At 41.0% G+C, this 62,553-nt stretch overlaps 1 protein-coding gene and 1 long non-coding RNA gene across 3 annotated transcripts; both read right to left on the bottom strand.

Moving 5' to 3' along the window:
- Positions 1 to 1,552: 1,552 nt before the first annotated feature.
- LOC118561679 lies at positions 1,553 to 17,326 on the bottom strand. Of its 2 annotated transcripts, none has more exons than XR_004930224.1 (4): positions 17,281 to 17,326; positions 16,861 to 16,957; positions 16,635 to 16,772; positions 1,553 to 1,597 (listed from the first exon to the last, which is right to left on the bottom strand). It is a non-coding gene; the product is annotated as an uncharacterized LOC118561679 (long non-coding RNA). The 2 variants fall into 2 exon arrangements; XR_004930223.1 differs by lacking the exon at positions 1,553 to 1,597 and adding an exon at positions 14,355 to 14,460.
- An 8,445-nt stretch (positions 17,327 to 25,771) lies between these two features.
- LOC105936814 (insulin receptor b) lies at positions 25,772 to 55,331 on the bottom strand (the record flags this gene model as incomplete). Its single annotated transcript, XM_036133888.1, is given in 21 exon segments — positions 25,772 to 26,686; positions 27,808 to 27,942; positions 28,036 to 28,165; positions 28,269 to 28,431; positions 30,573 to 30,683; positions 31,998 to 32,227; positions 32,326 to 32,393; positions 33,833 to 33,929; positions 34,071 to 34,227; positions 35,382 to 35,530; positions 35,652 to 35,805; positions 36,018 to 36,156; positions 38,422 to 38,620; positions 38,709 to 38,876; positions 41,194 to 41,444; positions 42,473 to 42,599; positions 44,072 to 44,286; positions 44,386 to 44,530; positions 44,658 to 44,797; positions 53,689 to 53,807; positions 55,136 to 55,331. Coding segments are annotated over 21 exon segments (3,448 nt in total), but the record flags the coding sequence as incomplete, so codon positions are not given.
- Between the last annotated feature and the right edge of the window lie 7,222 nt (positions 55,332 to 62,553).

The following is a 62,553-nucleotide window of genomic DNA, read 5'->3' as shown; positions in this document are numbered from 1 at the left end:
GGTAGAAGGCCGTATTCTTTGGCCAGCATGTAGTTAGAGATACTCTTCTCATTTTGGATGGACTGAGAGTTTAAATGATTTGTTCAACATTTTGAACGTGGCTTTAAAATCCATCCCTGCTGCAAAATATTGTAAAACGTTCTCCATAACAAGTTTGGTCTTCTCCTATAGCTCTTTAAATACTGTTTGTTACTAATGATCTCTAAGAAAACTTCTCAGACCATTACCAATTTATGTTGCTGTCCAGCTTTTGTTGTGATGCTGGTAATACATACATGACAGGGGACGCTTTTTACTATTTAGGTCTATTCTGAAAGCTGATGAATGAAAGGATTTTTTTAGGGATATTTGTAAAAGCAGAGTTATCATAAATGCTTACCATAGTTTTGGATTCTGGTTTGTAAAAAAAAATAAAAAGGAAAATATGTCTCATTAAGTTCCAGAAAAATTCTTACCTTTGCAACGCACTGTTTTAGAGAAAATAAAAAAATAGCTTTGTTAAGCTTAATAAGTAAAACAGGCCTGTTGGCTGCTGTGTGAAGGCACTCTTTAGTATGAAAATGTAACTGTGTTGATGTTCTTCAAGAGTTGAGGCGGACATTGTGCCAACCTTTACCGACACTAAACCGTTTACGCTCCAAAAGTGACCAGCATCCGTCTTTTGCAACCTTGAATTCTCTTGAACGATAAACAAAATCAAAAAGTTATACAATATTTCCATATCACTACATTTCTAAGCTACTGTCACGTTCAACAAACTAGAGCACGTGTCACAATGAGGCTCGTTTTCAGAAATAAGTTACAAATACCTATAAAAAATTAACATTTAAGCAGGTGTTACTGACTTCATGAAGCCCACATTTCTGCATAATTTTTTTTTATTGTTTTGATGCAATGACCTTAAATGTTGGGCTTTAATTAGCTGTAAGTGGAAAGCCATCATGATTAGTAGAAATAAAGGCCTGAAAACATCAGTCTGTGTGTAATTTTATAGTGTTTCACTGAGTGAAATATGTTTCTGAATGAAATTAACTTTCCATTAATATTCCCATTGAACAGGACCATATTACTAATAAACAGCCATCATGAAGCTTTTATTCTTTTATCCTTTCGTTTTATTCTTTATTCCTATGTAGTTTTCCCACATTTAAAGAAGGTTCTATGCATGAATTCAGAGAAAATCTGCGTGCATTCATGTAAATTCTCTCCAAGGCAAACATCAGTCACTACTTTTTAGTCTTGCTTATAACCTGGAGTTCAAATGAAGGATATGTGCCATGTGATGTAAATGCAAACTGCTCACCCAACCTGCAATTGATGAACATGTTTGCACCAGTGTAGCGTTGGTGCCATTTGGGAATAAGACGCTGAAACTGGGCAGATTGTTCGGTTTCTGGAAATTCAGACACCTGCATGGTTTCAGGTGCTGGAGAAATGTCTTTACCTGGTCATCACTGGTGTTATCGGCGAAGACGTCCTCCTGTGATGGAGGCCGGGGGTAACGAACAGGAAGAGCCTTTCACCGCTGGGAGGCCTGGACGCCAAGCATGGGTACTGGGATTCCCACAGGACTGGCTACATGGTTTGCAGTCGGACGCTGGACAACAAAAGGAATTGATTTTATTTTCCTTTTCGTTAACACAAACGTTTCTCCAAAAGTACAGTAGACTCAACAGCCCCGGAGGAGAGAGATAAGGAAAGCAAACGGGCTGCTGAATGCATCAATCCCATGGCACATGTGGTAATCAGTCTGATCTGTGCTGTGCGTGATGGATGAAAAGCCCCGCTGCAGACCCCCACGCCAGCCTCCTGTTGAAAGCTCCTTTACATTTCCATTACATAAAACAGCTTCCCTCCGTTCGACTGATGCCGCTAACCACCATCGCCGGTAGCAAAGCACTCAGAAGGTGTGAGTGTTGGTTTACATGTCAGCGGGTTGGAGAGCTTGAGTTTATTCCTTCGCCGAGCAGCTCAACAAGTGGCCAATAATGAGCTCAAGGTATTTAAATCATCCACAAGCAGAAGAGGCAAATGCAGGGTTTAACCAAACTCACTTAAAGGCAAAAAAGGCGACTTTTTGACCGCTCAAACTCATTCTTCAGTTCAATTACTGATTAAAATTAGGGGCTCACACTTCAAGGATGCTATTCACTACAGTGACTTAATTCCTCTTGTTTAACCTAGCTACAACAATCAGGTATTCTGCACGGTCCTCTGATGCTGGGATTTGCAAACATTTCACACCATGACCCCCAAAAATTCACAGTATAAAAAGGACTTTTGTGACCCCGACTCAGTATTCATGCAGTTCTACCAAGGCAGATAAACAGGAGAACAGGCAGCAATAACAGCCTGGACATTGATTTTATTTATTTTAATTTGTAAATGGTAATCGTCTTATGTAAATATGTAATAAATGTGAAAGTTTTGTTAGTTTAATTTTTTATGAAGATATCAGGACCCCATCCTTGTTGCTTCGTGACCCCCAACGAGGGTCCCAACCCTGACATTGGGAACCGCTCTTCCAATGCTACTTGTCCTGTATCAATGATTTCTTATTTAACTTACAATGCAGTGCTGATAAAACAAATAATATTAATAAAATACATTTTATTTGAAATGCCTTTCAGAGCACTCAAGGAGACTGCACAGATCCAACAGCATATCAACAATAAATCATTATCAAAGCAACATATTAAAAAGTTACAATGAGTGGGCACTCTGGAAGAGACGTGTTTTCAGTCAAAATGCAATGAGTAAGAAATAATTATTGTTGACATCTAAAAATGTTCCCTCTTTGTGGTCCAAATGAAGATTTTCCATTAATATTTTGTGACCTAAACGTCAACTTATAAACCCGAAACTGAGACAACCTTTCAACTTAAAGATCCAAGTGAGAAATCCCCCCCCCCCCCAAAAAAAAAAGGTTGAATAAAGTTTGCTAATCTAATAAATGTCGTAATAAAACACCTTTTGTTTGAGCAAGGAGAACAGGAGAGAAATAAAGCTTGCTATCCATTTTGAAACTCCTACACTGTGACATAACTGATAAGGTAATTAAGTGACAGGTCAGTGATTTAGACATAATCCCAATAAGGATGTAGATTATGCAAGACTAAGGAAATGTGCCTCAAAACTTAATTGTTAAGCAGTAAAAGTGTATATGAAAAAGTTTAGGACAGCCTGTGTGCTATTTTTCCTTGACCCCGGTGCCCTGTAAAGATGCGGATTTAACCTGCTACAATAAAAACAAAAATGAAATACTTATTTTAAAAGTTTGTATAAAAAAAAAAAATCAGGAAGGGATTAATACATAATTACTCAGCATTCCAATGCCAACTATGAAGCACGGAGCTGGAAGTATCATGGTTTGGGGATGAGTTGCCAGCTGACAACGATGGAGTCCACCAGGACTGGTGTATCAGAGGCTACTTGAAGAAAAGCCGAGTATCCTTAAAGCTATAGTTGGTTATCCTGTTGAGAGACAGTTTGTTATACTGAATGAAATGGTCCTTCCATCCTGAAAGTAGTCAATACATCATGTATTCAGAAAAAAAGATTAAAAAGGTGATCTCTATGGCAGCTGCAGGCCTGGAAAAACTCTGCCCAATCACTGCCCTTTGCACCGAAGAACAGGGATTGGTCAGAGTTTTGGTTCTGCCATCAACCCCCCTCTGTCCCTCAAGCTCCAGGGGTATCACCTTATTGGTTGTCCCACATGCATCACGATCATTTTAATGCCAGTGTGTCTGCTCGATCCTTGTTAGTGTTTATGTCTCGGTGAGCTTTGGTGTTAGTTGTTTACCGATATACTCTTAAAATGGCTGAGAATCTCAAGAAGCAAATTGTCTCACAAGTTTATGAGAAGAAGAAGAAGAGCTCAGAAGAAAAAAAACAAAACCAGAGAGCTTTTGGGAGATTATTTTCACACGATCTCCCTGAGGAGCGGAAGAGCAGGTAAGATGGTCTTATGCACACGTGGTTATTCAGAAAGGGAGTTATGGAAACTTTAAGAAAAATCACAGACTCTACCTTTAAATAAATGAATGCTGGAGCAGAACTTAAACCTTGCAAGATGTCCTTGACCTAAAACATGCCAGTAAATCCACCAAGAAATGGCTGAGCTTTAGAAGTGCGGGCCGAGTAAAGCCCAAATCTTTAGCTCATTGAGATGCTGTGGGGTGCAGACGCTTTACATGCAAGAAACCCCTGAAATATCTCCCAGCAGACAGTAAGAAGAGGACCAAACCTCCCTTAGACTGATGTCAAAGACTGATACATCTACAAGAAGTCCTTCACAGAAGTTATTTAAAATAAAACGAGAAGCACCGACACTAATCAGGAAATCACCCAGGATTCTCAGTTTTGTCTAAAGTTTTTGAGAAGTAAAAACGTTTGAGATTTTGATGTTTCCCTGTAATTAAATCACTTTCTTTTACAGATATATATACTTTTTAAAATGATTATCAATATGTCAACATTTCTTTTAAAAGACCTGAATATTTAATGGGATATTCTACTGTTCATGCCATTTTATTAACTTTACTATAACAAAACTTCAGCATTCTGAAATGCTAGTCTTAAATGTAATTGATTAACACCAGACAATAAAGAAACGACAAAAACATTAATAAAATAAAAGAACTGGATGGGATATCCACATTAACTGTTTTTTATGGAGCTGCAAGTTAAAACACTTGATTCATTATATTCATTGATAGTTTGTTTTATATGAACATAAAATGTTTTATTCTGCAGAATCATCCTCTTTGGTGAATTGTTTTGATTTGCTGGGGGGCAGATGGAGGCACCAATAATGCAAGAACCACCACTGATAACATTAGTAACAATATTATAGAGTACCACAAAGATATTGCAACTTGATAAAAAGTTGGATCCTTTTTTTTTTTTAACCCAAACCCGCTTCTGAAGTCCTACACGCTTAATTTACACTATATTAGCTGCTACAAGACTGAATCATAAAATTCTGGGTACATTTGACTCATCCAAGGTTTTCAGGGCCCCGCAGAGATCATCTCAGGGTCGCTGGGTTTTAAAGCATAAATAACCGGGTCCTCACCACTTTCTAGGATTGTCAAATCCATCCTTGAGTGAGAAAAAACACACAACACAGATTCCACAATGTCATTATCTATTAAACTGAGAGGTTAAAATGGAAAAAACGTAAGCACACCCCAAAAAACATTAGAATGGAAAAGTACTTAATCAGAATTAAGTGGGGCGGGGGGGGGGGGGGGTGGGGGGGGGGACTTTCTTTTTAATACAATCCCATGTATAGTTTGGACTGATAAGGTCTTTTCTTCATTCGTTACTATGTTCATCTTCTTTTTTGTGGAGGAGCTGGAGTCTACTTTGTAATCACTTCTTAGTGGCAGTACGGTTATATAAATGATAACTCTTACTTTATTGACACAGTGGATTTCTAGGGTAGTTAGCCCCTCAAGAAAAAAAAGCAAAAGTTTACAGCAAGGTGCTTGAAATCAGGTGTCCCCTCTCATCCAGTGAAGATTTCCAGGGAATGTTTGGGATAATTATAAGAAAAGGCTCATGCTACAGTTTTCTTTTAAACAGATGGATGCACAAAGCTGTGCCGCTGATTGGGGAACTACACTTTTCAATGTGTTGATAACTCCTGTGATTCAACTGAAGAGTGTCGAGAGGTTAATGGTGTTTCTAGCTGCTATCCTAAAGGTAAGAATGCCTCAGTGAGCCTCAGATTTTAACATTTTAAACAATTGCGTAGCTCTCTATTACATAAAAGTAATTTCTGTGCACAAAACTATTTATGTTGTATAAATCACTTCTAAGATTCTTGTGAAGTGTAGTTTGTCAATTTCTTTTCCTTAGGTACATCAACATGCATAGCATCTGGAGATCCTCACTACACATCCTTCGACAAACACAAATACAACTTCATGATGTCTGCACCCTGCAATGACACAAGTCTGCCATACTTTGAGGTCCATGCAGACAATGAAAACAGATATAACAGGCCTAATACTGGTGAAGACACAATGAATGGTTGTGACGGACCAAAACTAATTTTGTTTTCTCCAAATTAGAACCTGAAAAGCATGGCATTTATTCAGACTTCTCTACTCATGCACCCCATAAATTAAATCCAGGGTAATCAAACTGCACTCAGACGTCATCTAAATAAAGGAAGTGGTGGTTGTGTGTAATCTAATCTCCAAATAAACACAGCTGTACTGTAAAGACCTCGGAAGCGCTCTTCTCTTTTTTCTTTGGAAGACATTAACAAACAAACAACATGACTTAAGAAGGAATGCACCAGATGGCTCAAGGATGCAGTAGTGCTGAAACATGGCGGTGGCAGCATCATGCCGTGAAGGAGATTTTCATCATCAGGAACAGGGAAGCGGGAAAAAATGAAATAAAGAGGGATGCAGCTAAATATAGAGCAATCAGACAGCCTGTTAGAGGCTGCAAAAATGCAGTCCTTTGATCTATGACATTAGAAAGGTAACTCAAAAGACAGAAAAAAAAGGTAGTTTGACAAAGCAGCAACTAAAAAGGAGCTGAATACAGATGCATGGTCCATTGTCAGATTTTTATTTAGGGAAAAAAATACATATTTCTTCCCATTAAAACTATTGGAAGCTTGTTGACCAAATGTGAAAATTCATCAGTACTTTTTGAGGCAGCAGGTGTCCATCTGTCACATACAAAAACAATAAAAACAACGTTCTGGTTATAACTTCACTTCAGCTTTGTCCCTGCTGCTGCTGCTCTTGAATTGAACAAGATGTAGAAACACTTTGTACATGTAACGGGCTACACGGTACAGGTCTATTTATTTTTATTTGACACTTTTATGTACTTATTTTTGTAATGATTTAACTTGGCTCAGTTTTAAATTTCTGTATGTTCAGACGTGTCCGTCCTCTGGAATGTCCTGATTGGTGGAGCCTTGAGTACTCCAAGTACTCTCTTTTTTTTCTTATCAGTTGTTTTGGTTCTGTGTTTAATTAATTAATGTCTTTACAATGCGTGTGTGGTGTGTAAAACTGACGTCATTCTTTTCTCATCCTCACTGTGAAACAATTTCACCTGTTGTGTTAATAATGTAACCTGCACCTGAGCAGCTGTATTGTCAGTGTTGACGTTGTAGACTCGGCATCATATGTGCAGCTCTCACAGCCAGCTCAGCAGCCACCGAGCATTTGTGGTTTCACTGATATAAAAACAGCAGCTTGTCTGGTGACAGCAGCTAAGCAACGCGAAATTAGCAAACACCACCACACAAAGTGGCAAACGAGAGACTAACTTCAGGACCACAGCATCTCACCTCAGTAATAAGATCTGTTAACATTCTCCTTTTAAACCGAAAAACATGTTTTTTTTAGGCCTATAGAAAACGTTCTAAGACCAGCAGAGATCTAAACCGGAGAGCCTATCACCAATTAAATACTCCTTGAACTGAAATGTATTTTCTTTTGTTTGTTTTTTTGCTTTATCAAGGCATGTCTCTTATAAATTAGCTGTTGAATCTTAGAGAGACAACCTGTATAAAGGTTAAATCAAACAAAGATAAAGTAATTTTACAAATGGCTTCAGAAAAAAAAAAGTTTTTGTTTTTTTTAATGAGTTATGGAGCGAGAGTCAGAGGCTACCGAGCGGAAACTAATGGAAGAGAATATGGCTGAACCAAATAAACAAGCAAAGAAAATCAGAGGCCAGGGGGAAACCAAACAGAACGCAAAACCAAGAGATGGGAATTGACGAATCTACTAAATACAGGACTGTCTCAGAAAATTAGAATATTGTGAAAAAGTTCTTTATTTTCTGTATAGCAATTAAAAAACATGAAATGTCATACATTCTGGATTCATTACAAATCAACTGAAATATCACAAGCCTTTTATTGTTTTAATATCGCTGATTATGGCTTACAGCTTAAGAAACCCAAAAATCCTATCTCAAAATATTAGAATATCGTGAAAAAGTATACTAGTAGGTTATTCAACTAATCACTTGAATCGTCTAATTAACTCGAAACACTGCAGGGTTTCCTGAGCCTTGAAAAACACTCAGCTTGGTTCAGTAAACTAAATCACAAGTATGGTAGTGGTTAAGAGACGACATAAGATTCTCACAGTAACTGGTGTACTGACCATGGCATTACTGTCCTTGATTGGCCTGCCAATTCCCCTGACCTGAACCCCATAGAGAATTTGTGGGGTATTGTGAAGAAGAAGCTGAAAGACACCAGAGCCAACAATGCAAATGAGCTAAAGGCCGCTATTGAAGCATCCTGGGCATCCATAACACCTCAGCAATGCCACAGGCTGATTGCCTCCATGCCACGCCGCATTGATGCAGTAATCTGTGCAAAAGGATTCCCAACCAAGTACTGAGTGCATTAATGGACATTTTCAAATGTTTGATTTTGTTTTGCTGTTATAATTTTTTTTTTTACTTGGTCTGAGGAAATATTCTAATATTTTGAGATAGGATTTTTGAGTTTTCTTCAGCTGTACCCCATAATCAGCGATATTAAAACAATAAAAGGCTTGCGATATTTCAGTTGATTTGTAATGAATCCAGAATGTATGACATTTCATGTTTTTTAATTGCATTACAGAAAATAAAGAACTTTATCACAATATTCTAATTTTCTGAGACAGTCCTGTATACAAAACACACACACACAAAAAAAAACACTTTGTCTTACTGTAGGGTTTCAAGTGCATCAGAAATGCCATTATTTTAATGTTGATAATGAAACAAGAACTTAACAATAATTTGGGGGTTTTCTTTTTACTTGCACAATATAGCACCTGATGGATTCCTAAGCTCATGATGTGTGGTCAGCTAACCTACAGCCTGACTCCGGCGCCCGGTCATGTTATAAACCAGCACAATCCACCGCGACCCTCTGCCTGACAGCTAGCGACGCTCCTGTGTAAACACGCACACACTGTAGATACAGTTCTCCATATTACTAAATCACCGGCAGAGGCTGCTGGGGTGGGCAGCGTCCTCCCCGGAGGGAGAATTAGTTTGTGTCCAAATCCTTCTTGTGTTCAGTGTAAACTCAGAGGAGAGTCTGCAGCAGCCGCTGGAGCCGTGGACTCGCTGTGGCCTTTTATGGTTGGCCTTTTCATTTCTTCTCAGACATGACAAAACAATGAAGCATCGGTGCAAGGCTGTGTGCGCGCTCTGCTTTACAACCTTTTTAAAAATCAGACTCGGCTTGTTTTTTTGTAACAGTTTGGTTCTACATAAAAAAGGGAGGCGTCACTCTGCTGCTAAAACGATAAAAAATAATACCTTCATGTAAAGACGTCAACACCGATACGAGCTTCGTTGCATTCGGTCAACTTAAGCAGCTCAATGCTTCGTGGGTATTTATGAAGAGCCGCAGCTCAACACCATTACTGTAGATGTGCAAAGATTTAAACTCAAACCGTAAAACTTAATACAACTGCTCAGTTTTAGCAAGTCAAGTCGTGTGCTCAGCAAATCAGACTCCATGATGTGACATGTTGAACTAAAGCAGTTTAAAGAGGAGCCAAGAGACAAAAAATAAATTAGCCCCTAGCTTCAAGTGGAATATCTTCTACAAAAATATGGATTTTAATCATCGTTAACTAATTAACACTTTTTCACATGGGTGCATCTCAATAAATCAGAATTATAATATCATTAATTTAATTTTTATCATTACTTCTATTGACAAATGTGAAACTCGTGTTGATTTACTACACACAGTTTCAAGTCTTTATTTCTTAAAGCCAGTTAAAAGCCAAACAGTAAATTTCAACACTACATCAATCTAATCAAAAGCACTGAATTTCAGGCATTTTGTCCACTATCTGCACTCGATGTGAGGCATGGAGGTGACCAGCCTTCAGAGGTCTTCATCGCCTCATCTTCCTCTTTACATTGCCTTAAAGCAGGTTCTGGTACCGTTAGCAGTGTGGGCAGAGGCCAAGTCCAGCTGAAGAAATGAATACAGGATATCCATAAAGTTTGTCAGCAGAGTGGAGCATCAAGAGCTCTAAAGTTTCCCGGCAAGTGGCTGCCCTGGTTGTGGACTTTCTACAACCCAGCAGACCCACAACAGCAGAAGATATAATGTGTACTCAGTTTATTTTATATTCAAGCCCTTCTTCTCTTTCGCTTCTTATGTTCTCTCTGGTCCATAAGTGGCTTAAAACAAGTTGTAGACAATGTTTGGTTGTGAATCCAGCTGAAAGTCCATCCCTTGTGAATCTCCCCCAAATTGAAGCTAGCTTTACTTTATAACCATGATAAGGCAGCAAGCATATCCATCATGTCTGCAGCTTTTTGTTCCACACTTTTTCCTTCCACTCAACCTTCCAGTGGACCGAGGACCCTAAACAGCTCACTGTTTTGCGGTGTGGCTCACCGTGCCTGATGTGAAGTCAGCAGGTGCCCCATGATTCTGTAGGCCACAGCACAGCCACAACGGAACGTCTCTGTACCAAAACGTCCTTTTTCACATCGGTCTTGTGTAATATTCAAATCATCAAGGAAACTGAGTCTTGGGCTCGCATATGTAGCAAAACGTCAACATTCACAGAAAGAAGTGCTTAAAATATATCACTGTGTGTAATGAATAAAAAAATATATAAAAAGTTTTACAATTTCATTTGGATTAATCAAATTACTGAATTTATTGAAAAAGCATGTATATTTTTGGATTTGCTTTCGTCATTTTCAAGGGGGATGTCAAAAGACGAGGAAGGAAATATAAGCACATGTTTGCCCACAAAGCTCTGCATGCTTAAAAGTTACATGACGATCACAAGAGGAAACTCAGGGCACGATCAGGTGATTTAATTTAGTCAGACATCACATATCAAACAGTTTGTTTTTTTTGTTTTTCATGCGTTTCACAAAACGACAATACATCTCAGTTTAAGTCATTCTGGACGGGACAAAAACAGAAGCCCACAGATTTCAAGATAGCAGTCACAACAAACGTGCTCTCTTTCTGGGACAGCATGAGCAGGTTTTTAAGGCTGCGGTGACCAACTTTTGTGCCTGTGTGAGTTCAAGAGAAGCGCTGCTCGTTTGTTTTCGCACGGTGTTCGACGGATGCCGCTCGCAGATAAAAACAGAAACTGTCAGATCCGAGCTTGAAGCGCAACGACATCAAAAGCGACCGCCTTCATCTTTGATCAGAAAATCCAGGGCCGTTTGAAACCTGGCAAGCTGCACAGACACAGAAGCGGGATGGAGGCAATGAACGGCCACGCTCAGAGGAGGAGGAGGAGGAGAGGACCTGTGGCACGTGCTGGAGGGTGCAGAGCACCGTGAATGCTCACCTTAAAAAAAAAAGGTCAGACGCAGCTCTGCCGACAGAATGTGACACTTTGCAGATAAATGATCAGCTTTCTGTTTGAGTTCAGCAACTCACAGTTTGACACAATGCACACTTCACTTTCTGAACAACTTTGAACTGAAACACTGCAACTGTCATTCACCGCAAAAACCACAATCAGGTCACAATGGCAAGCAGGAGTCACATCATAAAAAAAAAAAAAAAGAAAAAAAAAGAAAGAAGAAGAACTGAATGGAGCTCAGAGGAGAAACAAGAGGCGGCTTTGCTACCAGCTCTGGTGGGTCACAAAAAAAGGTACTGGCACTAAAGGTGAACCAGGAAGCGGATTACCTCTCTTGAAGGACCATCTCTTCATCCAGAACCTGGAGAAGGAGGGCCAGGAGTGGTTCAGAGGAGAGTCAGCCATGGGAGCCGGAGCAGAGGCCAGCTTGAACTGGAGCTTGCTCACAACTGCTGCTGTGGCACCCAGTAAGAGGAGGAGGGAGGGGAGGAGAGTCAGGAGGCTGGGGATTACCTCCAGCAGCAAAAACAAATTGGGGGGGGGAGAACAGTAGGAATCCAGGAGTCAAGAAGCAACAGAATATTCTTCTAAACCGTCGTCTACTGCTCTATTTTTAGAAGAATTTCTGCTTTTACTTGCTTTGAATGACCATACGTTCGTTTGGGTCCATCTAAAAACAGAATGAACGGCAATTCTGAATAATTCTTGCAGCCAACAGTAAGAGAGAGTAAGAAAAAAAGAGACTTTGTGTAAAAGTTAACCAGAACGTTGAAATGCAGCGTTTTACTCTTCGCATACTGTATGCGCCTTGTTTTGGGAAATAGAGCAGAAACAAAAAAAAAAAACAAAAAAAAGAGAAGGAAGTAGATGCAATGAAAGCAATGAAACAGTTTCTTGTTGACTCACAGAGGCGCACATCGACGCGTCTGGTCTGAAATGGCACGAATTTGCTTCAAGAGACCTGCCGTAGAGCGAGCAACTTGGCTTTTATGTTTGTTCAACTGCAGCTACCGTGACGTGGGCCGCAGTGTACATAGTGGACAACTTTCCCGGGTGTTTTGCCCACGAGAAAGCAAAACACAGGCATAAAGAAGGCAAGCGTTGACATTTCTGCTGTCTTCGGGTGACGATAAGAAAAGAAAAAAACCATTGCGTTGCATATAGAGCATCAGCAGCAGCAACAACAAGCTGTCACTGTGGAGGATGTTACTGGAGAACCTGCAGAGGTTTCCACTAAAAACCGAAACAATCTCTACTTACAGTGGATGAAACTGTAGGCAGAAGGCGACGTCTTAGCAGTTCTCGTCTTTAAAAAGTCAAAAACCAGCAGAAAAGTGGGCTAAAGTCCATCAGTGTTGACTGAGAACACTCCTCTGATCCTCACACTGAGAGCAAAAAGACAACCTACTGCTTCCTCTTCCCCCCCCCCCCCCTCGTCATTGTGTGCAACTCAGACGTACCGTTTCACACATCCCTGCAGCTGTGAAACAAGTCATGGCAGCTGACACTCTTCACCAGCAGCCCACAACGCTGCTCTGCAGGCCTGAAGAGAAACTGCAGACAACAAGAGCTGTTTACAGAAAGCATCTGCTCTGACCTCTGGGACTTTCTTTGCGACTGTTAGAATTATTTTTGCGTGCACAGCAACAACTCTATTAATGTCTAAAATAAAAGGCGCTCGCACAGCCATCACCAAGACTTGTGGCTCTCGGTGCGCCGGGTTGCAGGATACCTTCAGTTTTCTGTCACATTTTGTGGCCTCATGCAAACTAGCAGAGTCCTTAGAAACGGGTTGAAGGGGGAACTGATGATTAAACCGTTGTGTTTGTTACTTTAAAAAAATGACATGCAGTGAACCGACGATAAAGGCTTGCAAAGAGTCCCTCTTATTTTGCCATAAAGCAGAACTGTGCAGACATAGTAAACCCCCATGGATTTGTTTCTGTTGCATTTCAACAAGACATGTTTTTTTGGATCTTTTAAAAAAGGGTCTGGATCACTACTACTTCACGCTCTGCGAAGCTCTTTCGGTTTCATTTGGGTTTCTTTTTTTTTCTTTACTCATTTCCCGTCCAGTTCTTGTACATGACTATGACCACACGTTTTGAAAGAGGATGATAATCACCCGCTTTAAAAAAAAAGAAAAGAAACAAATACGGAAGAGGAGCAGTATCTAAAGATCATAAAGTCATGTGTTTATTAAATAGGAAAAGGAAAGACCTGAATGTTCATCCTTTAACTCATCATCCACTGCATGTCCGATCACTAGCTCAATGGAAATCACCTTTTGATTCACCTAAGAAGGACAAAATGGTTCAATAACATTAAGTGGGTTAAAGGAAACGGCTGAATTTGGTTGAGGAAGAGTGAAACAGCAGCCAAAGTTCACAGAAAACTTTGAAAGACCTTGACCTGAGAATCAGAATTCAGTTTACTGACCAAGAAATCCTTATGTGTGAGGAATATGATGTGGTGTTGTGACGCAGAACATGCAACAGATAGGGAGCCTAAAAATATGAAGTCCATCGCACGATATGAAGTTATAAGGCAAAAACAAGTACGTAAATAATAAAATGTCAAGATAAATACAAGTATGACAATATAGACTAAATAAAACTTAAGATAAACTAAGAATTAAGAACTACAGACCATTTGGAAAGCATAGAATAAACTATTATAAGTAACTGCATACTGTGAGGCAGTAAAAATGTTTTCAATCTTCTTGTCTCTGGTACCAAAACAAAGTGAAAAAAAGTGAAAAGAAATTATGCTTTATATCTGAAGTAAACGTATATTTATTCTACATTTTGATCTAAATGGTACACTGGAGGATGGGGCATCATCCCTTCATTTATTGGTCTCTCTCTTACAGCTGCATTGTCTTATATATAAAAAAAAAACTAGATTAAGGGTTCTGAGTGGATTGACCCTAAACGGGAGACCAAAGCTGCTATCACACTGTTTCTCATCTTGCCATTTATGTTCAGTGTCTCTGAAAAGTTGTTTACAATGTTCTAAACCTGAAATAAAATAAAGTGCTTTCTGGGAAACATCAACTCCTGTCACGTCGATGAAATCTGTTTGGTGCTTCTGATGTGAAAGGCTGTAAAAAAAAAAAAAGCTTACATTAATCACAGCGTTCTGATAGATTGTGTTGGTTTTGCAATGATGGAAACTATATTATTACCTCACCATCTGGAGATGAAGCCTTACAGTCTATGGGTGGACCATCTGCTTAAATAACTATTAGCTGAGTTAATCAGAAAGTAGGTCATGCCGCCATTAATTGGAGCCTCAAGCATCCAGCATGCTGAAGTGAGTCTGTAGTACGCATGTGTATGTAACTTTTATTTAGGAAGCTCTCATTGAGATTAAAAACCTATTTTTTTCAAAAGAGACCGGGCCACAAATGGCAGCAGCACACAGACAATACCAAATAAAACACAGCTGACCTGAAAATACATTTACGACACAATTTTGGTAAGTCAAAATAAAAAACATGAAACTAACAACCTAAAATATGATTTCTTAAAGCATTTACAAACAGAACCCGTATTTATAAACTGGTTTAAAATGCCCTTAAATACATTAAAAGAGACCAAATCTTTCAATTTTTAAGTCCTTCTGCAGTTGATTCCAGTCTGAGGGTGCTGAAAACTGGAAGGATTTTTTTTGTCATGATCATTGTGAATCTTAAGTACATTTAATAAAACGAACTTCAAACGCAGAGAATAAGCTCCTGAATACTTTCTATCAACAACGGAGAGGAGATAATGGGGATGTAAACCCAAGACAGCTTTGTAAGTGAAAATATACCTGTGACAGTGTTTGCAGGTGGATAAGGAAATCCAGCCAACATGGGATAGACCACTGATAAAACGTCGTGCTCCATGATACACAGAATCCAACATATGCAACCAGTGTGAACATGCATGCATATAAATTATATCAGCATTGTCCAAAATGGGTAGAAAGGATGCCTCATGGCCTCAAAAGACAAACAAGAACAAATTCTAAAATTAAAAACACAACTTCAATTTACCAGCTATTGAACGTGGGGAACAAAACCCAGAGAGTCACCAATAACAAAGCCTAAATATTTATACTGAGACACCGCTTCAGTCAGAGAGCCTTAAAAAGTAATAGTGGGCTGCAACAGTTGTGATTTCACAATTGAGTCATCGGTGGTCATCAGCGCAGACAGCTAGCGTCTGCAAAACTTGTTGTGAGAGGAAGTTCATTTCACTACAGAGTCACAGCTGCAGCGTTTGAATAGCCCTTGCATCAAGGCGGAGTGGCAGATATGCGCCATGGATATTGTGTCTCTGAGGCTAGGTTGATGCTGCAGAGCTTGATGCTCAGTTTGGATTTTTTGCTGAAATCAAAAATGTATTTCTTTTTTTTTGTGTTGTTCACAATACTAACTGAACGCGGCTGCCATTAGACCTCTGTCTGAACAGTTTAAAGTGAGGGGAATAGTTTACAGCATCGTATATCTGCAGGACTGTCGCCGGCTGAAAGTTACGGCAGCTTTTGATGGTTGATGGCTTTTGAGCCTGCCCAGTTTGCTCTTTGTAGGACCTCTATAATGGAGTGATGAGCTATTTGTTAATTATTTTATTTATTAATACATAGTACATTGTATTATTATTTTTTTTACTACATCTTGTCAGATCATAACACAAGACTTTAGATTTTTCATTGGAATTATATGTGAAAGTTTAACACAATTCATCACTTAATTATGAAACAGAAGAAAATCAATTTTCTTTTCAAATACATAATTCAAAAAGAATGACATGGTTCTTTTGGAGGGCCAGGTTTTGATGCCGACCCAGTGGCAAAGTCTATATTTTTTTAAAGTATTGCTCCACCAGTTTTGTGAAGCTAGAGAGAGATTTGAATCATTTAATTTCAGGAAAACAGCTCAGAATAATTCAGATTAGACAGACAGTCTGCAAACAAGCAAATGCTTTTGTTGCCTCCACAAAAAGTCTTGATTCAAAACTGCTGAGGAGCTCTTTGCCTGATTTCTTTAAAAAAAACAAAGTTTTGATGTAAAACTGTTAAACTTAGTCATAGTAAAGAGATTGTAGGATTTAAACAGAATCATATAATCTTTCACGTCACCAAACGAAACTCGTTCAAAAACGTTGATGACGTTAACACTGAAGGGAAAGGTCTGTGGATGAACTGCGATCTAGAAACTCGGTGAAACATGTAGACAAAGGGGCATCCCAAAGAGAGACAGATAATCTGTAAACATTTGATACTCACAGAGTTGAATTTTAGACGAGAGCCAACAGAAAGTGGCCCCGGCACCACACGCCAGGACAGACCAACACCGAACAAGGGTCAGGTGTGGTGATTGGTGAGGTCGCCCAGGTGTGCGGAGGAAGCAGAAGTTCAGACAAGCTGAAAACATCGGGAACAGACTGATGAAAACCAAATCAATCGAAGCAAAACATAACAGATGAAACAAACAGAGGACATAGACATTCACCTGTGGGATGTTGAGAAGGACAAAAACAACAACCATGATCTAAACCCGGCCTCACCAACATGGCGCCCGCAGGCAGCAAGTAGCCCACTAGCCTGTCCTAAAAAAAGCACAATCCACCAGTAAGATGCATCTAAAACTTAAATTTTTGCTGTTACTCTTCCTGTTTTTTCCACATGTGCATTTATATACATTTGAAAATGACTGTATCTATAACAAAGCATGAAAAATGTGTTTATTTTACGTAAAGTTATGGTGAATTCTGTCTCTTCTAGTTCAAATGTCAGTACTGGTAGCTCTTTGTATAACACAGCGCCAATGAAGCAGCTCTCAGTCTCAAAAAGGCTGGTGATCTAAATGTAGCTGCTGGTTTTCATTTAGCCTCGGCACTAACGGCGTGCACCAGAACCACGTGACTCCCACCTGTCACACATCGTCTGATATTTGTGATTTTAGTGGAAAACCTCCAGCTTCAAAAATGTCCCTTGTACTCATGACAATAAGAATAAAGCACATTCTATTCTAAGGTTACATCTTCATGCAAAAAAAACCCTCTGGGCCATCGTTGTCTGCTTATACCCCGCTGAGATGGGCTCCAGCGCCCCCTTGAGGATCAGGCAGGTATAACAAAATGAAAGGATTGAAGCTCCCTACTTGGGAATCATTAAGGTTTTTTTTTGTTTTTTTTTAAAAAAAAAGGGGTTGCTGAATTCAGGAAATGTCATGTGCAGAGTGCAAAAACAAAAAGAATATATAAGAAAATAAATAAAAAAATAATCATTAACCTACACCTATCTTAAAAATGTGAGTTAAATCAATATGTAAGTTAAATAAAAAGTTGACTCAGCATAGTTTGGTGAACAACAAAATAAACACTGATGTGAGCTGATTAAAGTCATTATATGTATATAAAAATAAATGTTTTCATTAGCCTGTGCTGAGATTCATTATGAAATAATTGAAACCGTGCATGTCAGCTTCTGATCGATCACACCGACTAAAACGGTGTCCTGTGCCCGGCCCAACGATGGATATGACCAACATATGAAAAGAAATTCATGACTTACTGCACCAGGCAACCCTGAAATAACAATAAAAAACTGTCATTGTATGCACAATAAGGACTACTTCACTTTTACCAAATTATATGCGGCATTTGAAGATTTTGTTGTAATAAAAAGCAGTCTAAATAAATGTCCTGTTGTGTCTTTATTTTACTTTTATGTACCAGATCATTCATATACTGTCATATTCAATAAATTACAATAAGGGTTCCAATGAGGCTAATTTGTCATAATATAGATACCATTTGAAAAGAACAACGTTTAAGCAAGTATTAAACACATATCATTAAGCCCACATTTCTGTATATTTTTTTTTAACTTAAATGTCATGTTTTCATTAAATGCCACCAATTTTTTTTAACAGAAAATAAGGGCTTTCAAACACCAGTTTGAGTAATTAATCTATATGATGTGTCTGCCTTAGTTAATTGGGTTACTGGGAAAAAAAATTTTTTTTTAATAATATTCTAATGTATTCAATCTAATTCTACAAGTCTAAGACTCTGAAAACCCCATTTCAAGCACCAACACACTTTTGCCACTTAAGTAAATTATATTTTTGCCAATAGACATGTTCAAAAATTTTAAAGAATATATTCTATAGTATGCTTTATCTCTATCCATTTGCTTTTGCCTAAAAAGCAACCCCAAGATGCACAAGTCAGAAAGCTGGAAGTACCTCTTAATATGCAATACATGGGAACTATGATAAATACCAAGGAAGCAAATGACTGAAGGGATGAAAAAAAAAGGATTCAATAAGCCTATAAAGGATTAATTGGGTAAGGGATTTCTCGAGCCCTTCGGTCATTTGGCAGCATTGATGTTTAATTTAAATGTGGGCCATGTATTTTACTTATTTCCTGTAAATATGGGAAAGAAAATCACCCCTTGCACAAAAGCTATTTTCTTTTGCTTTAAAACCTACTGTGCTTACTGTCGTTCTTTAATTTCGAAACAAACTGTTTACGTCATGTTGATTTGTAAAAGTTTTCAAATAGGTGTAATGGCTATAGACCAATTTTATTTAGCAGAAACAAATGTTTCTTTGGATTTAGACAGTTCTTTGCAGCCGATATGAGAAGCTTGCATCTGAAGACTTGTCTGCAATAAAGGACTGCGAGATGACACATTCTCCAATAATTTTATTCATAATTTTAATATAAACAGTTAATTGTTGAATAATTTACACACAGCAAGATTTTCTTATTTTCATATCATTGCAACATTTTCTTTACATATCACTACTTGGCTCTTCTTCTGAAAACGTATAGAAAAAATAAATCGTCAAGCGTTCTTTTTAGTCATGGCACATGTTTTTGATCCTGCACAATGAGCATTTATCTCCGTCTGTGTGTGAGAGAGGAACTCTGTCACGCTTGCTGTCCGTGCTGCAGAAAGATAGATCATGGCACATCTGGATCCAGTGTGAGGTGAGCAGGTGGGGGATAAAGCAATCTGCGTGTTTTTTTTTTTAATCTTTTTTTTTTGTTTTTTTTTGCAGGTTTTGGGGTTTGGACTGTACACACACATTTACACCCGCTGTCTGCATTCACAACAACGCCTCAACGTAACATATACACATGTTCCAAAAAAAACAAAAAAAACACGGCTACATCAAAACTTACATTAATAAAGAGGTATCCTGCAGGATCACACACAGAAATCTGGGGAACCAGCTATGTGCACCGAGAGAAGACACTTAAAGACAGGAGAGCAGGAAGAGGAGCAGTCAGACAATGGTTTAAACAAAACGACAAAGCGCAGGAAACAAGACAAACGGGTGACGGAACTGGAGCAGACCACTGGCTCTCATAAATCTGCAACGAGGGCACCTCCACAAATTTATCGGCGACCAATCAGACCTTAGAAATCAAGTTAAAATTTGCATTAGACACTGGTGGACTCAGTCAGAGCAGGAGGTGTTTCATAAGTTAAACCCAAGAAATATAAAGTGATATATATATATATATATATATATATATATATATATATATATATATATATATATATATATATATAGTGTGTGGGGGGGCAAGTTTGAGAATCGGGTTGATCTGAGCTTTACAAATCTGCAGACGGTATATAATATAAACATTCCTTGTAAAAAAAAAAAGCTTAAATCTGTTCTCCTCTTCTATATAACTAGGAAAGGAAAACAAGCTTAGTTGGTTGCAATCTCAAACTTTACCACTAGATGGCATCCTGCTCAATTTAGCAAATTAGCATAATCTCAAACAGGGGGGGAATCCTTCCTCTGTTGTAATAAAGAAAAGATGAAAAATAAACTTTTTGTTGTACAAAGTTATCATTAAGTTACAACAAATTGAAGACAATCTCCTAAATAGAAAGCCGTTTTATTCTTCTGTTTGACTCGTGGCTAGAAGAAACACCTCCAACTTTAGTCTGAACTCCACAGAGCTGCACTCTCTGTCAAAGCACCAGCTAGCTTTTTCATTTTTTTTAGTTTATTCTGGATCACGTTCCTATTAATTCCCTGTCACCATCCATGCGCAGTGGTCTTATCCAGCGTCTCCCCCTAATTTTAAATGAAAAAATAAAGAAATTAATTTTGTTTTATTTTAACCTGTTGTTTTTATTGAAAATTAAAAAAAATAGGAGACATATCTGTGAAGAGAAGGCTTCGCGGTCGACCTGCTGCTTCGACCGAGGCTGAGGTTCAAAAGAGTGGGCCCAGGAGGCCGACATTCAGAAAACTAGCGTGGGGGTTACGTGACGCGGGAAAGCTTGAGGCCACGCGCCGTTAGCCGTCTTGTCCTCAGACAGGAGAGCTACTGCTGCTCCTCCCCGTTAAATACATAAACAGACTACGACATGTTTCTGTGTGGCGGGTCGGGTCATAAAGACAATAAAAAGAAAGAAAAATCAATAACTTTAAAATTTAGAAAAAGATATATACACATTGATAACAACGTTAAATTCATCATGTACAAGAGTAGGAAAACTTTACAGTCAGAAAAAAGTATTGTATTTATCCTCCCCTACTTTGGCTAAAAAAATAGAAATCAACATCTCTAAAATGTAATACTTTTTTTATTATCTGCTTAAAACAAAAAAACAACAAAAAAAACAAACAATAAATCATAATCTGCTTTGTTCTCACCCAACAAGAGTTCAGAAAACCTTCCCTAAAACCAAGTGCCTCTCTATATTTCCATTTTCCTGGACAGACATCTGCAGCTATTTACACTTCTAAGAGCTTATTAATTATCGCAGAGTTTTCCAAATGATACGTATTGTTTTTGTTGCCGTCGTGTGCTTTGGATGTGGGTGTCCCTGTCGTAATAACAGGCGATAGGATCAGGAGCGATAACCTGTGAACATCGAACCATCAAAGCTGGTGCAAGCCCGGAGCTCCGCAGGGTCCGGCTCATCCAACTTTTCTTTTCGGTTTTCTTAATCCCCTAATTACAGTATTTTTACTGCACTTACAGCTAAAAGGAAAAAAAAAACAAAAACAGAACGCATTAAAAAACAAAGAAAAAAAAGAAACACGTTTTTATTTCACGTTTGGAGATGGAAACTTCAGTGATTGGTGAAGACCGTCTGGGGGACAGTTGGGAGTCAGGTGTGCCAGTAGTCTTTTAGAAGGCACTTTAGGGCCTGCAATACCACCACGAAACCACTAGAGGGCAGTCTGAACCACATCACATGGGAGCCAGAGAGGAGGATTCCTGATTATCTTTAATTGGGAACAGATTCAAAAGCTAGGTAGCTCCTCTTCCTCCTCTTTACGCTCTTGAGACAAAACATCGAGCCGCCTCCCTGAGACGAAAATTGACAATCAAGATATTATCTGTTAAAAGTTGTTGTTTTTTTGTTTATGGCACGCAGCGTTGTCCCAGTCAGCTTTTCTCCTCTGCAGGAGTGAGAAGGTTCTCTATAACCGGCCCGCACTTTTTGAGTCACGACCCACCCGATCCGTGGTGTTGACAGAAAATAAAAGATCGTGTCTCAATATTCACAGTTGAAAAACAAAACAACAAAAAAACACACAGACAATAATAATATAATAATAATAATCAGAGCCAAGATAAGAGGAGGATGAAAGGGGAAAAGGTCATTTACAGAGCATAAGGTCCATGACTGAGCTTGGTTGGCTTTGGCTGCAAACAGGTAATGACAGGGACGCTCCAGAGGATCTGCAGTGAAATCAGCAGATATGAGCAGAGAGAAGCTGTCTGGAGGTCATCGGCTTCCTCCTGTGACTGTAATGGGGGGGCTGCTCATAAAACTCCAGGGTTCTGCGTACGATTCAAAAATAACGCAAGGCTCCCCCGCCCGCCGCACACAGGAAGAAGCGATAACGGAGGATAAATAATGGAGGAGAGAGAGTGGACTACATGAAAACATCACACCTGTGAGATGTAAAGCGATTTTCTCTGCTCCTGTAGTGTTGGTGAACACGAAGTGGGGATGACTGAGGCTCTTTGAACTGATTCCTGCTTCTGCACTGAGGTAGACTCCGGCCAAACACAAAGACGACGACAATTACAAACAAACCGCCAACCGGCTCACCGCCGGCTCCTCCACCAACCAACAACCTGCCCGTATTTCTCAAAAACCTCGCCGACACTCGATCACCAAGCCAAACGTGTTCAATTTAGGAGAAACTGTCTATTTTCCAAATATATCCGGGCACCGTCAAGGTAGAATTGTGACATTTGACACATTTTTTCCCCCCGAATTTGCTGTCAACAAACTATGTCCAGTTACATCACAGGTACGGAGCTCGAGATTTCAGTTCCTTGGATGAACTGGTAAAAAATATATATATATATATTAATAAATTTGTTGTAAGTCCTGGTTTATGTGGGTAAAAAGCCTCAAAATAAATCCCTGTTTTTCCTTGCCGTAGCAGAATCTCAGTAACCTGACCCTAGCCAGATGAATTTCGCTCCGCCTAGCTTCACTCATTCATCTGGGTCAGATCCATAGGAACGGTTTTTCAGAAAGCTGGGCCTTATCAAAAATCCTTGCATATGATTGGATAAGCCACTTGTCTGTCATCTTTATCGACGTGCTATTTCAACCACTCACACCGAAGCCAACCCGTGACGCTGATGAGAGTGATGCAGGAAAAAACAACACTTGCCAAATGCGGTCGGGAGAAGGGCAAAAACATGGTTTCCACCAACAAAAGCCTTCAGAGGCGTTCTCTGATGTTCTTTTAATGAAACAATATTAGGTAGATTGGACAACACGGAAGAAATAGCAGCATCAATGTTAACGCTTGCTTCCTCGATGCGAGCCGCCATTGTTGTCTGAATCAAAACAGTCTCACGGTCGCATCTCCACTACGTCACATCTATGAAACTCCAGCCCTGCGTCCTGATTGGCTGGACAATAAAATTGGTTGAAGAAATCACTTTCAATGGGAGATGTCCCAGATGGATGTGAGTGAAGCTAGGCGGAGCGAAATCCATCAAGCTAGGGTCAGGTTAGAATCTCAGAGGTTTTAACAAAATCACTGGCGGACCAATTGTTGCAGCGCTAACAACTCATTTGGAATAAATGTAACCGAGTCTTTGTCTTATGCTGAGATTTATACTGCCATCACTTACAGTTAGCGTGACGGGGATGGAAAAAATAAATCTCCAATGTTCAGTTTCGAGAATCGCTGCTAGAAGTGGCATCTTAGGAGGGGGCGTCACCAAGTAAGATGCCACTAGGCCGAAATCTTATTGACAGAGATAAAAAAAACAACAAAAAAACAAGCGACTACATGTCCACTATAAAGTGCGGTGGAGGATCTGTGATGCTGCGGGATTTCTTATTCTTTCAAAGCTCCTGCAAACCTTGTTAGACGTAATGACATCATGAACTCTTCAACACACCCGGAGATTTTAAATCTAAATCTGCAGGACTCCACCTGTTATCAGGTAAGGTTGCTCCTGCTCTCCCAGCAGGACAAATATCAACTTCTAACTTCCAGATGAACATAGAAATGGTTCAGCAGACACACAATCAACCTTCCTCTGTGGCAGCTAAGCCCGCAGACCTAACCCCCCCCCAGAAACCAGAGATCAGCGTCTTTTAAAGGGACTTCTCTGATTGTAGGAAACGCACTGAACTAAATAAAAGGTGCACAAATGAAAGGTTGGATTACAGACAGGATATATTTTAAGGCTTTCTTACACATCTTTACCAGTTGCGACAGCATATTTGTCCACCTCTGTTAGTCCTGACCTCAGGTGACTCTGGCTGCCAGCTGTACGGACTCTGGACGAGCCACACGGACCCAAAACGTTACTCCTTGTGTCAAAGAGCAAGGCAGAAACCTTCTGCTCTTCCTGCAATGTGGAATTCTGCAGGTTACGCCCGCCTGTTAGATGCTCTGGTTTTGTAGGGAGAGTTATTTAAAAAAGGCACTGGTCAGATATGGAGGCAGCCTTCTCTGCCGTGTCTGACTTTGGCCACGCTTTAAAAGGACGCACGCCGCTCAGCTGGCTGGGCGATCCCACTGCCCGGGTCCTCCAAGGAAGGAGTAGAAGAGATGGGGTGAATGAGGAGTTTTGACTGAATCCTGGAACAATCAGCTATGAGTGAGATAGCTGCAGCACGCCGCGTCCTGACTGCGCCCTGAACAGACAGCAGGACTGCCGGCTGTCAACCCGTTTGCAACTTTTCCGCGTCTCTCCCCCGCCCCTCGGCCACAAAACCGTGGAAATTTCCACCCGACCCGTTTGGAGAAGAGAGCTCAGCGGCCGACAGCAAGCCTGTAGAAGAGGCGCCGGCGCCGCAGGAGCGACGAGCTGAGGGGAGACTAATCAATCCTCGCGGCTGATGCAGAACGCCGCGAGGATTTACATCCTCTAACATCCTCCTCCACTTCACCTGCCTCCTTACCCGAGAGATTAACACGAGGCAGAGCTGAGAAGCGCTTCAACACTAAAACTTGCACAATTTCTACAACAACTTTTTGCTACCAAAATTGTTTTTTTCTTCTCTGCAAAAAACAAAAAACTGAAAAAAATAAAAAAAATGGATCAAAAGGCAAACTGTGATCTAACCAGAAAAGAGGGCAGACGAACACTTTGACCCTAGAAAGGCCTCATCCCCCCCCCCTCTTTGTAAAGCTTTTAGGTTATTTCTCCTGTTTTCCTTTTAAAATTATGCCTGCAGCAGTAAAGATGCCACCGTATATATATCAAAAATTTAACCCACCCCAAAAAAAGCTAAATTAAAGAATAAAAAATAATCAAGGGCTGGATGCCTAAGACACAGAGAGCACTGACGGTATATTAGTGTAATTTCTGGGGCCAAAAAAAAAACTAAAGAAAGACAGACATTATAAAACAAGCAAAGCTTCTGATGAAGAACAACACAAATAACTACAGTATTTACAAAAAAAAAACACCCATCAATGTTATACAGAATATTATATATAAAATATTGGCTGATAAACACCAGTATTTTATATATACTATATATATTATATATATATTTATCTTTCTATACCCACTATAATATATCAAAGCAGCAGCTATTGGTCAGTCTGATGAACTCTTTTGTCCAAATTTTAACTGTTTAAATATCCTTCAGCCACAAAGAGAGGACACAGAAACAAACAGAGGAGGGAAGCGAGGTTAAAGCCAATAAATTAAAAACTATTCCACCAAACGTCAGAGAAATCTGTGTGTAGTTTGGAATTTTGCTGAACGAAAAAAAAAAAAAAAGAAATACGTGAAACAAAAACCGGGAATAGATGTTTGTTCGAAGATCGATTTGTTGCAAGTCGTCCCGCTGACTGAGTCGCCGTACAAAAAAAAAAAGAAAAAAAAAAAGGAATTTACTTAGACACGACGCTTTAGTTTATAGGCCACGTGTTTTTTTAAAAAAAGGCCACCATCAGAGTAAAAACATTTCATTTGGAGAGACTAAAACAAAAAAAAGGCAAAAAGGACAGAAGAGTGGAAAATGCAGTTCGGCGGGAGAGTTTTTTTTTTTTATGGGGGTTGTCAAGGTCGAGCAGCCTTCTTGGTTGTCTAAGGTTTGTTGTGTTCACAGTTTTGATTTTTTGTTTTTTTTCCCCCCGTTGTCATTTCCGTCACAAGGAGTCCTGGAAACGCGGTGCTAACCTATTACCGCAGATTTGGGTAATATAAAGTCTGATGTGTCGTGGAGCAAGGTAAAAAGAGGCGTTTGCATCCTTTGCTTGCCTTGGTTTGGCAGCCATGAGGAAGAAAATTCAAAATCCTGAGATCTGGGTGTGTTGTTTTTTTTTTTTTTTCCTTTTTTGTTTTTGTTTTTTCCTCGAAGAGTTTCTCTAAGAATAAGAAAATCATTAGAAAACAGTTGCAGGTTACGGAAAAGACGGGCTGAAAGAGAGGAGGAGGGTTACTAGTCATTTTAGGGAAGCTGGGGGGAGGGAGGGGGACAGGAGCCGTTAGGAAGGACTGGATCTGGGCAACGATAAGATTCTTCCGTTTTTCTTGCCACCGTTCATGTGTGTGTAGGGGACGTGCTCCTCGTAGTTCCCCCTGAGGGCCACCGAGGGCCCGCTGTCTCTGCTTAAGCTCTCCTCCCGCTGGGAATAAGACGACGGGTCCAGCGGGATGCTCTCCATGTTGTCCAGGTCCAGGTCGAAGTCCTCCGTCTCGGGGACTTTGTTCTCCTCGCTGTAAAAGAAGGAGACCTCCTGGAAGGTCGGGTGCAGGTCGTCCCGCAGCATCTCGATGATCTCCTGGAACGTCGGCCGCATCTTGGGGTTGTACTGCCAACACATCTGCATCAGGCTGTGCCTGGTAACGAGAAAAAAAAACAAAAAAAAAAAAAAAAAAACACAGCCAGGACTCAGTGAGGAAAAACATACCTCTAAAAAAAAAAAGCCTTGAAATTATGCAGTATTTCTCACATTACAACTAAAAACTTCAGGGATATTTGGGATTTCATGTGGTAGGTTGAACAAAAAAATAAATAAATAAAATTAATCACAACATTAACAATAATCACAATAATTAATAATAATTTTGAGCATCTAACTGAGCGCCGTTCAGTCCATCATCTGAAAAGAAGCAGCCAGCAGACCGATGGTAACTCTGGAGGAGCTGCAGAGTCCCACAGCTCATGAGGGAGAATATATGGACTATATGGAGACTATAAACCCTGCACTGGACAAACCACACTGCAAAAACGGAACTTAAAGTAAGTAAAATGTTCTTAAAATTAGTGTATTTGTCCTTGATTTGAGCAGGTAAATAAGATGATTTGCCAATGGAAAAAGATTTTTGCACTTAAAATAGGAACAACTCATCTCCATCATCTTATTTCAAGTGCAGGATGTCCAATTATCTTATTTTAGGGGTCAAAATACTCATTCCATTGGCAAATAATCTTATTTACCTGCTCAAATCAAAGACAAATACACACATTTTAAGAACATTTTACTCATTTTTAGATTTGTTTTTGCAGTGCATGTGCAGGAGGAGCAATAAGCAGAAATCTACTGTTGAAGGAAAGCCATAAGTAGCAGTGTGCCGCTAACCATGCAGGCAGACTCTGCTCTGATGTGACCTTAACGCTTTGGTCCGTGTAGAAACTGCTGAGTGTGAATGAAAACCAACACTGCGGTGATGTGAAAACGCTACGTCGTATCGCAACTCGTAGACATGCCCTTCGTCTGCATCTACAGTACTTTAGACCGGCTCATCCTCACGGCCGTGTTTAAATGTAGAAAAGCTCGAAGGCCATGAAAGCTTTAAAGCTCTGGACACGAGAGGTCGGCTCGGAGCAAAATCCTCTGAAGGAGTTTCCCAGAAATTCAAATCAGAAACCCCTTTGTGGCGAAGAACACTGTTTTTAGTACGTTTTGTAATAGAAGGGCAAAGGAAAGGGAAAAAAAAAAAGAAAAATCTATATTTACATCCTCTCTGGGCAGTTGTCGGGTCGGTCCAGGAAGCCTCCATCCATAACAAACTTCAGAACCTGCTCATTGGATAAACCCTGGTACGGCTGCTCTGCTAGCGTGCTGATTTCCCACAGCACCACCCCAAAAGACCTGCGAGAAAACACACAAGCGACACAAACGTATGATTAAAAGGGCCTGCGCCGGGGCAGCGCTGGGGCGCGGGGGAGCCGCGGCGTGCCGTACCAGCAGTCCGAGTGGGCGGTGAACACGCCGTCCTTCAGAGACTCCGGCGCCATCCACCTGACGGGGAGCAGACCCTTTCCTCCTTTGCGGTAGTAGTCCGTCTCGTAGATGTCCCGCGTCATCCCAAAGTCTGCCGAGTCAGCGTACAGGAGAAACCACCGTGAGTTGATGCTCACCGTGTGGAAAAACACAAAGAAAACAACCAAAAAAAACAAAAAAAAACAAGGACAGACCTCCGATCTTGACAGTGAAGTCCTCGGCCACCATGCAGTTTCTTGCCGCCAGGTCTCTGTGCACAAACTTCTTGGCGTTGAGGTAGGCCATGCCGTCGGCGATCTCTGCCGCCATCTGGAGCATGTCCTTGAGAGTGGGCGGCGGGCAGCCCGACGGGTTGTTCTTGGGAAAAGAAACAAAACGGACCCGCTCATGAATAAATGGTTTTAACGGGAACGGATAAAAGACGACCCCCCCTCAGGCTTCGCTGTTAATAAAGGTCCATTCATACCCTACGTTTGGCCTACACGTTCGTATTTCTGTCCGTACATTCTATCCGTTGACTCCTTCATACCTCCGTCCGTTGAGGTGTGCAATAACCACTATTTCCTCTAGGTGGCAGTGCTGAGCGCCAATGATTCGTCATTGATCAAACATGGCGACGGTCCAAGACGTGATTTTGTTGTATTTGCTCCGTAAGTAAACTTTTTGTTTGTCCCTGTGCCCCAGACACGACACATCATATGTGTGGGTAGTTGCGTACAAGCTCCGTAAGTCGTTCCTCGAATCCCGCCATTGTTTAAAGCCCAGAATTATAACCTTCTTCGTGATTTTGTTGACATTTTGTACTACAAACTCAATAGCGACCCCCCCCCCCATCTCTTCCGGTAGTATTGCTCCGTATTGATCCGTTTCGTCCGTAATCTTAAGCTCCCAATTTTCGTGTCAAAATCACTGAGCTATATTATACACTGGAGTGCTAATCGCCGTCTGTTTGAACGAGTTGCTTTGAAGCCACCAGCCGCCATATTGGTACTCCCTATTTCCCCCCAGTAACTAGGGAATATGTGCGCTACAGCATCGAAGGGGGGGCTTAAGACTTTTAAAATGTCAAATGCCATATACTTTTATGTTATGTTCTAAAACTATCAAGTACTGAGAAAGTCATGTGCTGAAATATTTTATTCATTTAAATATATATATATATATATATATATATATATATATATATATATATATATATATATATATATATATATATATATATAACATTTATAAATATATAAATTACAATATACAAAAACATATATATACATATGTGTATACATATATATACATATACACATATGGAGGACCAAATCTTCCATATCTAAAAATAAATACAGAAATAAATAAATGCTCAATAAATAAATAAGCATACAATTAATTGCCACCAAATTAATAAATGTAGGTAGACATTAAATTATACAATGAGACATAAATGTATATATCTCTTTTAATTAGCTTATTTATTTATTTATTCGCCTTTGTTATAATTACCTTATTTATTTATTGCGCGTTATAATCTTCAACTTTATTTATTAATTACTTATATTTTTTAAGTATTTATTTATGTGCATGTTATAATATTTTTGTCTGTTTTATTCTTTCTTTGTATTTTTTTACCCTATATATTTCTGTGATGCTATTTATTTCTGTCCTTTTTACATTTCTGCCTGTCCTTTTTACATTTCTGTTTGCCGTTTTTACATTTATGCCTGTCCTTTTTACATTTCTGCCTGTCCTTTTTACATTTCTGTTTGCCGTTTTTACATTTATGCCTGTCCTTTTTACATTTCTGCCTGTCCTTTTTACATTTCTGTATGCATTTCTGCCTCATAATGCAAATGAGGAGGGGCTGTGTCTTAAGGGCTCAACTTCTTCCCATTGGTTGGTTAGCATTTTACTGCATCGGTCAAATCTACATGGCTTTTCCCCGCACTAAAGCGTTGTTTAGTAATGTCAAACTCAGCAGTCAGACGTTCAGTGTCCGACCTCTTAAGGAAAGCTGCTAATAGACTGGAAGGTGGATATTAATTGTATGCTTATTTATTTATTGATAATTTATTTATTTCTGTATTTATTTTTAGATATGGAAGACTTGGTCCTCCATAATACACATACTTATATATACATATATATATATTTAATATGAATAACATGTAAAATATTTCAGCACCTAATTTCCTAGTAGTTGATAGTGTTAGTACATCCACTGACTGTAGAATTACCTGTGAAACATTTTCACACAGTCAGAAAACTGCTTGTTGTTGCAACCAAATCCTATGGGATTCTGTGAGAGTAGGGAGTAGCAAGATGGCGGCCAGTGACTTCAGTTTTTCGGCAAAATCAGCACTCCAGTGTATTATATAGCTCAGTGGTCAAAATACGGACGAAATCGACGGTTAGAACGTATGAAACACTCCACACGTATCCGTCTTTTACGTGAGGTATGAATGGGCCTTAAAACGCGACGGGCGTTGCAGGCGGGAGGACGAACGAACCTCCGAGTCCGGCCTCAGACTGCGCAGGTAGCTCTTCAGGTCGCCGTGCGTCATCAGCTCCATCACCACCAGCGTTGGCTGACCTTTGGACACCACTCCAAGCAGACGAACCTGAGCACAGAGTAAAGATATGTTCACGTGAAACCCAGACACAAAAAAATAAGTACAATTATTTTAAACAACATCACGTGGTGTTTTTTTTTTTTAATTACGTTTACAGGTTTTATCAGAAATGTGATTAGATGCATCTAAATGGCACAAAGGTTGCTCTAACTACATATATATGGCTAAATATCGTTACCTTCCATATTTAATGTGCTGGGGGGGAAAAAAAAAAAACACTAGGGCGCATCTTCGTTCATGTGCTTTTGAGTACATTAAATATAGATTCTCTCCAGTGTTTACTATGCACACAGGTTAATAATGCATACATCATTGTTTTAATGTGGAGGTACACGACCAAACTCTTCCCCCCCTGCGTCCCAACATGATTTTGTCTTCAGCTGACGGCGCCGACATGCGGCCCTTTAATTGCCGCGCCGCAGGTTTGCGTGATGAAATGTGACGGCGGGGCTGGAGTGTGAACATTTGCGCGGGGAGTCCAACTGTGTGCCAATATGGCCGCTTCTTCAGCACAACACGCGTCGTGATCCTGTGAGTCACGTGCGCTCGTGCTGCTTCAGCAACACCACCGGGGGAGCTGGGAGTCAGCGAGCTGGCTCGGCACGCTGGACGACGACGCTTTTTGTTTTGTGGTTGTATTTACAGGGTTCCTACAGCATAAGGCAAGTTAAATTCAAGACTTTTTAAGACTTTTAATGCCACTTGAAATAAAAAGTTAAGACCAACTTCAGGATAAACAAGATAAACCTGGTTGCGACAACTTCACCCAAATGTTTATTTTAACATAAACCATTACTTTCTGGCCCAGTGGACATGTTTAAAATTTAGAAAAACATTCCATATAGGAAGAAAGCTAAAAAAAAACACACAAATTACAGATATATTTTTAACAACTACTGAACTGAATTCACAAACTTTGTTTTGTTCCCTACTAAAATAAACTATAAATCAGTTTTAAAAACCACAACATAAGCAGTGCCAACTCTTTTTCACAGCTATGGTCCGGCAGCAACAGTTTTTATTGGTTCCGCTATCGGGACGGAACCAATAATGGTTACATTGAGCCGTTCGGTAAATTTAAAAAAATATAAATGTGTCAATTATTTAACTGTTTGATAAGGATTACAACTATTTATTTATGACCTGGTAAGAATTTTAAGACTTAAGAAAGACTGATTTAAGACATTTTAATGCTAATTAAGGCCTTAGTTTTATATTACAGAATTCAATGCCTTTTAAGACTTTTTAAGGATCCGCGGGAACCCTGATTTAGAAAAAAGAAAAAAAAAAAAAGAAACGTACCACGTGGTGACAGATGAAGGCCTTCATGACCGAAGCTTCGTTCAGGAACTCAATCCTCTCCCTGAGGCTGGCCGACTCGTTGACCGTCTTGACGGCTACGCGCGTCTCCGGCTCTCCTTTGACGATGTCCTGAGCGATTCCCTCGTAGACCATGCCGAAGGAGCCCTGACCCAGCTCCCTGAGCAGCTTGATCTTGTCCCGGGGAACCTCCCACTCGTCAGGAACGTACACTGAAGAGAGAGAAAAAAAACACACACATAACTTAACCCTACACAGATCCAACGCTTACTTCTTCTTTTCTAGGCATGGGGGGAAAACAGAATCTTACTGTCACTGGCACTGAAGTATTCGGGGTTCGGTGAGGTGATGAGATCTCCCAGCGGACCTTCGGATTGCCTGCAACACAAACCCAGAGCGCCTCAGAAACGCTGCTGAGCCAAACTTAAAACATGTCTTTTCAGGAAAAAAAGGACGGCTGCTTTCAGGTTATTGAGGTTTTGAGTTTATACTACCTAGAAGAAGTATTCACAGACGCAGAACGTTTTCCCGTTTTGTCAGTTTACTTCTCCTATATTCAAAGCATTTCATTGGTATTTCATGTGATTGACCAACACAAAGTAAAGCGACTAACTCTGAAAGCCGTTCTCAGGTCCTCTCCCTGCAACTACAGATGAACGTTTTTAGGGGTTGTGTCTTCCAGCTTTGCACATGTGCACAGTAAGATTTTTGGCTCAGTTTTCTCTGCAAAATAGCTCAACCCAGTTAGGTTGGATGGAGATATTTGCCACAGAATCTCAGCTGTAGTTAGGTCTGGGCTTTGACTAGACCATTCCCAGACATGGACGCGCTTTGGTTTCAGCAAGCCGGGGCGACCATCCTGTGAATGATCAGTTATCGTCCCGCAGAAGGATGAACCTCTACCTGAATCTCAAATCTTTGCCGCCGCTAACCGATTCTCTACCCATAATGCCTTGTATTTAGGTCCATCTGACTCTAACCAGCTAATCCTGTCGTAAAGACGCCTCTCCAAGGCATGATGCCACCACCATGTATTTTACAGCAGGGACGCCATGTTCAGGATAATTTGCATATTTGCCAAAAGGTTTCTCTTTTGGTTTCTTCTCCCTTTCTCTTCCTCACGTCTGATGTGTCTCTGGATGGGCTGCAGCAGACTGAACCGCTTACAGGTTTCCTTTAGCAATTTGTCTACAACAGCCAGATTATTTGGATTGCACAACTAATCTCCAGATTCTCCCGCCTGAGCTCTGGATCTCTGCAGCTCCTCCAGAGCTCCCATGAGCCTCTTGGCTCTGAATTAACGCCGCTATTAGGTACATTTATGGTTTTCCATTTTCAGGCGATGGACTGAACAGTGCTCCGTGGGATGTTTAGAGATCAAAATATTATTTTTACACCTTTCTTCCTGACCTGGCTACTGAGTCCCTCGGTCTCCATGATGCCTTCTGCTCACTGACGCCCTCAAACAACCTCAGAGGCCGTCACAGAATAACCGGGTAAATCAGGTCCACGCCGTTTACTAATTAGGTGACTTTTGAAGACAACTAGCTGTAGTGGGTTTAATTTAGGGGCATCTAAGCACAGGGGACTAATCCAAAAAGACACCCTACTTCTTAGATTTGTTCCAGTTAATTAAAGACGCCGAAACCCGTGAATCATTTTACTTTTATTTTGTAATCCTGTGGTACTTTGTGCAATTCTGTCCCATAAAATCCCAACAAAAGACCGCGAGGTTGTGGTTGTACTGCTACAAATGGTGGAAAGAGTTTTTTTTTTAGACAGCAGATGTCTGCTGGAAAGTTTATGTAAAAATTTACCTTTTCCTGATCATAAAACAGATGCCGCCTCCCACGAACAGCAGCATGATGCAGCAGATGACCGGACCGATCACAATCCAGACCAAACCTGTATCAGCTGAGGGGAGACAGAAGTCTATGAGCATCAAAACTGGAATCGGCTCACAGTAAACGAGTCATTCTAGCGGACACTCAGTCCAATTACAAAGACAAGCAAAAGCGTATTGGTCTGGCAAAGCTGGACGTCGTCTTGTCTTACGGCTGGGCAAGAAGAAGTAGGTGGTTTCCGCCTGCGATCCGTTTCCAGCCAAGGACGTAGCCCGCACGATCACACTGTAGTTCCCAGGATGCACCAGCACCAGTTTGGTGCCGTTCATCCTTTGGTAGTTCTCTCGTGACACACAGATTGAGTGGCGCTGGGTGACAGGGAGGAAAGGTTTGATCCAGCGTCAGAAACAAAGTAGTTAGAAAGAAATGACTCCTAACCTTTGATGTTGTAAAATTTCCTAAGTAAAACCCCGTGTTTAAATTTCTAAATAAAGTAAAGTAAATAAATGTAGTTAGTGCATTTCTACCAAAAACTACCCAGGACTTTTGCTCCTGGGTACTTTAAGATGCTCAGGAGAAAAATAAAAACTTCTGCATCTTTATGTGGATTTCAGAATTTGCAAAGCTTGAGGAAACAAATTTAACGTGTGAAAAGATTGGATAAGAGATTGACTAGGTGGACTAAATTCATCAAATCTACCGAGCAATGCCCCTGCACTCAAAACTTTCCACACATTCATACTAACCCTCTTAGTGGGAACTCCAGTATTTAGCTTATAAAACAAGTGCTAAATGTTGTTAGTACAATTTTCATTTCAAAAAATGTTTTCTAATTACCTTCACTGCATTATAATTACTGTTCAAAACAGAAACAAAGACCACATCTCCAACAGGAAGTTCAATAAATTGCCTTGAAATCTGGATTTTGCTCCAGGCGAACACAAAGGAACAACGCAATTAATTAATTAGAGCCTCCAAGATGCTCTGAACCGTGTTTTCAATAAGATGTATACAAGTGTGTTTAGGCTGCAGGCTGCGTGTACGGTAGGACTTGGATCTGCGTTTCCAGCGCAGTGAAGAGCAGCCGGCGTCTGAGATGAGACGTCATCTCCGCCCGCCGCATCTGAAACTTTCCTTCCTGCTTGGAGCTGCTGCTGGCCTGTGATCGCAAGCGAACGGCCGGGCTTAAACGCACACACTCTGCCACAGATGTGCGCTTAACCATCGGAACCGCGATCAAATCTCCATACGCACGCAAAAACAACATGGTAAACGAGAACGGTCTTCTTTTCTTCCTCCCTGTGTAACTCAGGGAACACAGTGGTTCCCTCTTTCCCCGCCTGCTTCCTTTACCAACATTACATCAGATCATCCCCTCTGCAAACTGCTGCAAAATACAGGAAGGAAGGCACCAGAATGAGGAAGAAAGTCTAGTAATAGGAGTATTTTTTTTTTTCCACCCTTGTCTGTTGTTTTGTGTGAGAACCGTGTCAGTGACCCGTTGTCAGCGGCGCATGTTTACCTCGGCGTCCCCGACCTTCTGGTAGTACACCTCATAAAGGATGATGAGGCCATTGGGCGAGGGAGGCTCGTTCCATCGGACAACCACATGGGGAGGCTCGGTGTCCACGATCTCATGGGTCACTTGGCCCGGGATGTCATCTGCTTTTTCTGGACAAAAATAAACACGGCACCTCAGAGCGACTCTGATTTTATCTCCCACCACAACGTAACCATTCGCTCTCTAATTCAGCGAGCAGAGCTATAGGCGTGCGTCTCAGGGTGTCCTTACGCTCCGGCATGGTCCGGGCACTGACATAGGTAGGCAAGCTGCAGCGAAGGCTGTCCGTGGGATGGTTGCAGGCTATGATCTGTATCTTATAGCTGGTGAAGTGGTGCAGGTTGGATATGACTGTTGACTCCTTTCCAAACACATCTACCACCACCTGAGCAGAGAAACAGAGAAAGAATTAGCTCAACAGTGATGCAATTTAATATACAGAATAAAAAAAATTAATTGGTATAGCTCATTATTTAGCTAATACAAAAAGAGTTCCCTCCCCCCGTCAATTTTGGTCATCAACATGTTTCCCGATTCGTCCAAATTCCCATTGAAACGCTCAGATTTCACCCATAAGACAGAAATGGCGCGTGAGACCTCGGATCTCTCTTCCTTCTCGTTGTCCTCCTCGGACGAGGTCGTGGTGAAGCCGAACCGCATGCTGGACATGGTGGAGTAGAAGAGGGTGGACTCGGTGGGCTCGGGGTTGTCCACCGAGCGTCGCGGACGGCTTTGCCTGGGAAAACACGGCAAGGAGACGTTACACAAAGCAAAGGCAATCAGGCTGAATCCTGCACGTTAAGATGTGTTTAAATCGTCTAGTGTAATTCACAAGAGATCCATCCAGGTTGACGTATGTTCAGCAGATGGCAGAAGGAGCGGGTCTGTAGAGCGACTCAATGACCCCCTTGAGCTCGCAGAACCTTTTTGCAGGAATCAGTCCGACATCATGACTTCAAAAGCACAAATACTCCAGTTGCATTTCCTGATTATGGTGATTGCAGGATTTTCCAAAACTCCACTATCCCCTTTGGTACAGGCCGGGGAAGTGACAACCACAAGCCAGCGTGTTCCCAAAAATAAAATGCAACCACCTCTGATGATCAGGCTCTTATTTAGGAGGTCAGAAGCCTCTCACGGCCAAAAACACATTTTCTAGAGCTGAAAAGAAGAGCAGTTTCTGTCACAGTGCAGATCAGGCGCTAAAAGAGCCACTTCGTCTCATCTTGGAGCAGAAGGATCACGCTCTGCCTCACATTACCGCTTGCTGGGCGTGTTGTTTGCTACGCATGGGGCGGCGCGGTGAAGGTAGGAGCTTCCTGAAGGGGCCAGGTGATGACCGCTCTACGTAGAGCTGAATTCACGAGGGTTGATCAGACAAGCATGAATCAAAACCCCACTTTGGGTATGATGTTGATGAAGCACATTGCATCATGACACTGCTAATGGCTCAAAAATCAATATTTTGCATGTAATATAGGCCCTTTAAGGCTTTATTTCTACCAGAGGTGCCAATAAATGTGGAGGGTCCTATCACTGCCATCAGCACAAAGAAACTTATTTCACTTACAAAAAAATGACTTAATTCGTGTCTTTGTATCAGAGCCGCGGTCGCCTTGCTGAAGCTTAGGTCCTGCTGAGTAGATTTTCACTCAGGTGGAAGAAAAACACCGTCGTCTCCCTCTGGCCGACGGACTTGGAGAGCACGAGGATTGTTGTTTGCACAGAGAGCTCGGACCATCCGGAGCCATGAGTGCTCGTGTGTTTCCGAATGGCGGCATGCATGATTGCACTTCTGACTGGCACGAATGATAATGGGCACAGTAATGACTCCCTTGGCATAGCGTGTGTATGTGTTTCAGGGAGAAGGGTCAGCGGAGTCCAGGCACTCAGCACTTCCCACCTTAAACCCCCCCCCCCCCCCCCCCCCCCCCCCCATTTCCCCCAATAAATCACGGCACCGCACAAAGACAAGCGTCCAACAGAAAGACAGTAAACACAGACGGGACGATGTGAGCTGTTTGTTGAATCTGAATCATTGTATATTAAAATGAGGTGAAAGAAAGCTGGGTCTGTGGAAAAAAGTCTCAGATTCTAGCTTTAAAGGCATACTATGCAACATTTTTCAGTTAATTAATGTGTTCCATACCGTTTTGAATGATTAAATTAATCATTTCAGGTCGAACAAAGGTTTTTCTCGCGCCGCCCTGGTGCGTCTGTAGAGGAATATACCGCCACTTGCAATTGCAGGACGTCCCTCGGCCCGCACACCACAGGGCCCACCCCAGGAAACTTCGTGTGCATCGCGGAGAGTACGGTCTTGCTTTAACGGCGAGAATGCTACCTCGCCCCGCAGTGAAAGGTTGATGCGTCGTGTGCTCTGGCGCATTCAGTGTGCGATTTTTACTTTCTGCAGTTATCATGGCTGGAAGCCACAGTCGAGGAGACAACAGACGAAAAGCCCATGTCAGAGCAGGCAAGACAGAGGAAAAGGGCTAATGGAAGAGGAGAGGAGTCGTTTACCACATTGTGTCGCACTCCGGCGTCCTTCTGAATTGTCAGCCATTATTTTCAAAATGGGAACATCGTCCCGAAGTCCTAGCCCTCCCTTTCCGCTTTGTAGTCAAGATGGCGTCCGTGTAGTGCGATTAGGTCCATGTTCAAATCACGCATTTTGTGACCGTTGTTTTAGGGGGTCATCCGGGTCTTGTCACTTTCAGTGCACTGACTTTTTGTGGTATCTTACACTATATACTTAAAAACTCAGTTTTTCAAGTGTAGAAGTAGGCGAATGAGCACACCAGTGGTAGATTAAAAGGATTGAAAGAAAGCTGGACTGTGGAAAAAGTCAGACCCGAGTTGCAATATATAAGCTTTAAAACTGTGTAGGTAAGGAAGTCGATGTAGATGAGAAAAGTGAAGAAGAATAAATTCAGGAGAACAGCGCTGCTGCCGGTCTGACCAAACGATCAAAGCCGTGTTCAGAGGTAACTTGGCTCACCTGCTCTCAAAGACCACATTATGGAGGTAATCCTCAAAGGTCTTGCGGTACGCTATCTCCTTCTGCTGCTTCTCTAACTCGAGCTTGGTCTGTGGGCAGGTGCAGCACCGGCCCCCTGGGTTCAGCTCCTCCGTCTGGTTCCACTTGTGCTCGTCCTCGCTGTCCAGGTGGGTCGGGGTGCGGGACGGCAGCTTCATTCCTGGGCAGCACAGAGCGGCGTGGGGTCAGTAGCAGATCTTAGGACACAGGTGTGGGAAACAGCCAGCGCCTTCGGTTTTTTTACAGACCTTGGTGGCAGTAGTCGAACTTGTAGAGGTCACTGTCCTCCGCCTGCTTTTGGTAGATGATTCTGTAGTGGGTGATGTTGCCGTTGGGACTGGTGGGAGGCTTCCACTTCAGGATGATCTGAGACGAGGAGTTCGAGGAGGAGAAGGGGTCCAGAGGCTCAGAAGGCCCTGAAAGAGGTACAAGATGATATTTAGAGCAAAATGTGTAAATCGTTGAGCCACTGTTTGCTAGACCTGCAAGGATGCACACAGTTCCAGTAAAAACAGCAAAAGTAAGACTGATGTCTGGATTATGCAGCTCAGAGATATTCTCAATTCATATGACAGACATGTTTAATCTAAAATATGCTCCATGATTTGTTAGCGTGACCGCATTAAGCACTGGGGGGGTTACACTGTTGCTGCTCTGCCAGAAACGAAGGCAGAGAGAAGAATGCAACTAAGTAACCCTGCATGCATGCAGTTCCAGGTTTAAACACGCACAACATGCTGTGAACTATTATTAGGAGGGGAAAGTTTGAAGCCAATGGAGGGTGCACTGCAAAAACGGATCTAAAAATAAGTAAAATGTTCTTAAAATTAGTGTATTTATCCTTGATTTGAGCAGGTAAATAAGACTATTTGCCAATGGAATGAGTATTTTGGCCCCTAAAATAAGATATTTAGACATCCTGCACTTGAAATAAGATGATGAAGATGAATTGTTCCTATTTTAAGTGCAAACATCTTATTCCATTGGCAAATCATCTTATTTACCTGCTCAAATCAAGGACAAATACATTCCTTTTAAAGAATATTTTACTTATTTCTAGTTCAGTTTTTGCAGTGTGATTTTTTTTTCTTTGTTTCTTTTACAGCAAAATCACGATTAAGTTGGTGTGAAGCAGAATTTAAATATAAAAAACAAAACTTGAAGCATACTTTGTCCCTAACGCTGAATAAACAACCCCAGCAAAAATGACGTTGTTTTTATGACGTACACAGAAGAGAAGGAAAATAAAACCGGATAAAAACGATCAAACATTTTACTGAACGGTCTCATCTATTAAATACCCCCAAACATCAATAACGTCAACTACTAACCGTTTTCGTAAAGCTAATAAAAAAACATTTTTTGGAAAAACAAAAGCAGCATTTTATTTTATTTGAGGGTAAAGAAGCAGTTCTTTATATAAACTGTACACTTTATAATATTATTTAAAATTCTAACATGGTTTATTTCTAAAGAACTATCGGATGCGGCACGAGTCGCTACAAACTGTTCCGCGTCGGGAGGAGTTTGCCGAAGTGTCATGGCTAACCCTAGTTCTCTCTGTTTTGATATGCCTTGTTGATAAATTTTCCTCTTTTCCCTGTGCCTAAACAAAACCCGCAGAAAACGATCCTCTACTGTTGCTTAAACTTAGCACACACTAACATCACATCACACATTCTGCCACCGTATGTTTGCAACAGATTTGAACATGAAACACTCGTCAAAACTTTAAAATAAGTTTTAAAGTCCAGTGGTTCTCTCTACAAGCTCTGGATAATAGGGTAGGGCTGGGCGATAAATCGATTTAATCGATTAATTCGAATTTACAATTCTTTAGGATTTCATTTTTGGAAAATCTGGATTTTATTTTGCCAATACACTCATTGGGTTTCCATGAAGAGAACAGCATGTGATGCTGAATATATGTTTAGGCAAAATTATTGTCAAAATATTGTTAAGTGGAAACTTTTTTTTTTTACCATAATACGAGGTACTTCATTTACTTATTTACTTTTTTTTTTTTAACTTAGTTTGAAGTTCACAAGTGCAGTGAAGCCTGTTCTTAGCTCAATGTGTACCACTAGCAGCAAATGTTTTGTTACATTTTCATTGTTTATAATGGCACGGCTGCCATCTTGTTTTACAAGCATGTTTCACAGCTTGTTTTTAGTTGCACTTTGAATTCAGGTCAACTCCCTGATGAAATGCTTGACATAAAAAGCAAGGTTTTAAAATAATTTCTTTAATTTCTTTTTATGAAACAAAAAGGAGGAAAAAAATCGATTAATCGGATTTGGTATGATAAAATCGGAGATTTATTTTTTAATCCATATCGCCCAGCCCTATAACAGGGTGTGAATCACGATACGATATCATCTCGATTTGTTTGGATGACGATACAATATTTACGATTAACGATTGATGCGATCGACATGATGATATCGGCCCATCTAACACTATTATTTACATAGATATCTATATAATAATAATAGCCCACCTGTTCAGTATAGTCTCACGCCTGAATTTCAATATAAAGGTGTATCTTAAAAAATTACGATATGGATCGATATTTTGATTTTGAATCGATGTAATTGGATCGTTAATCGTTTAAGCGATATATCGACACGGATCGATGTATTGTTACACTCCTAACCGATAACACAATCATATTTAAGAGCCATCTAAACAGTCCACAGAACTTAAATCAGCATTAGGGTACGTTTTACTTACTTGAGGCGTTTGTGCGGACATAAATGATGTCCGTCTTGGCTCCATGAACCTGATGCTCGTCAGACGCAGACAGCTGGGTTCTCACCATGATGGCGTACTGGGTCCAGGGTTTCAGGCCCTTGACCAGGTAACCCGGCTCCTCCGCCTTCTTATTGTCCGTGGGACGAGGCGGCGGGTCAACGTCGGCGATCACCCAGCTGTTTGAGCCGCACGCGTCCTGCCCGTCGAACTCTGTCACGTTCCTGTACGGGCTGCGTTTGATGTAGAGAAACAAAAAAATAAATAAATCAACAACTGCAGATTGATAAAGTGACAGAAAACTGTAACTGTAGCAACACCTGTAGTAAAAAAAAATACATGTGCAATAGGCAGACAAGGTCCTGTGAAGGTTATTTACTGCGCTTTAAAGGCATACTATGCAACATTTTTCAGTTAATTAATGTGCTCCATACCGTTTTGGATGATTAAATGAGTAATTTCAGGTCGAACAAAGGTTTTCTCGGCCGCCATGGTGGTCTGTGGGGGAAATACCGCACTTGCAATTGCAAGAGCCCACGGCCCGCACACACAGGCTCAGAAGTCTCGTGCAAGACAGCGAGAGTCGGTCTTGCTTTACGGCGAGAACTCCATGTGTTTTTGCCCTGCCATTCACTATATGCACGCGCGAAAGCAACAACAAAGAACCGCGTGTTAACGTCAAATAAACATGCAAGCATATTGAGTTTTTTATTATTATTATTATTTATTTATTTACTTTTCTGGCGACTTTTCTGGCGGCCGTGGCAGACGCCTCGCCAAGATAGCGCTGCGGGAAGCTTGATGTTCATACCTTCACTGTGTTAGTCATTGTTTGTACTGCCGTTTTTTCGACTTTTCGTTGCGTTCGCCTGTCTGCTAAGCTCAAAACAACCGCGCCTAGCTTCACGGAGAAACAAGAACAGCTGAGCATCTTTATGACAGTGCACTTTTACTTTCGCCCTCTGGGGGGAGCCTCGCTGGAAAATCAACCCCGGTTGCATAGTATACCTTTAAGTAATTGCACAGGTCATATTCTTTAATGCCTTTTGTGGTTTTATCATTTTAATAATTTTTCACATGAATAAAGACTCGTGTTGTCGTTTGTCATTAGTTACACAATTAAAAAAGGACCGGATTAGCCGTTTTTATTCTCTTGAGCTGGAGCTGCTGGGTAACGTTTCCTGTTGAACTACGTGGAAGGCACTGATCAACTGTTTAATATAATTGTGATTATAGATTAAAATAAATAACTCCCACTTACGCCTCTTTGTAGAGAACCATGAATCCCAGCAGGTCTCTGTAGTCCGACGGCCAAAACGCCTCCCACTTCAGAATGATCATGTTCGACTTGACCTTGATCTGGGTGAAGTTCAGCACCTTCATATCACCTAGTAGACAAGAGGAGGCAGGGATCGGCACGTAAACAGACGACCTGGAAGTAATTCATGTTTCATAAGAAGGAGACAAGCTTTTTGTATTTTTTTCAATTCTATCGCATAAAACGTCCAAACCTAAACGTATATCATGCAGCCTTGACTGACCTTTGTGTATTCGTAAGGGGGGAGAAAAAAGGTTAAATGGCTTTCAACATCAACATTTCATACTTTCAACAAAGTGGCATCCATTTTAACCCAACCCCCTTTCCTCTGATTCCCCTAAATAAAATCCATTGCATCCAAATTCCAGCCTATGTGTAAATCTAGAGGTTTGTTAGAGAACAGTAATGAACAGACAGCACCATGAAGACCAAGGAACGCGGCAGAGACGTCCGGGACACAGTTGTAGAGACCTTTAGGGCAGGGTTGTAAAATAATTTCCAACCCTTTCAATATCCAAGTCTACAGCCATAAAGGAGAGGCAACAACATGGGGAAAAAAATGTCACTTTTGGGCCAACATCCAAAATGCACATAATATGCATTTATACATATTATCCTCAAAGTGAAACACGGTGGTGGGTCTGTCATGTTGTGGGCTGCCTTTCCTCCGCAGGGGCAGGGAAGATGATTATAAATTTACTGAAAGATGGATGGAGCTTAAAACAAGACCATCCTGGAGGAAAATCTATTCGAGGTAAAGACTTGAGATCGAGCCAGCGGTTCATTTTTCAGCCGGTGAAGTACTCTAAGCATACAGCCACACTGCAAAAACAGAACCAAAAAAAAGTAATATTTTCTTGAAATTTGTGTATTTGTCCTTGATTTGAGCAGCTAAATAAGATTATCTGCCAATAGAAAGAGTCATTTTACCCCTAAAATAAAATAATTAGATGTGCTGCACTTGAAATAAGTTGATGGAGATGAGTTCTTTCTATTTTAAGTGCAAAAATCTTATTCCATTGGCAGATTATCTTATTTACCTACTCAAATAAAGTACAAATACACTCATTTCAGGAAAATTTTAACTTATTTTTAGTTTAGTAAAGTCTGTTTTTGCAGTGCAGAGCCATAATGGCTCAAATTATTCTCTTTTTAGAATGGCCCAGTCAAAGTCCAGATCTAAAGCTATTTGTGAAACCTGTTAAGAGCTGAAAACTGTGTCTTTCTGATTGTAATATGATAAAATGTAAAAAAAGCTCTAAGAGGGGTACATGTAGTTACAAGGCTGTAAGAGTCTTCTGTCATCTGGTTCTGCAGGAAATAAAAGTTTCCCGTTAGCAAAACGAATCTCTTGGTGAGAGAAACCCAGCTCTGTTGTCCAAGCTTTAGCTTCTGGACTGGATCCCCATCATCATGAAATGTTTAAACTTCAATGTAACTTCTCTTGTTTAACCCAATTTTCCACAACCTTCGCCTTTCACCCTTCACGAAAAGCGGCGACATTACGGAGGTGAATGCTCAGGGGACACACGAGGATCTTACAGGATGCTTGGTCTCCGTTGGTGCGAACAGAGATGTCGTTGTTCTGGTTGCGCTCCTTGGTTCCCGTCACCTCCTCCAGCTTCTTGATTTCGGTCATGCAGAGCTTGGGGTTGAAGTGGAAGAACATGCGACCTCGCTCGATCGTCAGGTTGTGCTTGGACCAATCCCACAGCTGCCGGAGGTTCTGGTTGTCCAGCGCGTAGAAGGCGTAGTGGCTGATGGGAGAAACGCAGAGCAGAGCAGAGCGGCGAGGTGGTTAACCGCAGCGTAACGGAAATGAAGCTGAGACGGGAGGCGGACGGAGGAGCGCTTACTCTCCCTCAAACTGCTCCCCCTTAATGACGCGCAGCTTTCGCAGGAAGGAGAGGGAGACCAAGGCGTAGGCTCTGCGCACGCTCAGGTAACCTTTGATGACCTCGATCTGTCCCAGGCTAGCCTCCAGCTCGGCCGCTATGTTCGCTGCAACCAAAGGGACAGGTCAAGATGCAGCCAGGCACACAGACCGGAGGACAACGGTACGTGGAGCCGACCCAGCAGGCCCGGCGGCGGGGGGGGGGGGGGGGGGGGGGGGGTAACGGCTACTTACTCCCTCCTCGAATCTTGATGACCATGTTGCCCTCGATGACTGTGCATCCTCTGAGGGCCTGGGCTGAAGTTACAGAGTCAATCGTCTTGTTTCCCTGGCACGCTTTGGGACAGGGGCCCGCGCACGGTTCGCACGTCAACCTGAACAGACACAAGAGACGGAGATTAGAGCCGCGTGTGACTAGAGCTGAACAATTAATCGCATTTTCAATATAATCGCGATTTAAAAAAACCCAAATTTCCAAATCGCAGAGTCTGCAATTTTTGTCTCTGTAACAATTAGGGAATCAGACGCGTCCATTAGGTGTCGGTAAAATGTTTAAAGTGGGTTTGCCTCCACATGGAAGGGAAGACAGTTGCAGCAGTGAGATAATCTAACTTTATTACTTGTTTTAGAGTTTATATAATCATACATAGCATTAAGTACAGGTCAATCAGTTTAATACATAGACTTGCTTGTTGGTTGCACTTTATGTCCAACAAGGATTGATGTACAAATCAACTAAAAGCTGTTCTCTTGAATAATATTCTGATTAATAGAAACATTAAAAGTTCTTGTTTTAAATAGTCCTTCTTTACAAACATCTTTTTTAGAGGTCATTTTTGTTGCTTGTGGTTGATGCAGAGAAAAGTCAAAATTGCAATTTTGGTTGAAATATATTGTAGGCAGAACACAATCATTTCTGCTCTGAGTTTAGATGCTGTGGGTCTTTTAGCAACTAATCCGCACGGCGAGGAAACAAAATTATTTGTTGTTTGTATATGTTTAAAAAGACATGATAAATCAAATTGGGAAAAAAAATTGTATTAAATCGCAATTTTAAGAAGAAAAAAATCGCAATTAGATTATTTTCCAAAATCGTTCTGGAAAAAAGCTCTTTGTGTGACGAGCGCCTTCGTTTGGGCTGCAACAAAAAGCCGAGAAGGTTCTGATTCTAGTTAGGGGTGTCAGAATAATGGTGTGATGGATTTTAATGCACGGAACATGTTTTTTTCTTTTAAATGAAAAAAAAACGTGCATCCTTTTCACAATCACGGCGGATATTTTGCTCTAATCTAGCACATAAAATCCCAGTAAAACGCATTAAAATCTGAGTTTTATCATTCTTTCCCTTTTATCTCTTCTTTCTTTCACCTCCTCTCTTTCTTTTTTTTTCTCTTCTTGTTCTTCCTTTACTCTCCTACTTTCTCATTGTAGTGTCCACACAATTTGAAATTCTCCCTGCAGGAACCACAATAAAACTTTTTACATGCATAAATCAAGCGGAGCACTACACTGCAAAAACAGAACTAAAAATAAGTAAAATGTTCCTGAAATTAGTGTATTTGCCCCTGATTTGAGCAGGTAAATAAGACTATCTGCCAATGGAAAGAGTATTTTTACCCCTAAAATAAGATAATTAGATATACTGCACTTGAAATAAGTTGATGGAGATGAATTGTTCCTATTCTAAGTGCAAAAATGTTATCAATTGGCAAATGTTCTTATTTACCTGCTCAAATAAAGTACAAATACACTACTTTCAAGAAAAAATACTTATTTTTAGTTCTGTTTTTGCAGTGTATGCAAAAGCTGATTGCTCCACTTGTGAAAGCAAAATCTGTCGAGCTCTATTTGGCATTAAGACATCAATTCTTATTGCGACATTGCTAGACAGGACACTGGGGGGGGGGGGGGGGGGGGGGGGGAAATAAAATAAAATCTGGATCTCTGGATCCAACTGCAGGACGTCTTTTACTCTCCCGCCTGCCGGTTGCAAAAAGCGGATCACGACTCAGAAGTGAATGCTTCTCTCAAGCAATCAGATAATTCCCATAATGAGCCCGTAAACTCAGTTTATGCTCGCTCCCGTTCACATCTGCGCCTCCTTGATGTTTATTTGCTCCGAGGAGAACCGACGCGAACGATCAAAGGGAGCATAATCACAGACAAACCCAAACAACACGGCCGCAGCTCCCAAAGGGGCTCTCGCCTGTTGCTTTTTGTCTCTGTTCGCTCGGTGACGTCCTCTCCCGGCAAAGCGTGCGTTTCTGCACGAAGCCGCGCGGCACACAGGCAGGAATTCACAGCCCAAAGGGGCCTTGGTGGCGCCTTTTAGGAAAGCCATTCACAAAAGGCCCGTCTAAACGGGGAGACCCGATGCTTCATTCACAAACCAGCGCTGCGTCCTTCAAAATCCCCTCGAAAGATTTCTAAAGAGCTTAATCCATCTTTTTATCCCATTTAGTGCCGACACTTTTCAAAGCACCAGGGCTTTGAGCCGAATATATCACTCAGAAACATCATAATTAATCCTTTGCGAAAAAAACAAAATAGGTTGCGATCGAAAGTCTAAGAAATCCTAAAATACAAACCAAGCGGCCGGAAGAGAAACCGATCTGTGAATTTATCATTTCGAGAAATTGTTGTTTAAATCAAGATGAGATCATTATTTAACAAATATGCAATGACAGTGTAAACACAGCTGGATGACGAAGGGTGCGTTTCCTCTGCAAGACTTCACAAAAATACGTTTGCTTTACATAAACAAACGTTTCGCAAATCAGAGAGTCGGCTTTAAAGTGTTTGGAGTTACTGTACAACAATCCAGGTTTGAATTATTTTAATTTGTGACTGTTCCTAGCTCTATTAACAGATAGAATAAAGGTTTATTGATATAAATTTATATACATAAAACAACGCCTAGGGTGATATCATTGGAGAAATGAAAGCTGGTTTTCTGGGACTGTATCTTCATTCATTTTACCCCAAAACAGCAAAAGAAGCAGAAAAACTGACTTTCGTCAACGGGGGACGACCCCCATTTAAGGATTTAGTAGAAGATGATGGCCGGCAGCCTTAAAAGGTTCAAGATGAGTACAGTTAAAGCAGGCAGTGGATGCAGTCACCTTTTTTAAAGCACATGGGGAACTAAGCTTACAAAGGAAGCTGTTGTTCATCGGGGGGGAAACACGTAAGCTATGCAGATACTACTGTTTGCAATCTCTTCGTGCTTTAAACTCTGTTTACACTACTCGTATTATAAATCCCCCCTCCAGGACCATTCCCTGACTTTCTCCCTCAGGCTGCTATGCTGTCCTCACAAAGACATGAAAACCTCCCATTTTCATCCCTGATGATCTTTGTCTGCAACTTATCAAACTCTTACAAAAGTTCCTACCAATCAAAGACCAGCTCATTGTGATTTTGAGCGAGTGGAAACACAGTGAGTAATATATATATTAAAAAAAATAAAAAAATAAAAAAATCAAGGATGTGTCGTCTTTATCCGTCTCCCACACAGGAAAAAAAAGAAAACGTATGCCGCCTCTCCGGCGTAACGCTCTAGTTGCAGCGCAGAAAAGGGAGAATGTTTTGGGCTGTTGTACCGAAAACACAGACACACAGGCAGACAGGCCGGGGCTCCGAGGGCGGCTCTTAAAGGGACAGCGTTTATATCTGAACCCTGTGACTCGGACTCCGGGGTCTGTTGGAACCATCGAGAGCGGAGGCCTGCAGCTGACGCTCGGGTTTTTGGTTTCGGCCCAACCCAGACAGAACCACACCAAATGTGAGAGTGTGTGCTCGCTGTCACGTTGTCCAAAAAACAAAAAAAAAAAAAAGAAGAAAAAAAAAAAGAAGAAAAGATGAGCAAACTCCTTTCGCATAGAAGACAGAGGCAGATGCTTTAAGAGCAAAACAAATGTGGTTAATTTAATCACGTGACAGAAAGGAAACGGTTTTGGAGGGTAATAACTAGGTATGATGAATTAAAGAACATAAAAAACATTCAACCTGGAACACCTAAACCCCAAATGTATAACCTATGAAGTAGATATATTGACTGTCTTTTGATCCTTAATAACTTGAGTAATGTTACAGTAACGGCTGTAATGAGGGACGGTAAAATGAACAAGGTTATGACACGTTTAATGAACAAAACCCATCGTTTTCAGGACCCGACCAAGAATGGTCCTTCCACTACTGAACCTCTAACAATTTAAAAGATCACAGTGAAAGACAGGTGGATGAAAAGAATAAATGGATGGAAAGAATAAATAAATGGATGGAGAAGTGATCATATCAGGGCGCATTAGTGTGAGCCTGTTTGGCTTTTGAACGAGGCCCTAAGGAAGACACGCAGGCCGCCGTCACAGCGCTGATTATTCACAGGCGACGGCACCGGGACGACATTCGTTCTCACTTTAACCAAAACACACTAGAGGCCATGATGTTGCAACAGGGTCCTGATGGAAAAGTCTTGTTTATTACATGATAGCTGCACGCAGACGCGCTCTCTCTGCTGTGGAAAGGTTTCAGGCACCCTTAGAGGGTTAGTTTCCGATCCAGCAAGCGGTACTAAAAATGAGCTATAGCACTGGTTCAAACGCTGCGCCGTCACAACACCGTCAAACGTGTTCCCAGAGCAGGATGGACGTGTAAAAAGACAGAAAAGTCTCGTCCAGAGCCCAGTTCTCATTACCGCCACGCGCTCTGCAGGCAGAAGAGTAGGAGCTGTTTTAACGGACTAGCTGGTTCATTTTGATCTCTGTCTTGCATTGTGAACGCAGACCAATAATGGTATTGCGTTTTAGATCTCCCTTTAAGTGCTCAGATGTATTCCTCGTTTTATTTTTAAAATAGAATTATGAAGAGTTTCATAAAAAAAGGTTTTAATGAGGGAAAAGCCTGGTGACAAAGGGTACGGTGAGAATGGGTTACATGTAATGTGTATTCCGTTCAATAGATTAGATTTTGATTGGAGAAAAAAATAAGCCAAATTTTAAACCAGTTAGTAATCAACAGAGGCTAAAAAAAACCCTGCATTTTAGATTTCATTAAAAGAGTTTTAGCTTGTTTAGACTTTGCTTGGATATTCTGTGTTGGTGTTGAGATACGCAAACCATAAGTCAACCAACATTTAATGCTCAGAATGCTCATCTCATCCACTTATAAATAGTGTTTTTGGTAAGAAAAGACATTTTGACCCACTTCACGTGGTTTCACTGGATCTGAGTGTTGCGTTCGACACATTTAATAACATTCTGATAGTGTTTACACTGAGATTACATTTTGCAGCTGAGCAATTACAGATATGAAAGCTCAGTTCTCGGATGATATCCATATAATATCTATATACTCCTCCTAGTTCAGATTATTGACTACTACGGCATTTCTCACCATGCGTACAGTATACTCATCCAAACGCAGCCACCAAATGATGGTTCCTTGCATCTTGACTCCACAAAAATCTCTTAGTCAAGGTAAGAATTTCCTCCAGCTTAATGCAGGAAAGACAAACTGTTAACAACACCAAGTGAGAGGTCAGCTGAACCAAAGCATACAAGAAAGCTAGGGGGTCGTTCTGCATTAAGATTAAAACATTTTCAGTTCCCTTAACGTCTGGTAAAACAGCCGTCCAGTACGTTTCCAGAATAAAGGCCTTCCTGGGTCTGCTGACATCTACGGGTCCAGTGAGATTCCTTAATGCTGTATATATATTAAAACAAGCACAAACTTCTATGATGCCATGAGAAAATGTGAGGCAGGGTGAACTCTCCCTAATTTCCCCCCTGATAGCTGACGTGCTGTTGAGCAATACACTTTCCTCACCTAAGCAAATGCTCGTCAGACGCTGCTCCTGCAGCTCTGGTCATGTGTTTATACCGGGTGTCTTGTGTGTGATCTCTGTTTTAAAGACACAGAGGTCAGCTTCCTAAGTGCATGAGCAATAGTCACTACACCCATACGTTGGGTCAGTTAAATCCATATTTAGATTGTTACAAAAGGTAAGTTTGGCAGATTTAAGCCTAAAAATATAATCCAATATGTATTCCAAAAGGAAATCAGCGCAAACTAGTAAAATATATGAACGGCATCAACACACGTCATCCGGTGTGTCTTCAAGTGTTGCAGACAAATAAGTTTTGAGCAGCAAAAACCTAACCCCGTCTTTTTTTTGCATTGATCTTCAGTTGATGCGACTGTCGCCTCCAGCGATAGCGCCCATTAATGATTTAGTCACATGAATATTTCATTCCTCCTGCCGGAAAGTATGTTGTACTTGTTGCTCAAGCCTCGCGTATGCGTTTAGCGAGCGTGTAAACAGGAGTGGTTTCCAAAACACATACTTGGCTTCAAAACTAACACGCATCTGCCTGGTTTAGCAAGAGCCGCCGAGGCTAAATAAGTGCGCCGGTGATTTTCCTCTGTGCTCCTTCACGACGAGTGAGAATGCCAAAAGAGGTCGCGCTCTTGATTGTTGGCAGGCGGCCGAAAGCGCGTGCTGAAAAGGACCAGGTGTGACAGATGTTGAGGCCGCTTTTTTGCATTAGTGACACTTTGCAGCAAAAGTAAGGGCCTCACTTTGTGACTCTTTAGCAGGAATCATTGCTTCCATGCTCTGCCTCTCTGACATATTCGACTCCAGCCACCTTAAACGCCTAGAAAATCCTTGCTGCTGGAGGAAAATGTGTTTATGATCCCTTAAACCGAACCTCCAAATCCCCATAATAAATCTCGTCATGTGAAACAAGCTTGTGAAACACCCAATCGGACTAAATAAACAGCTCATTGACAGACTATTAAAGCTAATTCAGTTTTACAGCACAAGTATCCTTTCCTCAGGTAAACATGACGCCATGTGTATAAGTAGCATTGAATTCATGAAAAACTCTGGTATAAATAGGCTAGTTGAACGGATATGATCTCCAGACAAAGATACAAGAACATTTATAGACAGCAGCCGGCAGATTATTGTCCTTTAATATCAGCCAAATAAATAAATGTCGTTGAATCTTTAAAAAAAAAAAAAGTAATTGAAATAGAAATGGTCCAGTTAGCATTTTGAGCCCCTTCACAGTAGAGATATTGTGTTTATAATTACATCAGACAACGTGTCCATGCTAGCTCTGCTGCACTAAACACCGTCGACCACAGCGTGTTATTAGATCTGAACATCTAATCTGGATCGCAGGTTCTGTTTTTACATCATAGATACTTCATCTGATCTTTGGCGCGTTCATGTGTCCACATTTTCCAGTCATTTCTGGTGTTCTGCAAGGTCCTGGTCTAAGTCCAGTTTTATTCTTCCCTTTCACAATTCAAGTCGCAGCAGTTTCCACAGCTGTGCTGTTAACAGCAAGTTTTTTTTTATCAATGAAGCTCTGATCAGTTGATTGACCTACTGGATGACATTTTTTTTTATTCCAGAGCTCCGACAAAGCAGAGCTTATTATCCTCAGTCCTAAAGAGCTCCATGATTTTGCGGCAAATCATTTATTTGCTTTGAACAGCTGTACTCTACCGTCAAGTAAAGAATATTGGCATCATCTCTGAGCATTTTGTTTTCCCGATGAATCTCATTAATTCCCGTTTTCACCATATATAACAAATGTTCATGCATTTTATGGATTTCTAACCCCTTACGGGCCAACTTCAGCAATTAAAAATATTTTATTCTCCACACTTAGAATGGGAGTCACTGGCATAAATAAATGCAGAAGATAATATATATAGACATTTGCAACTTCAGTCCATTTTTTATTGTAATAGTAATAGTAACAGTAATATAGCTTCCTCCTATTCTAAATTGTTTTTACAGCATAAATCATATAAACATTGTTAAAGTTATGAAAAAATCTAATCTCCAAACAAGGAGTACAAGGAGTATTAACACACCGAGAACAATAATCTTGGTCATTGTTCTTGTGTAAAACGCTCCATAATTCACTAGCTACCCACATAATTCTTTTTGACAGCTTTACCTCACTCTAAGGATCCTCGGCATCATCTATGACCAAGACCAAGTCTTTAACCCTTTGTATAACACTGACTAGTGGTTAAAATAGCATTCAGACGCCTGTGCAATTCCTCAAAAAGAAAAGAAACGAAAATCAGGACCACTCTGACAGAAAATTTGGCAGAGAAACAGATCAACGTATTTGTGACGCGTAGGCTTTACAATATCAGTGTAATGTTAGTGGAGTCTAAATACACTTTGCCAAAAAGGGGCCTTAATTCTTCTGTAATATTTTAATTCAATGGAAAACTATTTCCAATTAAATATAGGCAACATGGCTCATTAGGTCAAAAGGAGGCACTGGTCTAAAGATGCAGGTTTCTTCATGTTTTACAGAGATTTGAATGGTAAGATTTGTAATTCACCTGAAAACGTATTGCTTCGCAACTAGTTTTAAAGAGAAGCTGGAAATGTACCCATTTGGAAAAAAAAACACACTTTTATTTAGTGTAGATTTAAATGCTTATGTATTTTACTCAGTAAGTGGTGGTGTCAACTTTTAACGTGCTCGTTCAGTTTTGTGGACCTGTTTTATTTCTTCTTACAGTTTATGGACCCTTTACGTCTAGCTTCCTTCTATTCTAAATTGATTTTCATGTCTTGGCAATTTGTTTCATCGCATGTTTCAAAAAAGAGATCAAAAATAACCCTAATTGCACATAACTGAACCAGGATTCTGACTTAATTACCATTTGTGACCAGCGAAAGCAAAACCTGTGAGAACAAAAGAGGCTTATTTGTAGCAGATCTTGCTGGGCTATAAAGTTACGACTAGAAACTCCATATTGGGTGCTCCCAGTCCAACGGTACAGTGTTTCAAGTGAAATGGTATGCTGCTTATTTTGTGACTCATAAAACAGACATTTTTTGCTGGAATGTGAACGCTGTGAGTCATTTTCTCTGATGCACGCCGCATTTTAAGGCAACCGAGGACGGCAAGTTAGTTGCAACTCAACTCGCAGATAGTTGTTTACTACATCATTAGCGCGACGCTGGCCTTTCACCCTTTTTATTTTACAGATTAATAACTTGAATAATTAGCTTTACGGATGTGGGAGAGAACAAACAATTAGAGAAACGAATGATTAAAATCTCAAAAAAGAGAATCAACAACCTTTACTCATACAGTAGACAGTGCCCTTGCACATTTGACATTATTGTGTCCACTAACCACCGCACATTTGTTTTGCTGGTGTTGATGGTGGCGTTTAAGCCGTGTTTGTATGCGTGTTACCGGTGACCCGAACTTACGTAGTGGAGTTGCTGCTGTATCCGGAAGGACACTCCTGAATGCAGGCCCCGTTGTGGATGACGTACTCATGACAGTTGGGATCCAGATCCTTCGATTTCTTACACTGGTTGTGAAGGTCCTGCACGTAAAACGACGACAAAAAAAACGACTGTGTGAACTGAGCAGACAGCAGACTCTCTAAAGAGTGCAACAAGCCAAAACACGTCAGAAGAACACCGTACCTGGAAGATCAAAAACTGGACAAACATCAAATGTCTCAGATCAGTTCAATTCAATTTTATTTATATAAATGTACAAAGTCAAAATCAATCAAATCCTCTTGACAGATTGGTCAAAAGGTGTCCCATCTAAGGAAACCCAGCAGATTGCGTTGAATCTTGACAAGCATCATTCACTCCTCCTGAAAGAGCGTATAGCTACAGTTGACAGTCGTCTGCATTGTCCATAACTTTGCAGCAATCCCTCATACTGAGCATGCATGAAGCGACAGTGGAGAAGAAAACTCCCCGTTAGCGGGAAGGAAAAACCTCCGGCAGAACCAGGCTCAGTGTGAACGGTCATCTGCCTCGACCGACTGGGGGTTAGAGAAGACAGAGCAGAGACACAAAATCAAATGAAGCAAACATTGATCCAGGAATCCTTCCTTTGTTAGAAAGGGTAATGGCTGACCCTTTCTCAATTCAAGCCACTTCTGTCATCTACACTCATTTGGAAAAAATGGGAACATCCCTTTAATTATAGGCATTACTTTAGAGAAATATCTCTTTTATTATCTCTGGAAAAGAAATGTGCTGCTGTTTGCTCTCACTTCCACAGTCAGGCGCGTGCACCAAACTAAAGGTTTAACCAGAGTGCTTAGAAACATTCTCAACCCCATAACCTGAAGTTATCTGCCTTTAGTGGGAAGAAACGTGGGTGCTGTGTCACAATACCTCACGTCCTACTTGACTCCTCTTTCCTATGACTACTGATTACTGAGCCGATGTGACATGTGAATTTCTCCAATGTGAGATCAATAAATCTTATCTTATCTACACTGAATATAAACTAATTCTGATCTCTGGAAAAAAATTTCTGGAAAAAAAGACAGTTTTCCCCAAAATATTGCAGATAATTGAAAAGCTGAAAATCTTGTTCCCCTGAAATGGATGGTTGGTTTCATCCCTCCATTTTTTCTTCTTCTTCTTTTTTTACACAACGGTATTTGTATACAATTTTTTTTAGAGTTTAATGAAGCAAAACTGCCACCATGTAAAATTCAACACCACCTGGCTGGTATACAGAAACATCGTTTTTCAACGTTTTTCAAATTTAAGTCATTCTATGCTGAAACCAAGACTATTTCCATCAGAAGTCCTACAAAGAAAAAAAAAAAAAAAAAAGATAGAAAACGAAACGATGGCTCTAGCCTAGCCTGGTTTTTAGAAATTTCAACGACTCACAAACCTGGCAGAAGGAGAAGCTGACGCAGCGCCAGCCTTGGAAGACGTAATATCCAGGAGGGCATTTGTCCACGCAGACGTTTCCATGCTGGAGGTTCCTGCAGGCCACACAGCTGGAGGCGTTCCCCAGCTCCGAGCAGCCACCCAGGCACTGGTCGTGGCAGCACTTTCCCTGGTGGTTGCACGCGCCGTGTTTACAGTCGCATGCTGAGGAAAAGCAGAACAAGAGGAAGAAGTCGGTTAATATCAAGCCACACTGATAGACCTACATCTTTTTTTTTTTTTATTGTAGCTTGAGCAGACTGCGGGAGAAACGGATGCATATTTTATATTTATGCACAAATACCCAAACGCTGTTTAAGGCTCACTTCTCAGGGAGGCCACAAATCTTATTGCTGCAGGGAGGGATGCTGAGCTCCAATGAAAGCTCTCATTAGCCCATATCTAACCTAAACTAACAGAATCTAAACAGGACTTCAGTGATAAAGTTAAGTGTTATTAATATGTAAAAACGCCACGGATGGTTTATTGGGGTGCACGTTAACACAGCACCTCACAACTGGACAACTGGCACCAGTCGGAGAGCAAACGCAACGACGGAAAAGCTGCGGCTGCTTCCAAAGATCCGACAACACAAACAACGCCGGCGCTTTGACATCCGCGCGGAGAGATTTAGTGACCACAGTTTACGTTCGATAGTCAACAGCGGCAGACTGCGGCGCCGCCATGGAAACAACCTGAGCGGCTGGGAGCCTGAGGATTGAGCGTTGCTGACTCACGTCAGCTTTCATTTCACCAAAGTGAAATCTGTCGGAGAGGCTAAACTGTAAAATTGGCAGCCAGGTCTGACGTTTGCAGTGGATCCGTCTCCTCTGGGAGAAAACAGTCTAGATTTTTTTTTAAATCAAACACAAAAACAAACTGCCTACACACATATGCACATATATTTGACCATAACTTTGAAATACAATGCATGTTTTTTTTTTTTTTTTTTTTAAAGATAATATGAAACTGTGGCATGCATTTGTACTCCTGAGTCCTTGTAGAGCCACCTGTCACACTAATTACAGATGGTGGTCTTCGGAGGTAAACCTCTAAAAGCTTTGCATGCAAGAAAAAGAAGAAGACAGACCTGGGTCTGGACTTTGACTAGACCATTCTAATAAGAAATTGTGCTTTGATCTGAACCATTCCACTGGAGCTCTGGATGTTTAAAGCCATCGTTGGGTTGGGACGATCATCTCAGCCCCAGTCTTAAGTCTTTTGCTGCCTACAAAAGGTTTCCTACTAGAATTGCATGTTTATCTCCACCTTTCATCCCATCCACTCCACACTGCTGGGCTGTGTTGTACCACGGGGGACGATGTGCTCAGGGGGAAATGCAATTGTTAGTTTTCCGTCATCATTTTTCCTGTAGGCCAGAAAGTTTAGTTCTGCTCTGATCTAAACAAAACACCTTCGTACATACGCTCGCTCATGTGGATTGTCCTTTAACAATGGCTTTTTTTTTTTCCAGTAACGGCCAAATTGGCAGAATGCACGGATATTTATCCCACACAAGTCAAGCTTTAGGACCGCAGACCCGAGATGCAATTCTATGCAGCCTTTCAACATTTCTATTACTGCTGGCTGCTTTTTGGTTACACAGCACTCACGTGTATCTCACTACAAATCCCACTGTGCATAGCAACAGCTACTCACAACTTTAGGCAAGGACGCACACACGCTGCACTTGTGTGAGAACTGACAGACCAAGTATAACCTGCCGTGTTCCCAAGTGCACATTTTGCACAAGGCGCTTTGTTTTTTTGTTTTTTTTTTGTCTTTTAATTCAAACATACCGTACAACTGTTCTGTAATCTATTGGCCTTTGCTGCGTGAAGCGCCTGCAAACATCCAGCAGCATATAGAGCTGCATAGTAACAGCGCAACGTTTCCGTGAAACAATGCACCGACCCCACCTTCCTGCATGTTTGGTAGCCAACCTGTCGTCTGACATGAAGACGAACGAGACAACGCCCACGAGAAAACTGACCGAGGAATACCTCCGAGGTAGTCCAGGTTTCTACAGATTAAAACTTTGCAACAAATATTAACGAACGGCTTACAAAGGAGAAAAAAAAAAAGTCAACCATGTCCTAAAGGACTGCGGCACAAACCGTTTTTTATATAAATTTTTGTTATTGTTTAGATTAGATTAGATTCAACTTTATTGTCATTACACAGGTACATTACAAGGCAACGAAATGCAGTTTAGGTCTAACCAGAAGTGCAATTGCAGCAAGTGCAGGATAAACAATGGTTCCATAAGTACAAGACATGGGTTATTACTGAATAAATATAAAGATTTATACTATTATAGACAGAATTTTACTGATAGATTTGTCCTATGAGTATAATATATAGATAACTAGTATTGTGAACTAAATTTACAGCTGAATATGTGCCGAATATAATATAGAGGTGGATATTACTATGAATAGAGTTTTGTACATATGTACAATAACATAATATACAGATGATTATTATAACAGAGTTTACATGTACTATGAATATATGTACAGATGGCTATTACTATAGGCAGAATTCTGAGCATGATATACAGGTAGCTATTACTATAAAATGTATAAAAGTTTGGACAGAAGCTATTTAAATTAAAGTGGAGTGGAAGGTAATTGCATATTACAGTAAAGTACGGTATTGCAAATGTATATGTAAACAATTGGTACTGTGAATAAACAGTCAGCAGTGCAAATCAATATTCAGTCATAGTTAGTAGTGCAGGATGCATGTGAACAGTTGTTACAATAGTAACAGTCAGGAGTGCAGGTGAACATTGTCGTTTTATTTATTTATCTATTTTGCATTTTCCCAGCATTAACAACAGCTTATGCTGTAGTTTAAGTCGAGTTTAATGCCGGCCGTCTGACACTATAGTGGAGTCCTGTCAGCTTAGTCGGACCTCCATGTCTTGCGGCTTTATATCGGCGCTATACACTGGATACTTTTACCAGGCAACATAGATTAGTGAATGTTACTCTGACATTGTCAGGGAGCAATATCCTAGCAGACCTCTAGATACCTTAAAGCACAATTATTAATTTTCCCCCCCTACATGTAAATAAACCCCCGTGGGTGTGGGGGTGACGCGACCTTGAGGAAAACCAGAAAAACATTTTGTTCAGGTTTGATCTTCAGCTGAACTTGACGGTGCGTTAATCACCGTCTCTCACATGATGCCGCCAGCTTTGATATCACGTAACAGCAGAACCAGAACGTGTCGCGGCGCAAAGCAGACCTGCGGTTCGAGCAGCAGGAAAGAATAGCTATTAAGAAAGTCACACATGAAGTTTACACTGAAATAAAATGCTTTTAGAGTTGAAGAAAAATGATGAAGGGATGAAAATAGCAGTGGGGGCCACTGTTTGTGAGGACCTCGCATGATCTTTCATTGCACACTGCAAAAACGGAGCTAAAAATAAGTGATATTTTCTTAAAATGAGTGTATCTGTTCTTGATTTTGAGCAGTTAAATAAGATTATCTGCCAATGGAAGAAGACTTTCGCACTAAAAACAGGAACAACTCATCGCTATCATCTTATTTCAAGTGCAGGATGTCTAATTATCTTATTTTAGGAGTCAAAATACTCATTCCATTGGCAGATAATATTATTTACCTGCTCAAATCTAGGACAAAAACACTAATTTTTAAAGAACATTTTACTTGTTTTTAGATCCGTTTTTACAGTGCAAGATGTGGTTAGGACCCCGCTTTCTGCATTGGAAGGCTGCCCACTGTAGTGCCTGAGTAAAGAAGCAAACGGGGCTGTTGCAGGCAGATAATTGGTGGGATAACAAGGGTAAAGAGGAGCAAAGATGAGGAGAAGGGAAATTACCACTGCTGGGGAGAAAAATAAACACCGTATTCAGCCTTTGGGGTAGTTCATGCAGAGGTCGCTCCTCTGCTATTCCTTTACTACGAGCTGTGAACCCACCAGAGCACACAGCCGTCTCCGACACACAGGGAACAAAAAAAACGCCTCGGCCTCCCTCCCTCCGCCTCTCTGGGCTGTTTGTGTGCGGAGGAGGCGGGGTGTAACAGCGGCGCAGGGGAGGTGCCTTCCTGGCCTGGCCCCAGATCCAGGATCCGTGCCAGAGATCCGCTCCAGCCACCAGATCCACCCTCGGCCTCAGCCAATGTGTTTGCTGGCTGGGGAAGGCAACTGTTTAGCGGCCTCTTCCATGTTGGGAGGGGAGAGCCGCCCAGGTTTAACCCTGGTCCTGCTGGGGCAGATGGGGGGGGGCAAGAAATGCAGACAGATGAATCCAGTCTCTGCTTTAGGAGTAACACCAGGAGGAAGGCACAAAAAAATTAAAATAAGATAGCTAAATAAATAAATAAATACACACAAGATGCTGGTTTGTGTATATATACATTAAGGACAGATAAAAGCACTGATCTGTGCATGTAAAGTGCCTTGTCGTTTGCTGTGAACTGACTTTAAAATTGGATCAAACTGAATAGAAATGAATGATTCGATCCAATTAAAATTCAAAGCTGTGAATTTGTTATTTTTATTTATAAGTTGTTGTTTTTTTTTTTAACTTAAAACTGCTTGGAGACTGGATTCATCTGTCTGCATTTCTTGCTGCGTTTAAACTTTTTTTAAACGCAGCAAGAAATGCAGACAGATGAATCCAGTCTCTGCTGTAGCGGAGTAACAGCAGGAGTAAGGCACAAAAAAAAAATGAAAATAAGATAGCTAAATAAATACACACAAGATGCTGGTTTGTGTATATATACATTAAGGACAGATAAAATCATGTAAAGTGCCTTGCTGTTTGCTGTGAACTGACTTTTAAATTGGATCAAACTGAATAGAAATGAATGATTCGATCCAATTAAAATTCAAATCGTTGAATTCTGTATTTTTATTTATACTTTTTTTAAACTTAAAATATGGGAAATATAAGTGAGTGTGAAGAAGTGGGCGCAGATAAACAACTAGGAACTGGCCGTTTTACTGGACTTGATGAGTAACATGTTTTGTCACATCATGTTACAGGACACAGCTGCGTGATTCAAAGAGGAAAAAAAGCGCTGCAAAGTGGAACACCTCCCCACTGAGCCCACTGGGGAGGCGAGAGTCCTCCAGAACGTGGGCAGGTTTTTACAATCACATGAACGAGACCTAAATCTGAGCAGACGCCAGCTTTTTTTCTTCTTTACCTATGGGGACTTCTTACCTTATAAATAAGATTTAGTTTTAGAGGATAGGGTTAGTGCACATTGATGTTTGGGTTAGGATAATAAGTGAGCGGTATGGAGGCACGGGTCAGAATGAGATTCTCACAGTATGATCAAAATAGCACAATTTTAAAGCATCAATATTGATGCAGTCATTTATTTAAATAATAGTTTTTAATATTACTTTATTTCTATACATTTCAATAAATATAAAAAAGCACAATAATTCACGTAGCTGCTAAAATATCATTGATTATTCCAATATTATTAATAATATTATTAATAATATTAATAATAATAATAATAATAATAATAATAATAATAATAATAATAATAATAAGATGATGATGATGATGATGATGATGATGATTTGGATCAATGGATGTTAAAATTAAACATTTATGGTGGTTCTACATTATGACATGCATGTCCAGTCAGATTTGTCAGCACTGTGCAGCAACAGGTAGGGGAGGGGCAGCAATACGGCATGCATTACTCTATGCTCTACACAGCGTCACTCCATCACTTTCTCTGGCATCTCATTAAAACAACCGTAAACTGTATAAACGGTAAGACAGTAAATCAGATAGAAATGAAATGTTTTGTAAACGTTGAAGCCTTATGACCTGGTATGCCATTCGATGCAATGTCTTGACCACGCTCTGTGAGCTTTAGCCACGCAGTCACTAACAACATCCATCAAACGCGCCCGTCGAGGTCAGCAAAAGTCCAGCCAACAAGGCAAAAAACATTACTGCCATGCAGAATTCGCAAGCGCCAGAGTCCTGAAGTCTAAGATCCTACCGTACACTGCAAAAACAGATCTAAAAATAAGTAAAATGTTCTTAAAATTAGTGTATTTATCATTGATTTGAGCAGGCAAATAAGATTATCTGCCAATGGAATGAGTATTTTGACCCCTAAAATAAGATAATTATCCTGCACTTGAAATAAGATGATGAAGATGAATTGTTCCTATTTTAAGTGCAAAAAACTTATTCTATTGGCAAATCATCTAATTTACCTGCTGAAATCAAGGACAAATACATTCATTTTAAAGAATATTTTACTTATTTCTAGTTCCATTTTTGCAGTGTATGCTGCACATCCAAGCAGTCCTTTGCAAGCACGACACAGCAACACACCGACACCGAGATTTGATATTGCAGCAGCAACAGTGTGCTACCTGTTTCTGTCTTTTATACATCAAAAAACAGTTAGATCAGGCAGTATATTCATTTTAAATGTTAGTGTTAACACCCTGAGATCGTGGTTATCCCACCACCACAGAAGCATTGAAACCCTGTCTAGGATAGTTTGAACACTTATATTAGTGGTAATAGTTCTAGCCGTATTTAAGTTGCTAGTCTATAAAACAAATCAAGTGATGTTTTTATTTTTATGCTGAGGGCTTTCCTATTGTTTGGGTTTAGTACAGTGGAGGGGGGGGGCTGTTTTTCATTTAACCAGATACCAGAGCTGTAATCTCATTACTGCAACACTGTGAAGCTGGTGGCGTTTCTGCTTTAAGGTTATCATACCAGCCCAGGCCCTAATAACGCCACTGCTGCTGCAGGATTACTCTCAATTCTGCTCACGCTTGCATCCGGCTACACAAGCTAGCTGCTGTGCCAAACATGCTCCCGTCAGCTCGCTTGTTCATTCATCCCCTCCTCCTCCTCCTCCTCCTCCTCCTCTTCTCCACCGCCGACTCTCCCTGCCCTGCGCCACTATCTGCTGCTCTATCTCCTTGCCTTTCTAGGCCACTCAGCCCCTCCCACTTTCATTCATACAACGCCTTGTTTGTTTTTATGCAGGCTGGCAGGGTTAGGGAGCGAGAGACGGACGTATGGATGGATGCAGGAAGTTGCACTTCACCAGCGACCGCAGGAGGCGGCTGCCGTAGCATCCCGGATAGGCTATCTTTCCTTAAGCCAAGCAACAAACACGCGTGTTAAACCTCAGTGTGTCATTTCATAATTTGCTCACCTTTTCCCCTACAAAACACACACAGCAGAGTCTGTTCCAGAAGGGCTTTAACGCAAAGCCCGATCAAAGGTGTGTTGTGTTTACTTTCATTTGACCGCGGCAGTAAAGAACCTTGGCTGCGCTCTCTGCCGAGGACGGAAAGTGGAGAAGCAAGCGGCCCAATCACAGGCAGCCCCACACGGCAA

The sequence above is a fragment of the Fundulus heteroclitus genome, unplaced genomic scaffold (genome assembly GCF_011125445.2).
Source record: "Fundulus heteroclitus isolate FHET01 unplaced genomic scaffold, MU-UCD_Fhet_4.1 scaffold_691, whole genome shotgun sequence".
NCBI lineage: Eukaryota > Metazoa > Chordata > Actinopteri > Cyprinodontiformes > Fundulidae > Fundulus > Fundulus heteroclitus.
Note: the sequence above shows the minus strand (reverse complement) of the source record. Positions and strands in the feature narration are given on the sequence as shown.